The sequence below is a fragment of the Benincasa hispida genome, chromosome 7, assembly GCF_009727055.1.
Source record: "Benincasa hispida cultivar B227 chromosome 7, ASM972705v1, whole genome shotgun sequence".
In the NCBI taxonomy this organism is placed as follows: domain Eukaryota; kingdom Viridiplantae; phylum Streptophyta; class Magnoliopsida; order Cucurbitales; family Cucurbitaceae; genus Benincasa; species Benincasa hispida.
In genome coordinates, this window is record NC_052355.1 from 44012789 (window position 1) to 44084877 (window position 72089).

Here is a 72089-nt window from a genome sequence, read left to right on the forward strand (position 1 = left end):
ATCTTCTCCGAAAGATCAGACAGAAGACAATGTTACAATCTAAAGTTTATACTCTCCTCTAGCGAAGAACTGACATCAACAACATATTCCTCAATCCAATCACAATGCCTCTCTATGAAAAGAATCAGAGATTTAACACATATATCATTTCAGTCACCCCAAATAGCCCAAGCAATAATACAAGCCCTCGCCAACTCTTCATTATTCAACCTACCAGATAACAACAACCAAATATCCATAGCATTAGAGCCATTAAATTCAAAAGTCCACACGCAAAGAAAAATATTGTTCCAAATACTCTTAGCATGAGAAAACCAAAATTAAGCATGTGATCTAGTTTCCTCCTTACACTGACATAGAGGACACCATGAACGTACCTCTACGATTCTTCTTTCATGAGAAACCATAGTAGAGAGGTAGTTATGATAGGATCGCCAAATAAATATGGTAACCTTACGTGGAATCTGAATCTTCCACAACTTTTTCTATCAACTTGAATTTGGAACATAACTCTCACCATTGGTGAACACACGATCCAGAATAGCCCTTTTGTAAGTTTGTAACCATTCTTAACCGTATACTCACTCTTAGCCTTTTGCAGGACGTAATGTTAGTACAAATATTTGAAATAATTTCTATTATCATCTTTTAAACGATTAACTAAAAATAATAATAATAACAACCAAAAAAAAAAGTTACTATTATTATTATTTTCTTAAGCTTAAATAAAAATTTGGAAACATCAAAAAATCAAAATGATTTTCAACCAAAAAAATGACTTTTACCTCTATACTCAGTACATCAATAATTATAGTGAGACAACACTATATTTTTGTCACAATGGCGCTTTTATTTATATATATTTTTAAACTAATTGAACAATATCCACCAAACAAGTCCTTGAATTGAAGCAGTCTGCCAACTTTTCCAAGGACTGGGTCTTCAAAATCCAAATGTTTCTGCAAAATTTGGACTGAAATCACTAGAAAAGGTCCTTGCCTTTTAAGATTTTCACAATTTTGCCACTCAAGTTATGAGTTATCAAGAAAAAGAGCAAAATAGTTTTTTTTTTTTTAATTTTTTAATTTTTTTAGAAAAAATGATATTATATTTTCCCGACACTTTATTTTTCTCCCCTCCCAAGCAAGCAACTGTGTTTTCATTAATTAATTATTTCTCGTTCTGATCCCCTTTGACTTTTTCTTTCCCTTCAATGATTCTTTTAATTTGTCTATTTCAATTTCCCTCCTAATTTTGTTTTCGAATCTCTTCCAAACACTAGACGCCATTTATAAATTCCCTTCCTAACTCTTAAAAACTGCGCTCTTTTCTTAGAATACTCCCTTTTAAATTCTATCTATGTATTCCTATTTTATATTTTATTTTAATTAACCAACCCTACTTTACTGCTTCAAAATTTCCATTACCATTCAACTTAAAAAATCCCTTTTACCATCTCTACTTTTAGATTCAAATTTACTAAATTAATGAAATTTTAATTCATTCTAACAAATTTAACTACAACGATAATTTGTGTATAATTCAATTAGTCAATATATATATCTCATCGATAAAAGAATTAAAAGATTCGAACTCTCACTTTCACGTATTATTGAATTTATTATAAATAAATAATCAACTAAGATTTTTATTTATAATACTCGAAATTTCACTCAATACCATAAATCTAGTTTGCATTTCTAAAAAAATATTATAAGTTGTTTCAATTTTCTTTTGTATTTCATATTCACTTTGAATCTAAGTTGGGGTGGGGGTGATCCAGCTAAATTTTTGTATATATTTGTAAATACATATTTGTGTTGTGTTATTTATATAAATATCTCAAAGAGAAAATTCCTTTAGAACTTAAATTCATGTTCATGACTAAACAATATATCAACAAATAATTGGATGCAATAAATTTGTTCTCTTTCATTTTTTTAAAAGATAATATACCAAACAGATATTCGAACAGACTTAGAAATATTATAAATATCATTTTTAGTAGATATCTTAACGATTATTTAATTGAACTATACTTAATTCTGTTTGGATTGATTAAAGAAAAAGTATTTTTTTAAAAAAGATTATTTTTGTTTAAACCCATTTGCTAAAAATTGTTTTAAATGAACTTTGAGGGGGCATTTGGTCCCCCAACTTGGGTTGGATTAGGTGGATAAAAAGAACTCACCTATCATTTGGTTCACCCATATTAAAAGGATAATTGCAATTGGTAACATTTTTAGGAATAATGACAAAGTGTATAACATCATTTTAAAAAAATTGCAGATATAGCCAAGTCTATCCGTGATAGACTTCTACCGTTAATAGACTTTTACTAGTGATATGGTCTATCACGGATAGACTCATACTAATAATATGGTCTATCATTGATAGACTATTTAAATTTGACCATATTTATATTTTTTTATATTATATTATATCTGCTAATACTTTGGGTCTAATGTCTATATTTGTAACTGTCCCTAATTAAAAAGGTTTATTATTTCGTTATTCGCATTTACTCACGTTTATTATCTCGTTATTCACGTCAACTCCCCAATTACTTTGTGCGCCAAACACTACCGTCTGGTTCACCAATAATTAAAGAAGTTTATTACCTCGTTATTCACGTTAACTCACAGTTCTCACCTAATTATTCGTGTCAACTCCCCCAATTATTTTACGTGCCAAACACTCTATAAATGTGTTCCAAAATGTATTTTGAGTTGTTGCCAAACACATCAATTTTTTCTAAAATGACTTATTTTACAAATTAAACACTTAAAAAGTTAATCTAAACACATCTTAAATTCATCATTAATCATAATTAAGTTAACATAATAACAATAGAACTTAAAAAAAACATGTTGACCAAATTAAAACTCTAGTTAAAATTTGGGGACTAAAATTGTAATCCAACAAATTTTGCATTAGAGATTCAAATCCCCAATCTATTATTCTATTTTATTAATAATTATGGGTTGACCTATTAGTAGTGAGAACATAAAAAAAGTCAAAGGGCTAAAAGGTCATGTGTTAAATTGACGATTGCTACCTATCTAAGATTTAATATCCAGTGAATTTCCTTCATACTCAAATATTGTACGATCAAATAGATTATCCCGTAAAATTAATTGAGGTGTGCATTGATATAAAAAAATATATTTTATTAACTATTGAAATATAAGGAGATTGATTCCTTTTACTTACAAATTTACCATTACCATTAGTTAGAAATGTTGAATTTTAAATATCAACAACTTCCCTATATTTAAAGGAAAGAAGGGAAAAAAAGTTAATATGGTCAAGTATGACAACTCAAATTTGGAACTCGTCGAAGACGATCCAGGATGATTCGATGAGATGACGAATGAAGATAAAGAAGATCGATGAATCGAAATTGACGGTTGAGAGAATTCCTCGGGTCAACGCGATTCTGGAAATCTACTCGACTAGGAATGCGTGCTGGTAAAGTGCATATATATTAAAAACCCTACCGAGGAGCGACAGTGAGTCCTCCAAACAGAATTTAATGCATTTGGGCTACCTGGTTAGAAAAACGCTGCTGTTTTGCATTTCTTTTAAATATTTAATTATCTTTTCAATTTTATGTTCAGAGTAATGGTTATCTACAGTGAGGCTCTATGATGACTTGTGTACCTCTTGATCATCTCCGTTGGATTGGAATTTCGAGAGATTCAATAGTAGATGGTAATTCTATATGTTTAATTAGTTAAAATGTTCATAAACTTTTTCATTTATTTTAATTTTTTTTCTAGCATATTTAAAAGTTGAGTGGCGTCACCCGACTTAGATATTATTCTACATCCTAATTTTGCAATATTTATCAAAACATCAAAGATAATATTGAAGCATTGAAAATAATAGAGATACAAATCTTACCATCTTATCGATTTGAGTTTTTATTTTTATTTGATTTTGGTTTTACACTTTAAATTTCGATAGGTTACTAAATACTCACCTTTTTATTAGTTTAAATTACACAATCTTCAATATTATCCAACATTGCAACCTTGAAAAATAATAGAAATATTTTATGAATACGTTCTTAAATAGTTTTTTTTTTTTTTTTTTGCCTTAACATTTATTATTTAGACTAATTCCATAAACTTTTTTTCCTTTTTGATTAACATGGAGCCCAATGTCTGACAACAAAATGCCAAAATTCATTTACAAAACTTTGCTTTTTTATTTTATTTTTTCTTCCAAAAGAAAAAAAGGGCTAAAATTAGTCAATAAACTCACTGCACTAAACTACACCACAATCCAGTGAGCCATTGACCCACATCTCACGTTTCCTTTATTGTAATGTCATTCTCTAGCTTTGTAATTTATTCAAGTTCAAGTTTTGTTCGTTAAACTATATTTATCAACTTCATTTTTTGGAATTTCATCACCCAGATAAGATTTTACTAAAAAATGATGTGGGAAGTGTAAAATCAAGACCCAAAGGCAAAATTTTAATTTAAAAGGCTTGAAGTTTTGTCAAATCAATCTAGTATTCACTGTGTTCTACTTGTACTTTCTTGTTGTTGCATATAATTTCAAAAAAAGAAAAATGAAGGAACAGAATGAAATTGTCAATACAAAAGATGGTGTCGAATCGTTTTGTAGGTACCAACTACCAATTCAATACAAAAGGACAGATTCGAAATGAAAAAGCAGAAGAACATTTAATGGAGTAGTGGAGTGATTTAATGTTTTGGTTCAATTCAATTGGCTTCAAAATAGTGAAAGTAACGGCAGCTAAGAGGTGTTTGGGCTTTTAGGCCTTAAGGGGGTCCAATTTCTTTAGTCTACTTTGTTTGTTTTTGTTGGTCGAGAAGAAGAAGAAGAAGCCAGAAAGGGAAATGGGTTTTGTTATTTGAGCGATTTAGAAAACGAGAGCTATGAACATCAATCCGTTGCATTGCAATTTGCAAATTGCAGTGGCTTCTCTTCTGTACACATGATTTGCCCAGGGAAAAAGGGTGTCGCTAGAAACAAGAAAAATTAAAGTAAAAGGGAGGTTGCGATGTAATTATAGGCTTGGAAAGCAAAACCCAGGCCTGCTTCTATTCCCTTTTTAGTTTTCACTTCTCTTCTCTCCTTCACGGGTTCACAGATTCCTTTACTTACAGAAGCTTTTGCAAGCAAACGAAGAAAACCCAGAGCCAAGCCAAGCCAGACCCTTTTTCTCTTCTTTCTCCTTTGGCTTCCATGGCTGCAAAGCCAGGCCAAATTAACCAGGCAAGCCAGACAAATCATCCTTGCTGTCTATTCTTCTAATGCCCACATTCTCTTTTCAGCAATACCCTTATCTTTCCTTTCTTTTTCGATTCGAATCCCAAATATGACTAAACTTCAGTGGCAAATCTTTGTAGTTTCTGTGGGAAATGGAGAAAAGGGGGAGTTAATTATCTGAATTTTAGGCTTAAGGAGGAAACCCCATCGCGTTTCCTTGTTCTTTTCTTGCTTTCTTCAGTTCCTTCATTTTGATTATTCTTTGTATTCTTCTGGGTGTGCCCAATGAGGAAGCATGGATGGCAACTTCCTTACCATCCTCTCCAGGTTTGTAATTTTTCCCCCTTTTCTCTTTTTGTTCATCATACATTTGTTTGCAACGAATTTAACATTCTTTGTGTGATTCTCTTCTTCTTAAAGGTTGTTGCGGTTGCTGTATTTCTAGCTCTGGGGTTTGCTTTCTATGTCTTCTTTGCTCCTTTTGTTGGGAAGAAGATTTTTCAGTATGTTATGATTGGCATTTATACTCCTCTTGTAAGCTCTCTCTCCATTGTCCTTTTTGTAATGTTCTTCTTCCTCTCATGTATTATGGTTCGAACGGCTGAGATCTATACCTTCTGCGTTTGTTTGTCTCTGATTTAATCTTTTGGTTCCTTGATTTTAATGTTTCCCCACTTATGGGCGATCTCTTCTTTTACTGGATCTCCCCTTTTCAGTCCAATATGATCTAGTTTCGGCCGTTCTTTAAATCCATATTGGACATTTCCGAGGAAACTTGTTCCCTTCATTCAACCTCTTCCTGAACTATGAAGCTAATGTTGCCTGATACGGAGGTCCAATATTTCAACCCAAAATAGGCATGAACTTTATAGCTTCTGGGCAGTTGTGTATATCAACATTTCTCGTGGTCTTGTACCCTGGAATAATGGGTTGCTTCTCAAATTTTAGGGACAGGTTCCAAACTCTGTTTATTAGTGTTGGAAGGAAAAGGAACCTGACTAGTCTCATAAAATTCCAATTTATATGTCAAAGATGAGGTTGATGAATGCAAAAGACACAAGTTCTTCTGATGGGTATGAAATTTGGGTCTGGGGATTATATCTGTGGTGGATAGAATGAGTTTTGGAACTCAAATTCTTTCCATGATGTGTATGATATTTGATGTCTTAAGCATTCAGAGGCGAAATACAGGGCTTGTGCTGATAATATATTCCAAGATCTGGAAAATGAAATGTGCAAGTCACTTCATTCTGCCTGCTCTTTATCCTTGTTATCTTTTTGTGGAACTTGGTCTTTCATTTTCTTCTATCATGAAAGCTCACAACATCTCTTTTGTTCTAGATTACATCTGTGTTTGGCCTATATATCTGGTGTGCGGCAGCTGACCCTGCAGACTCGGGAGTGTTTAAATCTAAAAAGTATGTCAATATCCCGGATGAAGGGAAGTGTTCTCATAAAAAAAGTTCTAAATTTGGTGGGGAATCAGTGACATTCGCACGCAATCCCAATGCTGCCTCCATGGAAGAAAAATCTGTCGATAAAGATACGACTGGTGCAGAAGCAAATTCTAAGGACCTTCTGAAGACAGAAAAGGATAGTGCACCATCAAAGAAATTATCCTGCCTTTCGTTGGCATGCTTCCCTTGTGCATATGTGTGCAGTTGTTTGAGTTCAAAAGAGGAATCTTCTGAGCAACACATGAGTGAAGATGGCATGTTTTACTGCAGTTTGTGTGAAGTTGAGGTGATTGAACTTCGAAAGCTCATAGTTTCAGAAAACCTGTTTTACTGCAGTTTATGTAATTGTATTCACAATCTATTGCATTTTTCCTGCCTATAAGAATTTTTACTGTTTGTTTATTGAGGTGGTCTTTAACTAATCTAAACAATATTCTGGTTCAGGTTTTCAAGTACAGCAAGCACTGTAGAGTTTGTGATAAATGTGTCGATCGTTTTGATCACCACTGCAGGGTATACAAAATGTTTAAATTTTCACCTCATTCCCTTCCTCAGTCCAGCTTCACGAATAGTTTTCTTTTCTCACCATTTGTGTACTTTCTGGTTCTGCAGTGGCTTAACAACTGTATTGGCCGAAAGAACTATCGACAATTTTTCACCCTCATGGTTGCCTCTCTCCTCTTGGTAAGTTTGAGCCTCCTCTCTGTTCTTATATTATTTCCAAAGCCTAGCTTCGTCACGTCCTTTTGACCTTGGTCCTTAGCCTACTTTGCAAAGTGTAACAATTGGATAGCAGAGAAAATTCTTAATATGCTGAGCTTTGGAAGAGCTATGCCCAACCATAGATACATCGATTTCTTTCTACTATAGCTGCTCTTAGGTTTCTAACATCTTTTCAAATCAACCGAGAAGTTTTCTGAATTTCAAAACCCACCTACTACCCTTTAATTCTGTGATATGACTCTAATCCTTCCTTGCAACATGACAGCACCTCAAGACCATCCCACCAGAGTAAGGCTTTATTTTCATGTCAGTTTCATTTTAATTAGTTATTGACAGGTTTATACATGGTTTGTGCACCTTGGGCTTGAGATTGCAGCTTATTGTACAATGGTCGAGCGGAATCCTTGTGCTGATTTGCTGTTTTGTCGAGAAGAAACGGTTTTCTGTGGAGATCTCGTCAAAGTTGGGTAGCAGTTTTTCTTTGGCACCTTTCATTATTGTAGTGGTAAGTGATTCTGACCATTGCCTGGCTTCTGTGTTTGCCTTGCCTTTCTGGATTCTGAGCAACAATCTAGATTGATTCCTTTTTAGCATGATTGGTTTGCTCAATGAAGTTGAAATGTTGTGCAAATTGTATTGTTTTTTTCCTGCAACTAGCATGAATAACATCGGCATCCATTGTAAACTGATCATTATAACTTTTCATTTTCAGGCGGTTTGTACAATCTTGGCTATGATAGCAACATTGCCACTTGCTCAACTCTTCTTTTTTCATATCCTTCTCATAAAGAAGGCAAGTATAGCAACTACATGTTCCTTTCTCTGCTTTTATTATTGATACATTCCTGGAGGGATATATAGGTGGATATATAATTTGGGGGGGCGGGGTCGATTACTTGACAGTATGATTGATTAATTGCCTACGTCACTACATTTGAAACAGGGAATCACAACATATGATTATATCATAGCTCTAAGGGAGCAGGAGCAAGAGCAACAGGGAGTTGGTGGCCAGCAAAGTCCTCAAATGTCTGTTGTCAGCTCATTAACTGGACTAAGCAGTGCGAGCTCGTTCTCTACTCTCCACCGAGGTGCATGGTGCACTCCCCCACGCTTGTTTCTCGAGGATCAGGTAATGTAACCAAGTCTATCTTCTGTAGCTTATTGGAGCTTGTTATAAAATATTGCACAGCAATCGCATTTGCAGTTGGTTACCCTTTCTTACTTTTTCCTTTCAGTTTGATGTGATTCCCCCCGAGACGGGATCTGTTAGCTCTCTAGGAAAGAGGACGATTAGTGAAGAAGCAACAAAGAAAAAGAACCCTGCTGCTGTGAGGATCAGCCCATGGACTCTGGCAAGACTAAATGCTGAAGAGGTTTCAAAGGCTGCTGCAGAAGCAAGGAAGAAGTCCAAAATTCTGCAGCCTGTGGTTAGATCAGCAACTTCTTTTGAACAAGAAACAGATAGTGGTTTTGGCAGTAGTGGTCACCGAATGGTGTCACGCCCTGAAAATAATAGGAAGCGAGGGAATAAGCGGGTGCGTCTTCCAGTTGATCTACCTATGCAACACCTGACAAATATTCCAGCAAAAGCTGTCGAAAAGAGTTTCTCTGGCACATCAACCAGCCTTGGTCCTCTTCAACTTGAAGCACGCAGTGCTTTCCAAACAAGCAGAGCAATGTCGAGCTCCACCATGGTCGCCTCTTCACCAGAGAGCAGTTTGGACTCGCCCGACATCCATCCGTTCCGAATATCCTCCTCTGGAGCTGAAGAGTCCAAGAGACTCACAGGCTTATCTGCAGCTAATGCAGCTGCTCAAAAGGGACTTCCATTGTCAAGGTCGACTAGTGATGGATATGAAGCTTCAGGCGGGGAGGACAGTGATCGAGTTCCTTCGAGGATTGTTCAACGACCGATGAGCTGGAACAATGTCTTATATGGTTCAGATCAGGATGAGAGGCTTGCCCAACTGCAAGCATCATCTTCTAACCAGATTAACAGCAAACATACCCGATTATGAGTTTACTGAACAGGTTTATCTCAGTATCGTCATGGTGCAAAGTCGGCAATTCTTTCATTCTCCATCCAAGGAATTCAAGCACCAATCAAACAGCCTATCCGTAAAGTGAAATGTAGTCTTGGCTTTGCAATCAGTGAATCAAAGGCATCACAGAAGATGTGGGAAAATAGGAAACTTGCGAGTTAGCTGATGCCAAACTTGACAATCGAATTTATTAGTTTATTACTTGCAACACCCGGATTTACCTTAGTTTGATATGAAGTGAATTCCTTGGATTGCTTTTGTTGAACCTGTGTTAGTTTCAACAGATGAATTCTTGTTATCATTCATCTTTAGTGATGCGCTTCAACGTCAACACTACAGTTTTTTTTTTCTAGCCATGTTGTCAATTATGTACCCATACATGACCTATTTGATGAACTTTGCAATCTCCAACTGTCCCATTTTTAGAGAAAGCAATCTCTCCATGGAATGGCGAAATTCCATTTTGTCATCCTACCTTTACATTTGTCATTTGTGCCAATTGTGTTTATATTATAAAATTTTCTAAATTTCAAATTTCAATGTTATTTTAGTCTTTTCGACGTTAAGAAGTAAGACTAATATTTAAATTGGATAATATCAATATCATTGTAGAGATATTTAGAGGGTGGTTGTCCTTAACAAGTTGTATAATATCCATGATCCTAACTTAGTAATATCGATAGAATTCTTGAGTGTTGAATACAAAAGTAGTGAGCTTTGAAAAATGTAGTCATGGTAGAGATTTGTGGTTGAACTTTCTTAGGTTAATAGAATGATATAGAGAAGAGTAGTTAACCTAGATGAGAGGTAAATAGATGGATGATTATTTGAAAGAAGCCTCTTTCGAGAAATGCAACCAAAGTATATAAGTGCGATAACCTATCCAAAAGCAAAATCACGAGAGTTTATGTTTGAAGTGTACAATATCATACTATTTGAAAGATAAGTAGAGGTTCCGCTACATCTTTATTCGACATTGAAGATTTACTCCACAACTAGATTTAGACCAGGATTTTGATATCATTTCATAAGTTATCGATGAAGCATTGGTGGTGTAGTTTATTAAACATTATTGGACCCTAATTAGAACAGAATCTATACTTGCTTGATGCTTTCAACTTCATTTCTTCGAGATCTAAATTTGATGCACCACTTTTGCAATTCGGATGCGTTGAGAAGTGAGAACAAACACAAATGTTCCACTCCATTTTGTAGAGCCTCACCTTTCCTGTTTATTCCATTTTAATATCAAATAAATATGGAAATTTGAAAAATAAACTAATGGAAATAAATTGGTAAAGATTTTAGAAAATAACTGGGGTTACCTCATCATCGCCGAGAAAAATTCTAGTACTACATTAATATGAGAAATTTTTCATACTATCTCCATTCATTGTTTACTACAATAGTGACACTTAAGAATCATGTAGGGCCTACGAAATAAATAAATATTAAATTAATAAATCATTTAATGACATGTCAAATAGTGAATGAAAGAAGTTAGTACTAAGATAGTATTAGATTTTTTTTTAATCGTCGTCTTCTCAAGTGAATCTTAAGTTGTTACCTAATAATCTTTTTTCTTTAAAAAATATTATACGTGTATTCACTTTATAAACATGTGCCACATATATTTGTGGTCTCTTTCCCTACTCAAATAAATAAAGTTTTTTTTCCAAGGAATATAGTCTTATTGTACCTTATAGTTTAAAACCTGGCAATAATTTATTGATAATCATCTAATCCATATGGCTTAAACTTGTAATGTTCTTTTCTTTAATACAATAATGGTGGGAATAAGGTTCGAGGCTTTGACTTCAAAGAAAGGTTCATGTGAATTACTATAAGCTAAACTCAATTTGAAAATTTTATAATGTTTTAGTTCTTCTTAAAAAGAATCGTATTAATGCAAAGTATCCAAATTTTAGTTAACATTATATAATATTAGTATATTATATATAATATAATATATATAATATATATATATAAGTATTTAGAAACCATTTTTTTTTACATAAAAGCATCAAAATTTAGTAACAATTTTTTTTATACAAAAGAGGCAATTATGTTAAAAAGCAGTCTTTTATTTTTTTTTTTATGTTGAAAAGTAGTCGTTTCTCTCATTAAGTTGAGTACGTAAGTAATTTTTTTGTCTCGTGAAGTAATTTCACAAGACAAACTTACAACATTACAAGACAAATAAGATATTTTGTCGTTAATCTTGTAAAGTTATAAGTTTGTCTCGTGAAGTAACTTCACGGGACAATCTATTTATCTTCACGAGACATATTTATCTTTTCATATTGTTGTAAGTTTGTCTCGTTAAGTAATTTCATAGGACAATCTATTTATCTTCACGAGACGTAATTATTTTTTTCATAATATTGTAAGTTTGTCTCGTGAAGTTACATTATGGGACAATCTATTCATTTTCACGAGACATATTTATTTTTTTCATAATGTTGTAAGTTTGTCTTATGAAGTAACTTCATAGGACAAAAGACAAAAATGAAAGGAAAATTGCAAAACCACCCATGAACTATGGAATTGGTTACGATCACACTCCTGAACTTTCAATTTGATCAATTACCCTCTTGTAGTTTCAAAATGGTTACAATTAGGTCTTTTTATTTAATAAGAACCTAATTGCAACCATTTTTTCCTCAATTCAAAGTTATCAATAATAGATCCACTCAATTAAACAAATATAGAAATATATAGCAAATATTAATATTTACCATTGAAGTCTATCACTGTCTAAGATAGACAAAGTTAGAAGACTATCTCTGTCTATCTCATATAGACATTGATAGAAATCCATGAGATAGACAGTGATAATTATCACTATTTATCTCAAATAGACGAAGATAGTGCTCTATCTCTATCTATCTCAATTCAAAGTTATCATTAATAGATTCACTCAACTAAAAAAATATAGAAATATAGAGTGCAAACAATATAGGAACTATAGAAACAGATATTAGTGTTTATCTATCATTGTCTATCTGAGACAGACAAAGATAGTGCTTCATTAGGTTAATCTTCAACAGTTGCTTTTCCTTCGGTAGCCTGTTGAAGCGTATCTCTGAGATCCGAAAATGGGAGGGTCACATTAATAGAATGAATTAAGTTAATTAATGAATCCTTGACTGAAACAACGGTAGCTAAATACTATAGGAATAAGAGTTATTCTGGTATTAGTGATTGGGGGAGGAGTAGTTGATCACCCTTCGGTGGTTGTTGCTCTAAACCTCTGAAGTATTGTTGTAAAAACAAAAATCAATATTTTAATTAGGGTTCTATGATTACATATGTTTTTGTTAAATTGATTGGATTATTAAGTAATGGGTTATGAAAAATATAACTAATACGTTCAATGATTGTTGTATGTTTTAACATGTTTTCCACAATCATATCTTTGCTTAAAAATGAGAAATTGACCAGTAAAAACTATGCGACGTGGAAATCTAACCTGAATACGATTCTGGTTATTTAATAAGGACCTAATTGCAACCATTTTGTCCTCAATTCAAAGTTATCAATAATAGATCCACTCAATTAAACAAATATAGAAATATAGAGTAGATATTAGTATTTACCAATAAAGCCTATCACTGTCTATCTAAGATAGACAGAGTTAGAATACTATCTCTGTCTATCTCAGATAGACATTGATAGATCTATCACTGTCTATATGAGATAGTATTCTATCAGATAGACAGTGATAGAACTTTATCACTGTCCATCTCAAATAGACGAAGATGATGCTCTATTTCTATCTATCTCAATTCAAAGTTATCAATAATAGATTCACTCAACTAAACAAATATAGAAATATAGAGTGCAAACAATATAGGAACTATAGAAATAGATATTAGTGTTTACCTATCATTGTCTATCTGAGACAGACAAAGATGTGCCTCATTAGGTTAATCTTCAACCCCTATGATCAGGTCCTCCGAAGGGATGGTTGCTCTAGGACGACATGTAGATAGATCATAAAAATCTCACGATGCAACCTAATAGAGGAGACTGTAGGATACGTTGACACGCCCCTCTCCCACTTACTACAAACACTTTCCCTATTCATCTTGTTATTGACTCATGCAAACACTTTTCGAAAGGAGGCCGTGCCTAGGGCGACACAAAGCCGAGCATGAATCTCACAATGTGAACTCTTAAAGACGTGGGAGCTAAAATTTGATATATCACATATACCAATATCCTCTCACTAAAGTGTTCTAATATTTTTAGGATTTTATTATACTTAGTTAAAACCCAACTAATGAATTTATTTAAGTCTCTTTAAATTTGCTGATTATAACATTTATATGGAATAATTTAACAATACTTGATTTCATTTATTAATCCCTTTTAATAAAATCAATTATTTATTACATGCTTATAAAATATTTGTCCAATTCACCTTTTAGGTCGGTTTCGAGGTGGAGGTATTCCATTTCCATCAGCTTAAATATCCCCCTAGACAGAGCCTTCCTTAAACAAAGGCCCCTTATGGGCAATTATTTTATAATTTTAATCTTTTAATTAAATTCATTTCAATTCTGTTAAAAGAAATTAAAAAGATTAACCTATTTCTAATCCCATTAGAAAAAAAAACATAAGTCTAGCTTGATTAGTTTTAAGCTATTTAAAATTAATTTGGACCTATGTTTGCATGCAACTCTTGATTATAGATTTTAAACTATCTCATTAAAACTATAACACTTATATTTTAATGATTTATTAAAACCTATAAATTTACATCTAAAGACATCGATTAAATACAACAATTATATTTATCTAAGTAATGTCATGCTTATGCAAATTCCATTTTCATTTGATTAGTATAACACTTATATAAATCATACATGAAAAATAAGCATTCACATACATGCACTATTTATTATAACAGTTTTAATATATAGTATCATACATGGACATGCTTAGGTTAATCATACATCACTAACATAACACTTATATCATGATGCATGAGCATAATTTAATCATGCATCTATAAAATATAACCCTTTATATTTATTTATGATGCATGTACATGTTTATTTTAAGGTGGGTATTTTTAAATCTATATGACATACATTATGTAATATAAACTCAAAGATTAATTTAAACATCCATCCAATGCATAACTAAATTAATTTAAACAGCAAAAATTGGAGCAATTTTGGCACCCTAATGATATTAATTGATTAAATTAATATAACTATTATATTAATTTAATTAATCAATATTAATTAAATAATACAAAGGGAATTAGGTCAAAACAGCTACAACCAAACTATCTTCGCGCGTGCCGCCAACACTCCCTCGAAACTCAAAGCATTGAGGGCAGCATTGCAATGCTACGACTGCTTTGCGTTCGTCGCGACGTAAGCAACAGAATGTTGTTGTTCACATCATTTTTGGCTCTGAACTTACCCCAAACTTCCCGATCTCTTCAACAATGTTGCTCTTTCGATCGACACGGACTTACAGACTCGAAGCAAGAATTCAATTGCCCAAAAAATACAATGGGTCCTCACAATTTAATCAAATTAAAAGTACTCTACGTCGACATTCAAGCATTCTAAATGTTGAATATTGAACCCACCTCTAAACTGATTTTGTTTCAAAAACTACAAAGAACGAGGGTGCAAGAAATTGACTTTGATACCAATTAAAGGGATCGAATCTCACAGCGGAAGCGTTGTGAACGCCTTGCATCCTGCAATTCGATTCTTACATAAACAGATTCAGTATACTAAAACAGAATATAAACATGTAATATAGCATGTTTTAGGGAAAAAGATTAGAATCATTCTTACCTTTGTAGATTCCCAAGTTTCACGAAAAATCCTCAAGTTCCAATGAACGGCTCCTCCAACGATCTTGATCATGAACGATTTCTTTAACAATCTCGAATACTACCATGAGAGTAACCTCGTTATTCTCTAGGATTTCAATAGAGGAATAGGTGGTATCCAACTATTGGGAGAGGGAGAGTAGAAAAGGTTTTGGAGAGTAGAGAAGATTCTCTTTGTGGCTTAGGGAAAATTTTGCACAATAACACTTGTGTATTGTTGTGTATTGTATATTGTCAGTGTATGTATCAATGTCTCCCAAAGGGGCCATAGGAAGGTCTTTATATAAAGAAGGGTCAAGCCATTTTCCTAATCTTTTTTTATTTCCATTTTCACAATTAATTAATTAAATAACACTTATTTAATTAATTAGTTCAATTAATTAAATAGCACTTATTTAATTAATTAGCACAATTAAATAACATTTATTTAATTTAATTTGCACATTAATTAAATAATTGTTTATACATTAAATCCAATTTAATATATATATACTTGATTATCATAAACATCATATGTATATGTGTAATACCTCTCTATTAATTAATTCTTTGTGATACTTTTCAATTTAATTTGAATTATAGATCATATTCATAATCAATTATATATTAATCACATTACTATATGGTTTCCTCAAATTAATTTGAACAATTCAAATCATCCCTCTTAAATATCCTCTAGTGAGCTAACAAGGGGACCTAATTGACCTATAGATCAGAAGATCCAATGATATGGGATTAATTTTCTAAACTCATTAGCCAAATTGATCAACATTCGTTAAATGTGGGCACACTTCACTAAAAACCCACAACTGCACTCTTCTCACTACAGATATATTTTTGTGTCCACATATGTAGATTAATAAAAACAAGTTAGTCCTTCACGAGTGTTCGTAACTCCAACTGGGCCAAATTATTGTTTTACCCTTAGGTTACCTCTGATTCCTTAAGTACCAATGCTTCTCTAGTGAACAATTTGTTTATGGTCCAACCAATAAACAGAAACCCATCTCGAGCCAATGAGAGGGTAGGGCCCTTTGTTCAAGTCTCGGAGATACCACTTAAGGAAACACCCATCTACTTACCCTTAAGGCGGGAAGAAGTGAATTTCATCTTGTATTATTATGTTTCCAGCTCCCCTCTGGTCTTGTCCCTAAATGGTAGGCATATTGGAGCAGTGAACTGGCCACCCTCACCCATACAAATCAAAGAACTGTTAGATTTTATGTCCTAAAACTTGCAGTTTGTAATGTTAAACATTTTCTATTATCAATAAAGATGTTATTGACATTTATTAAAAAAAAAATTGTTGTTGAATAGGTAAATTGTACTTGTATAAAATAAACCCAATAAACTAAGATCCATGGCTATTATGAATACTTAAACTTTATGTGGAAACATAAAGATGGATCAAGTTCGAGTAAATAGCCAAAACGGTCTAAAGTATATGAATAAGTTTGGGTACCTTATTTTGGTAACACTTTCAGACGCAGCCTACTTTGTAGATAGTACAAACGATGTGATCTTGAATCGTTTATGTAGAGACATACAAGTGAGGGTGTCCTATGCAATGAGTTTTTATAAGACCAAGACCAAGAAATAAGTCATTCTTATTTTATAAACGTTGTTTACTATTAACGATGTGATCTTGAATCGTTTATGTAGAGACATACGAGTGGGGGTGTCCTATGCAATGAGTTTGTATAAGACCAGGACCAAGAAATAAGTCACTCTTACTTTATAAACGTTGTTTACTATTTAAGACTGACTGCTTTAAATCGATGACCTAAGTAACTTGATCTTAATCCTAGGCTAGCTATGAACTCTTGTTTATTCGGGATTATCCTTAGATTTGTATAGGTGAGGGTTGGCTCAACAACGCTGACTCAATAAGCCTTCCATCTCAAGGGTAAGACCGGGTAGATAGCTAGGGACTTAGGATGCAAAACGGAATTCACTCCTACCCGTCTCTAGAGATAATAGAGAGGTTGTTCTCTTAAGTATGGAATCTAGGTTTCGAACAAGGGGTCACACCCTCTCATTGGCCCGAAAGGAAATTGGTTTAGTGATTGGATCACAAACCTATTGTTCATTAGAGGATCAATGAGACTTAAGGAGCAAGATGTAATTTCGAGGGTAAAACAGTATTTGAACTAGCCGTTATTACGAACAACCTGTGAAGGGTCGACATACTAATTATGGTTAAATCAAATGGACAGAAATATATCTACAGTGGGAGAGTGCAACTACTAAACTATAGTGGTGTGTCTCGGTAATTAACGAATATTGATTAATTCAGTTTAAAGAGTTTAGCCAATTAATCTCAAATCATTGGAACTCATGATCTGTAGGTCCATAAGGTCCCTCTACTAGCTCATAAATGATTAAATTTTGGATTAGAATATTGAGTGAATTTGAAGTGTTCAAATTCAATTTAGGGTTTCAATTTGAAGTGTTCAAATTTCAACTTAAAGTTTGAATATTGAAGTATTCAATTTCAATTTAGAGTTTGGACAATTATATTCGATATAATTAAAGGTTAAATTTATTAAAATTAAACATTTTCAGAGAGTTTAAAATATTTAAATATTAATTACATGAATAGAGATTCATGTTTGAATTAGGTGTCTAAGTTAATATTTAATATTAAATTATTATTTAATTAATTAAATTTGTTTAAATAATTATCTAAAATAAATCAATTTAAAATTAAGAAATTCAATTTTGGAAATTGAATTTTGTTTAATTTAATTAAATTTGATTTTAAAATTGGAAAATAGATGGTTAGTGGATTTATGCCACTTCTTCAATTTGAAGTAGACTAATCCATAATTCAACACCTAGCCACTTTAATATTGCTCTTTGAGGTGTCAATCAACAATATTGAGAAAGTGCTTGCATGTTAGAGTTGAATATATACTTCAATTTTTAGAATTGAAAGAGATTTTGCATGCTGTTTTTTCTAAAATTCTGTAGAATTTAACAAAGCTCTAAAATCCTCTTCAATCCACCTGAATTCCCTTTTAATTTTGAGCTCCACAACTCATTCCAAGGCTGAGAATAGTAGAGAAGATTCTCTTGGTGGTCTATTGAAGATTTGAAGGTCAAATTTGTAGAAATTAGCAAGGATTTGGAGGGAATCTACAAAGGTATATATTCTAAAAACCCTCTTTATGAAAAACTATTTTTTAACATGCTTTATACTCAAATTAAGTGTAATTAGAGTGTTTGATGATTTAGTAAGCTTCCGCATTTTGTATGTTTACTCCATCAATTGGTATCAGAACATGATTTAAACACTCAATTAATGTTAATTTTGAAGGAACTCGTATAAGGAGAACCTTGAGCGGAAGCAGATCATCCAAATTTCATTATTTCTTGAAAACTAAGCTTACAATAAACATACAATAGATATGCATTTAAAGTTAAATTATAACATGCTTTTACTAGAAAAATGGTTCAAGATACATTACCTTTGAAGACTTTTTTCTTCGTAAAACTCCCTCGAACAGTCACGTTCCTCCTTGAAGACCTTTTTCAACGAAACCTCGAACAGTAACTCGGACACTACCACAAAAAGCCATTGGTATTCTTGGGGTGAGAACCTAGGAGTGGTGGGCTCTGACTATTTTGGTTAGGAGGGATAGTTTGGGTGGAGGGAGAAGAAGATTGAAAAAGCTTTTAAGAAATAAGAACACATAACTTTTCTGTAAATCTCTCCCAATCTGCAATAGCAAATGTTGAGGAAGAAGAGAAAACCACTTTTCTTTTATTCCTTTTGCCATAAAATTAATAACCACCCACTAAGGTGGTTGGAGAGAAAAGATGGAGAAGTTATTATTCAAATAATAATAAAATAATATAAATAAATATGATAATTAAATTATCATATTATATTTATATGAAATTATATGTTATATCAAATATAACATATAACCTATAGTTTTAATATTGTATCATATACAATATAAACTATAGTTTTTTTTCTATTTTATGTCATTTAATATAAATCATATTTATATTAAATTTTAACAACTTGAATCAACATTCATAGAAAATATATTTGAATCTCATTCAAATATTTATTTCCTCTAATTAAACTATAATGTATCAAATACATTATAACAATTATATCACATATAATTGAATCAATTTAATTATATCATATATAATTAAATCTCTCTATTAATTTGAACAATTCAAATTAACCTAAAAACTAATTCTCAACTAAATCTTTTTGAGCTACCAAGGGGACCTCATGGACATATAGTTTGAAGCTCCGACGTACATGAATAATTAATTAAACTCTTTAATTTCATTATTCACCATCTGTTAACTGTTGGGCACTCCACTAAAAACTGACAGTTGCACTCTTCGCACTACAGATATATTTCTGTGTCCAACAATACGATGATCCTTCACAAATTGCTCGTAAGTATAGCTGGGCCAAATTACCATTTTCCCCTGTAGTTACATCTAACTCCTTAAGTACCACTGATCCCTCTAATGAATAATATATCATAGTCCTACTATGACTAAACCCCTCTCGGGCTAGGAGAGGGTGTGGCGCCACATTGTTCAAGACCCGGAATCAGCCCTTAAGGGAGCAATTTATCTACTTACCCCTGCTTTGGGAAAGAGTGAATTTCATCTTGTGTAGCTGTGTTCTTAGCTCCCTAATCAAATGAATCCCCAAAATGGTAGGCATCTTGAGTCGGCGATCTGGTCACTCTCACCTATACAAATCAAAGGACCGCCCTCATAGGCAGGAGTTCACAACTTACTTAAGATTCAGGTCATGTTACCTATATCATCCTGGTGAAATGAAAGTCTCTATTATGAACGATGTTATAATATAATGAGACAAAACATTTCGTGGTCCTAGAATATCCTCACTCGCATGTCTAATATATGAATGATCTGGATTAGATCATTTGTAGCACTTTACAACAATTGTAACACCTACAAAGCAGGTCATACTCGTAGTGTCACCATGATAAAGTACCCACTTTATCCATCTTACGTCATCCACGAGGGAAAACGAGAAAGTACCTCGATTCAGTGGAGTAGGTTCCGTTGGGCATTCATTCTGGGCAGAAAGATAGACTGAGCTACAACTTCCTATGCTATGGGCTTGCTGCTTTTCATCTGAAAAAGTCCTGTGAAATAGTTGAACCCGGTTCGTAGCCGAGTTGAAACCCGATTTTAGAGCGCGAAAAGAGCCTCTACTACAGACCATTTAGGTTATCACTTAAACATGATCCATCTGTATGTCTCCACATACATGTTTAAGTTACAAAGATAACCTTGGATGTTAGTTTATTAGTTTGTGGTTAATGCAACTAAAATATCACATATTTTATAGACAAAGTGAATAAAGTATCATATATTTTATTAATCACATAAAGAGCTTGTTCATACAATATTTACAAACTATAGGACCTTACGAGATTTAGAGCATCAACCCCAACAAATTTGAGTTTGATATTTTCATCAATGATATCCTGGTTTATACCAAGGTAGAGGCAGAACATGATGAGCATTTACGAAAAGTTTTGGAGACTGAAGTCGAATAATTATATGCCAAATTCTCAAAGTGTGAATTTTGACTACGCCAGGTATCCTTTTTGGGACATGTGGTGTCAGAAGAGTGAGTATCCATGGACCCTGAAATGATTGAGGTAGTTAAGAGTTGGCCTTGTCCCATCACAGTTAGCAACGTGTGTAGTTTTTTGGGTTTGGCAGGTTATTACCGTCGGTTTGTCAAAGAATTTTCTTGTATAGCCACTCCCTTGACTCAGTTGACCAAGAAGGGAGCTTCCTTTTTTTGAAGTAAGCCTCATGAGAAAAGTTTTTGGGATCTTAAATGAAATTTGGTTTCTGCACCAGCTCTTATAGTGCCAGATGGATTTGAAGTTTCGTTATTTACAGTAATGCTTCCAAGAAAGGATTGGGATGCGTGTTAATGCAACATAGTAAAGTGGTTACTTATGCCTTTCGTCAGTTGAAGAATCGTGAATGAAACTAACCTACACATGGTTTGGACTTAGCAGCAGTGGTCTTCATTTTAAAGATCTTAAGACATTATATATACGGAGAGAATATACAAATTTTCATAGACCAATGTGTTTTAGATAAATTTTTCAATGTTATTTTATGTTTTTTTAAGGGTACTCTGATATAAGATTTATTTAGTTTTTAATAAAAGTTATTTATTTTATAAATTTTATTTGGATTCAGCCAATTCATAAAAAGTATCGTTTAAGATATATGCATGCATGTAGTAATGACCTAGTACAAGTCCTAGGGAGTTAGTTTTTTCTTCCTAAATTTTTCTTATATAACAGTTGTTCATCTTCCCATTGATATAATTAAAAATATAGGGTTTTCTCTTGCATTCTTGATCTCTTCTTTTATACTCCTGCTATGTTTTGATGATATCAAAGTTAATGTCTAACAACAAAGGGCCTTTCTGTTCTTCAATTCCTTCTCTCGAAGATTTCTTTTAATTTTTTCCAGTAGACTCCATCTTTGCTTCTCCATGGCTACGACAGAGATGGAAGACTCTATTCAAAGTTTTAATTTGGGTAATAAAATTTTAATCACTAAATTGACTGATGATAATTTTCTGTTATGGAAATTTCATATGTCTACAGCTCTAGAAGGTTATAGATTAGAAACATTTTTAGAAAATGATCCACCTCCAAAGTATCAGATGACTATTGAGTCTCCATCTACTATCGTTTGAACGATGAGTACCAAATACAAGATTTGGAGGCATCAAGATCGTCTGAACTTGTCTTGGCTTCTAGGCTCCATGTTTGAGGGCATTTTAACCCAAATGATCAACTGCACATCAACCAAAGACATTTGGTATACCTTATAGAGTATCTATGCAGCACGAAACCTTACTCAGACCATGCAGTTCAAAAACAAACTTCAAAACATCAAAATGAATCCATGCCTCTTAAAGAGTATTTTATGAAGATACAACAATATGTTGATGCTCTAGCATCAATAGGTAAGCCTATATCTCAAGATAATCACATTTTATATATTCTTGCTAATTCGGGATTGGAGTTTGAGTCCATGGTTTCTGTCATTACTGCTCATACCAACACCCCATCTGTTCAAGAAATTATGACTCTTTTATTAAACCAAGAAACACAAAATGAAAGCAAGATTGTAAGTCTAGAAGGTTCTCTACCTTCAGCTAATCTTGCATCCAATAATTCAGATAGAGAAGGAAAAAATTCTAGGAAAAATAATGCTAATAATCAGTATAATCAGAATTAGCGTGGGCGTGGGTGTGGGGAGGTCGTGAAAATTTTGAAGATTGTGGAAATAACAACTAAACCAATCGAAACAAACCACATTGCCAAATATGCACCAAATTTGGACACACTACTTCCAAATGCTTCTTTCGATATGCTCCCTCTTGGAACAATCAACGACAGTCAAGTTTTTCTCCTTCTCTCTTTCCTCAGTCTTCTAATCAATCTGGTCTTTCACAGATGACTGCTATGGTGGCTTCCTTGGATTTAAACATTGACAGTAACTAGTACCCTGACTCTGGAGCTACCAATCATTTCAACAATCTTTATATTGGATTTGAGTATGGAGAAGAAAGTCAAATTTATGCAACAAATGGTTCAGATTTGCCTATTTTACATTATGATTCAACTATCCTTCCTTCTTCAAATCCTAATCGTTCATTAGTTCTTAAAAATTTACTTCATATCTCATCTATTATAAAGAGTCTGATAATTGTATCTCAGTTTGCTCGAGATAATTGTGTATTTTTTGAATTTCACCCAAATTCTTGTTATCTGAAGGATCAGGTTATTGGTCAGATACTACTCTAAGGGATACTCCATGAGGGCCTCTATCGTTTGTTAAGCCATCCCAAGAATATGTCAAAAATTCCACTATTCCAAACACTATTCAGCTTAAAGTTCTTCATACAATATTTAATTTTTCTTATTCTTCAAATGATAGTATGGATGTTTGGCTTAGATGTCTTGGCCATACTCATTTCGTTGTTGTTAAAATTGTAGTTCAATAGTTCAAATATTCTTCCTAGCATGTAAATAAATTGAAGTTTTGTATGTTTGTGCTCTTGGAAAACATCATGCTTTGCCATTTCCTCGCTCTAATAATATTTACTCTACCCCCTTACAATTTGTTGTCTGTGATTTATGGGGACCTGCTCATTCTTTATCTCGAAATGGGTTTAGATATTGCAATCTAAATCTGAGGTATTCTCTACTTTTCAAAAGTTCAAAACTCTTAGTGAAAAGCTATTAGGACATTTCATCTTAAGACTACAAACTAAGTGTGTGTGTGTATGGGGGGTGGGTGTGGTGTTGGGGAAGAAAATTTATATCTTTCATACTATTACTTAATCAACTTGGCACAGAAAATCGCGTCTCCACATCCTCATACATCCCAACAAAATGGCATTATTGCACAAGCTTCTTTACCTTTAAAATTTTAGGATGAATCATTTACTATTGTTGTCTACCTTATAAATCGATTACCAACCCTTGTGTTGAATGGGACTGAGAAGTTATTAAGTCTCGAACCTAATTCTCCTTCTTTAAAGGTTTTTGGGTGTAAATATTTTCCTTGCTTACGTTCTTATAACACTTATTGAAGGAAAACTAAATATAGAGATCCTGTGAGTGGAAGTGGATCGTTCCAAATCCCATTGAGAAAGAACACAAATACATTACAGTCTACAAGAACAGATTATGGTAAATTACAAGCATGCTTCTTAAAAGAATGAACAAACAGGGATAGAGTATACAAACCTTTGAAGAACCTTTCTTCAAGTATCCCTTGATCGTTTAGCAACTCGATCAGAACACGATCTCAACGAACGGAATAGCCAACAACACGAACTGATGAATCATCGATCACTATCGAGTCCAACTTGATCCTCGAACCTCGAACTGAACAGGAACATCACCACAAGTGTTACCTTGGTATTCTCAGTGTGAGAATCTTGAAGTTGTGAGCTCCGTGTGACTTTGGATAAAGGAAAGGAGGAGATAGACGATCAAGTAGACGATTGAGTAAGTGGGAGATGGATTAAGTCTATCGTATAGACTAGATACTCGATCGTTTAGAAAGAAGAAGCTTATCGTATAGACTTTGCTACTCGATCGTGTAACAACAAGTAAACGAGTAACTATGTATAGTAAACTCGGTACTCGATTGTATAGTCTGTGAGACACTATCGTTTAGTGAAACGTTTTTACTTGATAGTCCTTTCTTTTGTCAAACGACACAAATGAATGATCTGACCAATTTGGAAAACAATTTTTTTTTTTTTATCTTACAGATACCATAACCTCCAGTAACCTCCCACTCAATCGGTTATTAAAGAAAAATAATAATTATTATATAATTAATATATTATAAATAAATATGATAACCAACTTATCATATTATATTTATAATCTTATCATATTATATTTATAACCTATAGTTTTAATATTTCATCATTTGAAACATATAAACCATAGTTCTTTTTTCTATGTTGTAGTATTTAATATAAATTATATTTATATTAATTCCTCCAATTATTGTATCTAATACATCAAATCAATTATATCACATATAATTAAATTTTCTCTTGTTAATTTGAACATTTCAAACTAACCCAAAAACTTATTCTCAACTTGAACCCATTGAGCTACCAAGGGGACCTTATGGACCTATAGCTTGAAGCTCCAACGGTAAGTGAATAATTGACTAAACTCTTTAATCACGAATCCACCATCCATTAATTGTTGGTCACTCCACTAAAGAGCGACAGTTGCACTCTTCGCACTACAGATATACTTTTGTGTCTATTGGATATAACTAGTCAACAGTGCGATGACCCTTCACAAATCGCTCGTACGTACAACTGGGCCAATTTACCATTTTACCCCTATAGTTACATCTAACTCCTTAAGTACCACTGATTTCTCTAATGAACAATAAGTCATAGTCCTACTATGATTGAGTCCTCTCTTCCAAAGAGAGGGTGTGGCCACTATGTTCAAGACTTGAAATCAGCCCTTAAGGGAGAAATTTATCTACTTACCCCTACTTCGGGGAAGGAGTGAATTTCTTCTTGTGTAACTGAGTTCCCAGCTCCCCGATCAAACGAATCCCCAAAATAGTAGGCTTGTTGAGTTAACAATCTGGCCACTCTCACCCATACAAATTAAAGGACCGCCCTCATGAGCAAGAGTTCCCAACTCACTTAGGATTAAGGTCATGTCACCTATGATCATCTTAGTGAAATGTAAGTCTCAATTATTAATGGCGTTATATAAAGTGACTAATCATCTCATGGTTCGGTCTTATTCTAACTCATTGTACAGGATACCCCGCTCGCATGTCTCCACATGAATGGTCAGAATCAGACCATTTGTAGCATTTTACAACACTTGTAACATCTACAAAGCGGGCCATATCCGTAGCATCACCATGTATCCCTCATTTATCCTTATACTACAGACCATTTAGGTTATTACTTAAGGCATGATTCATTGTATATCTCCACATACATGCTTAAGTTACATGAAATAACCACGGATCTTAGTTTATTGGATTGAGTAAATGCTTATAAAATAACACTTATTTTATTAATAATAATATGTTTACAAAATGTTTACAAACTACGAGACTATCAGGAGAATTAGGACACCAATCCCAACACTCATAAACTATTTTTTCCTTCTCAACCATGTACATTTATTGGTTATAGTATTTTTCATAAAGGTTATAAATGTCTTACTTATAATGGTCGTCTTTTTATCTCTAGACATGTTAATTTTTATGAGATGTCTTTTCTATTTGTCACTTCATCCATTAAATCTTGCTTTTCTTCCAATAATGTTTTGGTTCCTCCTATTTCCTCAACTTTATCTTCTATATTGATTAAGAACCATTATGTAGATAGTCATTACTCTATTCCAGCTACTGATAACATTGGCCATCCGAATTCTACTAATGTATATCCTTTAAAGATAGATTCACTTAATAGTTCTGAGGGTCAGGTGAGCTCTCCAACTATAAGAGAAACAGGTTCTCCAACTCTGTCCTTTCTAGACTTGTTCTTGTTATTAATCAAGCTTCATCAAATTCAAATACTCCTACTGTTCAAACACCTTTGGCTTCCACTCATCCAATGATAACTCAAGGTAAAAGTGAAATTTTTAAACCCAAAGTCTACTTAGTTGATTATACTCAAACTGAACCATATGATGTTAAAGAAGCTCTAAAACATCCTCATTGGAAACGTTCTATAGAAGAAGAATATCATGCTATTATGGAAAATAATACTTGGGATCTAGTATCTCATTCTCATTATAAAAAGGTTATCGGTTGCAATTAGGTTTTTAAAATAAAACGTAATTCTGATGGTAACATTGCTAGATGCAAAGCATGCTTGGTAGTTAAAGGGTTTGATCAAACCCTTGATATTGATTACACATAAACATTTAGCCCTGTTATTAAACTTGTCATCATCCATGTTTTATTAACACTTGCTTTAATTAAGAGTTGGTCTATTCGTCAACTTGATGTAAATAATGTTTTTCTTCATGGGCTTTTTACTGAAATTGTATTTATGGAACAACCTTCTGGTTTTAAAAAGTCTAGTAATATTCCATTGATTTACAAACTCAAAAAGGCTTTCTATTGGCTTAAACAGGCTTTAGAGGCTTGGTATGAATGCTTGAATTCTAGTTTGCATTTGTTTGGCTTTCATACATCTAAAGCTAATAGCCTTTACTGATAAGATCATCTGCTTGTTCATGTTGTTATGTCTTGATTTATGTTAATGATATTATTATCATAGGGAGTTCTTCTGCTAAGGTTGAATGCTTGATCAATAATTTAAATAAAAATTTTACTTTGAAAGATCTTGTTCCACTTAGTTATTTCTTAGGTATTGAGGTATCTTACCCTAAGGTAGGAAGTATGTTCCTATCTCAATCAAAATACATTTCAGAATTACTTCATAGAACAAAGATGAATGATGCTAAACCAATCTCTACATTCATGATAAGTGGTCATATTCTTTCTGCTAGACAAGGGGAATTATTTCATGATACCTTTCTATATCAAGGTGTTGTTGGTGCATTACAGCATGCTATGATTACTCATTCTGAAATTTCTATAGTGTTAATAAAGCTTTCCAATTTATGTATTCTCATACTATGTTACTGATAACTTGTAAAAATATATGCCACCTTATCTAGATATTGTGGCCAAAAGTTAGTAATTATGCGTCAATTGTATGAAAATTAACCTAGTATGACAATAATTATAAATGTTTGCAATTACACCCACTAACACCAAAAAGATGGAGGACAAGCTAAACTTTACTCTGTTTTGCAGAAGACCAAGTCATCGCTTGCGCTCAAGGCTCATTTAAGGTGGGGAAAATATTAAAGTGGTCTGTAACAAGATTTGGAGAAGTTATCAGCTGGAGAAAGAGCTTTGAAGAAGTTCTACAAAAGGTATGTCTTGAAACTCACTTATTTTTTCTGCAAGAGCATGCTTTATATTTTGCCAAAATTGGTGAATTTGAGTGCTTAGATGATCCTTATGCTTCCGCTGTTTCTGATACAATCCTACAATTGGTATCAGAGCATAAACATTCAATTCGGTTTAATTTTGGTTTGGTGGGTGTTTTATATAAGAAATATGAAACTGATGCACAGATATGGTTTTCTGAGTTTTGGATTTTTAATTCTCTTTAATTTCTCATTTAAATTTGTAATTGGCTCTTGTTTATGAGCTTTTATGTGTTAGCAAGAGTCTGTAATTTATTTGGAGTCATTAGAGTTCAAATTAAGACGTAATTGAAGAAACAAGTTAAGGAGGCCAAGCTGCTGTTCCAGTTTTAAACTTCTGCTCAAAATCGTTGTTGAGGTTCAGTTGCTAAGCGATCATCTAGCTCCAGGCACTACATGATGTGAAGAAAAGCTAAACGATCGTATAGCAATGGGCATTGGTCGTTGTGATGTTGAACACTAGATGATCATGTAACCGCGAGAGCTAAACGATGCGTTCAAATTCCTATACTATAGCACTAAGCAATCGTTTAGCATTGGTGTGGGAACTAAATGATATATTGAATTTACTATACGATGGTACTACACAATCGTTTAGCTATGATGCGTGCTAAGCGATGCGATGAAGTGCTACGCAATAGCGCTGAGCGATTGTTTAGATGCGGAGCTAAGCGATCGTGTAGACGAAGTGCTAAGCGATGCATTGAAGTTTCTATGCGATGAAACTAAACGATCGCTCACCTATGGTTTTAAGTGATGCGATGATGTTCTATACGATGAAGCTAAGCGATCGTTTAGCTACGGCGGATACTAAACGATGACATGAAGGGCTAGGTAATGGTGTTAAGCGATCGTTTAGTTCTATACGATAGAACTAAGTGATAGCTAAGCGACGGAGTTGAATGATCATGTAGTTCTATACGATAAAGCTAAGCAATCGCTTAGCTTCAGTAGTCACTAAGCGATCGTGTAGTTTTATGCGATAAAGCTAAAGGATTGTTTAGTTGAGGAAAACACTAAGCGATCATGTAGTTCTTCACAACACAAGGCGATGAAGCTAGACGATTGCCTTCAGCGCTACATGATCGACCTTTGCAAGACTTTGAGGTTAGACCGAGAGCAACCGGTTCGACCAGTTTTCTCAAGGTCCAATCCGATTCAGCCTCAAAGTATTTTTGGCTGGTCCGGTTCAGACGTTGATGGTTCGGTTCAGATTCATCCAGTCCTGTTCAAGGTGCTTGGGTTCAATTTGGAGCGGTTCAAAGACGGTTTTGAAGGTGATTGTAATATTTAGGTTTCTATTTGCTCGTTTTTGCCAAAACTAAAACCATATCAGTCTATGTTTAATTATTTATGCATTTGATGTATGTTATAATTAAATAAATCCTGTATATGCATATAGTATACCATTTAGATTTAAAATCCCACTATATTACATGCATTGAAAGTATGTTATAATTATTATAATATATAGTATGCATGTTAGGGTTTCTTGTGTTTAATATAAATGTTATATTAAATGTTGAATGCCTCATGTATGTTATGGATATTTAGCATGTCTAAAGTTTTATAAGTTGTTATAAAATTTGTTTAGACATTTAAAATTCACAATCAACAGATGCATACTCACGTAGATTGACCACCTGTTCTAATTGTTAGAACTTATAAAACCGAGGTTACAAAATCAACTGATATATAATCATGTCTAAGGCTGGGGGTACTTAAGTTGACGGTTTACAGAACACCTTCTATGGGGATTATGGCCGAATTATTGAGCGTTGGTAACCGATTTTATGAGCATACGTGAGTGATGTGAGGTAATAAAATGGTTTATCACCTAGACATCGTAGGTTAAAATCCAATTATAAGAGTTATACTTAGATAAACCACATAGACTTAGGATTATTTTATTAGCCAAAAAGAACCTAAGTATAAATCTACTCAAATAGAATACTTCAGTGGCAGTTTAATAACTCTATATGATAGAGTTATTAAAAAACTTAAGTGGAAGATTAATAACATATACGATACGTTATTTTTAGCTCTCAAGTCTCTAAGAGTTCACAATCCAGATTTAATCGGTACTTCGTGTCACCTTGGAAGTGACCTCCCTACGGAAAGTATTTTTTTTAAGCTTAAATCTAGATTTCGGTGAATAAGAAGAAGTTGTTCAAATATAAGTCTATTATACGATAAATAGATTTCAACTGCCACGTCTCCACATAGTTTACACCGTGAGATTCATATGACGTTTCGTGTCACCCTGGAAGTGGCCTCTCTACGGAGAGTGTTTTGTATGAGTCAATATAAAGGTAAACGGAGGAAGTAGTTCATAGTAAGTGGGTGAAGGATATGTGTCAATGTATCCTATGGTCTCCTCCATTAGTCTGAACTGCGAGATTCCTATGTTGCGTCTGCTGATTAGCTTTAAGCGGCCCTTTGCTAGTCGTTTAGCGACGGCTATCCCCACGAAGATTTGTAACATACAATTCAGAACAACCTAGACTTCAGTAAAATGAATAGGGTTTTATAGTTCCGTCTTGGATGTTGTCTTCTATTTCGAGGCAAGTTTATACCATCCTATAAGATTTGAAAATGGCGGCTCACACTTACAAGAATTACTAAGTTGTTAATAAAGATCTTGACCGAAAATGATAACTAAACGACTATAGGAATAAGAGTTATTCCAGAGACAATAGAAATAAGAGTTATTCCAGGGATAGTGTTTGGTCAAATTTTTTTGTATTAGTAAAGGAGTATATGACTGCCCCACGGTAGCACATATTCACTAAAATATCGTTGCAAATAAATAATGGTTATGGATACATTATTACTTTTTGCTAAAACTTGATCTAGGATTTAGTTACAATTTCCTAATTAGAATTTGTTTTAATTTTATCAGCATGTCGAATTCTAGAATACTTGCTTCCGATGTTATTAACAGTAAAATCAAATCAACAAACAAATTACTAGCGGTTGATTATACCAAAAGAGTTTTAATAGAGGATCGTCCTTTATCTCCCAACTCATCTGAAATTATGAATTATGTAGATGAGAATGCACAATTCGAACAACAAGATAAATATCTGTCTCTTGTTTGCTAGAACAAAATTATAAAGTTTATTTCAAAAATGGTGAAGTGTTCATCAATATGAGAAATAAACAGATTTGCTTTGCAAAATTAGAAAATAACTTGTACATGTTAAAACCAACTGAGGTCAAAGCTATTTTGAACATAGAGATGTTTAAAACTACTGAGACTCATAAGAAGAGGAAGATTTCTCCAAATGCCTATCTTTGGCACTTGAGACTGGGTCACATAAATCTCAACAGGATTGAGAGATTGGTTAAGAATGATCATCTAAATAAGTTGGAAGATAGTTCATTACCACCATGTGAGTCATGTCTCGAGGGTAAAATGACAAAAAGATCTTTTTCTGGAAAAGGTCTTAGTGCCAAAGAACCCCTAAAGCTGATTCACTCAGACCTTTATGGGCCTCTAAATGTTAGAGCAAGAGGAGGGTATGAATATTTCATCAACTTTATAGATGATTATTCCAGGTATGGGCATGTTTACCTAATGCACCAAAAGTCTGAAACTTTTGAAAAGTTCAAAGAGTATAAAGCTGAGGTTGAGAACCAATTAGGTAAAAAGATTAAAACACTTCGATCGGATTGAGGTGGGAGTATATGGACACATAATTTCATAACTATTTGATAGAACATGGAATTCAGTCTCAACTCACAGTCCCTGGCACACCTCAGCAAAACGGTGTGGCAGAAAGGAGAAACAGAATCTTGTTGGACATGGTTCGTTCCATGATGAGTTACGCTCAGTTACTAAATTCTTTTTAAGGACATGCTGTTGGGACTGCGGTGTATATTTTGAACATATTTTCCTCGAAAAGTGTTTCTGAAACACCTTACGAGCTCTAGATGGACATAAAGAAAATTTACGTCATTTCGGGATTTGAGGTTGTCCAGTACATGTGTTGGTGCAAAATCCTAAAAAGTTGGAACACCGTTCAAAAGTATGCTTATTTGTAGGCTACCCAAAAGAAACAAAAGGTGGTTTCCTTTATGATTCTCAGGAAGATAAAGTGTTTGTATCGACAAATGCAACCTTCTTGGAGGAAGAATATATAAACAACCATCAACCTCGCAGTAAGCTAGTAATAGAAGAAATGTCCAGAGAAACGACAAATGCATCAACAAGAGTTGTTGATAAAGCATGTCCTTCAACAAGAGTTATTGATAGAGCAGGTTCGTCAACAAGAGTTGTTGATGAAACCGATACTTCACATCCTTCTCAAGAGTTGGGAATATCTCGTAGTAGTGGGAGGGTTGTGCAACAGCCTAACCAGTACATGGGTTTAACTGAAACTCAAGTCATCATACCAGATAATGGTTTAGAGGATCCATTGTCTTTTAATCAAGCAATGAACGATGTGGACAAAGACCAATGGATTAAATCCATGATCTTGAAATGGAATCTATGTATTTCAATTCTGTCTGGGATCTTGTAGATCAACCTGAAGGGGTAAAACCCATCAGTTGTAAGTGGATCTACAAGAGAAAACGAGACCAAGCTGGTAAGGTACAAACCTACAAAGCTAGACTTGTGGCAAAAGACCCAAAGAGAGGGGGCAGATTTTGAAGAAATCTTCTCTCCAATTTCCATGATAAAGTTTATTAGAATACTCTTGTCTATAGCCACATTTTATGATTATGAAATATGGAAAATGGATGTCAAGACAGCTTTTCTGAATGGCTATCTTGAAGAGAGTATCTATATGTCTCAACCAGAAGGGTACATATAACAGGGTCAAGAGCAAAAGGTTTGCAAGCTTAATCGATCCATTTATGGATTAAAACAAGCTTCTAGATCCTGGAATATGAGATTTGACGCTGCGATCAAATCTTATGGCTTTGAACAAAATGTTGACGAACCCTGTGTATACAAGAAAATCGTCAACAAAACTGTTGCTTTTTTGGTGTTATATGTTGATGATATTCTACTCATTGGGAATGAAGTAGAATATCTAGCTGACGTTAAGAGATGGTTGGCTTCACAATTCCAAATGAAAGATTTGGGAGAAGCACAATATGTTCTTAGAATCCAAATAGTTCAGAATCGCAAGAACAGAACATTGGTATTATCTCAGGCATCTTATATAGACAAGATGTTGTCTAGGTATAAAATACAAAATTCCAAGAAAAGATTTTTACCTTTCAAATATGGAATTCACCTGTCTAAGGAACAAAGTCCTAAGACATCTCAAGAATTTGAGGAGATGAATCGAATTCCATATGCATCTGCAGTTGGGAGTTTGATGTATGCAATGTTGTGTACTCGTCCCGATATATGCTATGCCGTTAGAATTGTCAGCAGATTTCAGTCCAATCCTGGTCATGACCATTGGACTATTATTAAAAACATTCTCAAGTATCTTCGAAGAATGAGAGATTATATACTCGTGTATGGTGCTAAGGATCTGATTCTTACTAGATACACTGATTTTAACTTTCAGACCGATATTGATTTGAGGAAATCAACTTCGGGGTCAGTATTCACTCTAAACGGAGGAGCAGTTGTGTGGAGAAGTATCAAACAGAGTTGTATTGCAAACTCCACAATGAAAGCTGAGTATGTAGCTGCAAGCGAAGCAGCAAAAGAAGCAGTATGGCTCAGAGTTCCTGAAAAATCTGGAAGTAGTTCCTAATATGCACCTACTTGTCACTCTCTATTGTGACAATAGTGGAGCAGTTGCAAATTCAAAGGAACTACGAAGCCATAAAAGGGGAAAGCATATTGAACAAAAGTATCATCTCATCAAGGAGATTGTACACAGAGGAGACGTAATCGTCACTCAGATTGCTTCCTAAGACAACTTAGCTTATCCATTTACAATGGCCCTTTCAGCTAAACTGTTCGAGGGTCACCTAGTAGGACTAGGTCTACGAGTTTTGTATCACTAGGGCAAGTGGGAGAATTTATGGGTAGTGTAATACTCTAGTTTATTGTATTTGTACATTTTATTCTCTCCATGTAAACTCAACATTGTATATATTGCTCCACTGGAGTTTTAGTCCAAGTGGGAGTATTGTTGGGTTTTATGTCCTAAAACTCGCAGTTTGTAAAATGATAAACATTTTCTATAATCAATATACTTGTTATTGATTTCATAAATTGTATGAAAGTCTAAATCCAATAAACTAAGACCCATGACTATTGTATGAGTACTTGAACTTTATGTTTAGACATAAGAGTGGATCAGGTTCGAGTAAATAGTCAAAATGATCTATGGTACATGAATAAGGTTGGGTACCTTATTCTGGTAACACTATTAGATGTGACCTACTCTGTAGTTGTTATAAAGAGTTGTAAAGTACTACATACAATGTGATCCTAATTCGTACATGTTATGACATGAGGAGTGGGGGAGTCCTATGCAATGAGTTTGCGTAAGATCAGGACCAAGAAATAAGTCACTCTTACTTTATAACGATGTTTACTGTATAAGACTGATTATTTCACCTAGATGACCTAGGTAACTCAATCTTAAACCTAAGCTAACTATGAACTCCTGTTTATTTGGGATTGCCCTTAGATTTGCATAGGTGAGGGTTGGCTCAACAACGCCAGCTCAATAAGACTCCCATTTCAGGGGTAAAACCGAATAGATAGCTGGGGACATAGGGTGCAAGACGGAGTTCACGCTTACCAATTTAGGGATAAGAGAAAGGTTGTTCTCTCAAGTACTGAATCCAGGTATTGAACAAGGAGCCCCACCCTCTCACTGGGCTAAAAGAGTTTGGTTTAGTGATTAGATCACAAACCAGTTGTTCATTAGAGGATCAATAGGATTTGAGGAATAAGATGTAATCTTGGAGGTAAAACAGATATTTGACCCAACCGTTATTACAAACAACCTGTGAAGGGTCGACTTGCGGAGTATAAATCATGTAGACATAATATATCTACAGTGAGAGGAGTGCAACTATGACCTTTAGTGGAGTAACCCATTAGTTAACGAATGGGGATTAATCTGGTCTAATGAGTTTAGCCAATTAATCTCTGATCGTTCGAGCCCATGATCTATAGGTCCGTAAGGTTCCCCTACTAGCTCGTAACGGACTAGCTCTAGAATAGCGTGATAAGTTAATTTAAAATGTTCGAATTAGAATTAAGGGAATTAGTAATTATATGAGATATAATTACATGTTTAATTTGAGAATTAAACGGAATAGGAGAATTTATATATTTAAATATGATTTAAATATATAAAGATGGATATGTGTTAAAATTAATTTAATATTTGATATTAAATTAATTAAGTTTTATTTAATAATTAATTTATGAAATTAATTAATTGTTTCATTTTTAAAAATCAAAATAGATTTTTTATTTTTGAGATAAAATTGAAAAGGAAAAAAACAAAACACACAAAATTGAAAAATAAGATTTTCCATTATCCATCTCCTTGTTGCTTACACAAGATGCATTTTTCCTGGCCTTGTCTTCTCCAAGCATGAGCTGCAACTCATGCAACTCTCTCCTTTGCATGTTGATATGCAATATAGTGAAGAGATTGAGGTGAAAATCGAGCATGCAATCTATAGAGAATTTTAGAGAAAATTTGGGTTGAAGAAAGGGTTCTTCAATTAGATTACTATAGTGAGCATTTCTCCTTCATCCCTTGATTTAAGTTTGTTTTGAGTCCTACAACTCAATCTAGAGCACCAAGAGATTAGTGGGGAAAATCTTAAGGTGGTCTATAACAAGATTTGGAGAAGATATCAGCTGGAGAATGAGCTTTGAAGAAGTTCTACAAAAGGTATGTCTTGAAACTCACTTATTTTTTCCATGCTTTATATTTTGCCAAAATTAGTGAATTTGAGTGCTTAGATGATCCTTGTGCTTCCGTTGTTGCTAATATAATCCTACAATATGCTGATGTAGATTAGGCATCTGATTCTGATGATAGAAAATCCACCTCTGGATTTTGTGTATACTTTGGAGGTAACTTGATTGCTTGGGGATTAAAAAACCAATCTATAATCTCACAATCAAGCACAGAAGCTAAATACAGGTGCCTCACTTTAGTTGCAACTGAATTGGTATGGATTCACTTACTCTTAAATGATTTACATATTTCATCTTTTACTTCTATTCTCTGGGTTGACAATTTGAGTGTTGTCCATCTCAGTGTTAAGCTAATTTTATATTCTAAAACAAAACATGTTGAACTTGACATCTATTATGTTCGAGATCTTGTGCTTAAGCAATAGGTTAGCATGCACATCTTCCTGCTTCCAAACAGGTAGTTGATGTTCTTACCAAATCTTTATCGGCATCTACCTTTTAGAACTCAAGAACAAGCTTAATGTTGTTGCAGCTTCTACCATCAGCTTGCAGGGGGGTGTTAAGGCAGTCTGTTGGGCTTGATATGAGAAATATGGGCTGGAATAACACATACTGCACTTGATCTTTGGGCTTGACAAACACTCAGGCCCTATACAAATATCGGATACCACCTTACTTTTTCACACAAACAGAAAACAATGTGCTGAAAGCACAATCCGTGTGATGAAAGATCTCGACCTTACACTTTAATGGCTAAGATTAGAACTTGGCACTTCTGCAGATTGTAGACTTCGAATGACTAACTTTTCTTTCCTTTGTTGCAGAGAAAATCGAGAGAAAAGAAAAGAGAGAACCGGAGGAATGCTACCGGAAATCGCAGGGGCAATGAGGCTTCAGTCGTCTAGGCGAAGGGATGTAAAGCTAGAGGTCGTCTAGACAATGAGGGCTTTACTGAAGATCATCTAGACGATGGGGTTCAAGACGATGGTCGTCTACACGATAGGGGTATAGAAGTAAACGATCGTTGGTTAAAAATACATGATTGGTGGATCAAAGGTACACGATAGATGAAGACAATCGGGAAGAAGATGAACACGATGGTTTTATGTGGTTCGACCAAGGGAGGCCTACGTCCACGGAGAAGCTGACGAGAGTTTTATTCAAGATTGCTACAAGATAAGTTTTGATCATACTGTACAATTTTCACTCTCTCAATTTTACAATTAATTACACAATGTATTATTTAAAGGTAGCTTGAATGTAACTGATTTGTAACTAATTTGAAGTTATTTTTCACCTTTCTGTATAACAATCTCCACCTTGAAATAAACTTCAAGTTTTCTTCAGCTTCTCTGATCTGACTGTCTTCTTCTTTAACCTTTGTCCTTCAGCTCAAACCCTATTATATCAAGGCACTTCTGAAGTTTGAGTTGAGTGACTGTCTTTGTCAACATGTCGGAGCCATTCTTTGAGGTATGTACTTTCAGAACTTCAATCTGTTTAGCTTCTATTTCCTGTCGAATGAAATGATATTTAACATCTATATGTTTAGTTCTGTTATAGTACTGAGGATGCTTAGATAAATGTATTGTATTTTGATTGTCACAAAATATCTTCACTGTACTCTGTTTAATTCCGAAGTCACATAGAAGACCCTTTAGCCATAGGCCTTCCTTCACTGCCTCTGAAAGAGCAATGAAGTCTGCTTCAGTAGTAGAAGGGGCTACTACTGATTGTAAAATAGCCTTCCAACTTAGGACACGCCTTCCAAATAGGAAGATATACCCTGATAATTACCTCCTCTTGTTTAGATCTCTGGCATAATCTGAGTCAACATACTCAATCAGCTCTGGTTCACTGTCTGGAAGCTGTTGGTACATTAGTTTAGCATTAAAAGTACCCTTAAGATAACTCATAATCCACTTTGTAGCCTCTCAGTGCCTCTTACCCGGATTAGCCATGTATCTACTCACCAGGCTAGTAGCATAGGCAATGCCAGGTCTTGTAGACACCATTAGATACATTAAACTTCCCACAGCTTGGGAATAGGGGGACTGTTGACATTATTTACTGATGTTCAATATCTGATTCTCTGGGTGAATTTTCTGCTGAGAATTTGAAATGGTTAGCAATAAGAGTAGTCACTGCTTTAGCCTCTGTCATCTGATACTTCTTTAACAATTTACTGCAATATTGTGACTGATCAATGCTTAGAATACTAGTTTTTTTGTTTCTAATAATGTCAATTCCTAGTATTCTTGTTGCATTTTCCATGTCTTTCATTTCGAACTCTGATTTAAGTAGATCTTTTACTTTATTCAGTTCTTTCATAGTTGCTCCTGATAAAAGCATGTTATCCACATATAGTAACAAGTAGATAGGATGACTGTAGGACTCTGTATTTATGTAAATACAACTGTCATTGGAGCTTTTGTGAAAACCATTCTTCTGTACAAAATCACTAAACCTTCTATTCCAGCATCTAGGGGACTGTTTGAGGCCATAGATAGACTTTTTAAGTAGGCACACATAGTCTTCCTTCCCTCTGACCTCATACCTCTTTGGTTGGCTCATATAGATAACTTCCTCTAGGAAGCCATGTAGAAAAGTTGTTTTAACATTTAGTTGCTCTAGTCTAGGTTATTTTGAGCCACAATAGACAACAATAATCTTATAGAAGTCTGCTTTACCACTAGAGAAAAAATCTCATTAAAATCATCACATGGCCTCTGTGTAAAACTCTTAACAAATAGCCTAGCTTTAAATTTAGGTCCTTGGTCATTAGAGAAACCTTCCTTCAACTTGTACACCCATTTGGATGCAATTGGCTTGCATCCTTTTGGCAAGGTGTCAATCCCATGTGTTGTTTCTCACTAGTGAATCAATCTCTTCATTCATAGCTTCTATTGACATCTTAGCTTTAAAACAACTCACTGCTTCTTCAAAGGTTGAGGGTTCTGAATCATTAGACAAATCAAAAGTATTCAAAGCTAAGTAGTCTTCATACCTTGAAGGTGGCACAATGTTTCTTCTCTGCCTATCTCTAGCTAGGCTGTAACCTCTCAATTCTGGTTCTTCTTGCCTGAGATCAATAGTAGCATCTTCTACTTCTTCTTCTAGATGAGGTAGTTGATCAAAAAATGATTTAGAACTTGAAGGAGCAGAAGTAGGGATTAAAACTTGCTCCACCTCAATTTTATCATTCTTCACTTGAGGTACTGAAACATTAGGATTAGATCTCTGCATATACATTTCATCTTCTCTTAAAACAACATCTTTGTTGGTGATGCATCTTTTCTCAGTAGGGTACCACAGTCTAAACCCCTTAACACCTTCTGTGAAGCCCAAAAAACATACACTTCACAGCTCTGGTAGCTAATTTCCCTTTACTCTGATGAACAAAACCAGTGCAGCCAAACACCCTTAAGTTATTCAGGTTAGAAGGCTGTTTGGTCCACCTTTCTTCAGGGGTTAGAAGGTTAAGAGATGCATGAGGGCATCTATTTAGTGTATAGATAGTGTATGAGGCTGCCTCTGCCCAAATTTCTCAGGAAGTATAACATCAGACAATAGGCTTCTTACTCTCTCCATTATTGTTCTGTTCAACCTCTCTGCCACCCTATTTTGCTGAGGTGTATACCTAACTGTCTTGTGTCTAGTTATACCATGTTGTCTGCAAAAAACATTAAACTCCTCTGCACAGTACTCAAGCCCATTATTAGTTCTTAGACACTTAATTTGACAGTTAGACAATTTTTCAACCATGATCTTCCATTCTTTAAACTTTTCAAAAACTAAATCCTTAGATTTAAGGAAATATATTCAACTTTTTCTTGAGTAGTCATCAACAAAGGTTAAAAAATACCTAGCTCCACTTAAGGACTGAAAAGGTGAAGAACCCCATAAGTCTGAATGCACATAGTCAATGATGGCCTTGGTTGTGTGCTGAGCCTTCATAAAACTCTACCTAGTAGCCTTTCCTATCACACAATGTTCACAAAAAGATAAGCTCTGATGAACTCCCTTAGGTAGAATACTTGATTGGCAAGAGTTTGTAAACCTTTGGCACTAATGTGTGAGAGTCTTTTGTGCCATAGATCTCCTTCAGTAGGCTGATTTAGAGTCACAATCAAAGCTGAGAGAACTTTATGAACTTCTTGAACAACATACACTCCATTAATCTTCACCCCTCTAAGGATAGGCTTACTGTTCTTCAAAAATTCATAGTAACCTTCCTTGCCTCTGTATTCACAGCCAATAGAATCAAGCATGCCTAGTGAAATTAGATTTCTCTTCAGTTTAGGCACATGTCTGACATTTCTCAAGAGCTTGACTATTCCATCTTCTAGCTTTAGTGAGACTGAGCCAATCCCAACCACTAGACATGAGTTATTGTTTCCCATGTAGACAGATCCTCCATCCAACTCTCTGTAGGTACTAAGCCAATCTTTATAAGGTGTCATGTGGAAAGAACACCCTGAATCTAGAACCCAATCTAGGTTCTTATTAGCTTCTTCTTCTACCTAACAATTGGAGGTAGCCAAAGCATCAGAATAAAAGTAAGAGTCCTCACAAGCTGAGGCTTCACCTGACTAATTAGGTTGGACTTTGGGTTGTGGTTGTGATTGCTTGTTTTTCTGCTCATTCTTCCACTTCAAAGTTCTGCAATCTTTGATTAAATGTCCAAGTTTTTTACAATATTTGCATCTGACCTTGGACTTTTCTTTCCCTTCTTCATTTGAGCTCTGCTTTCCTTTTTCCTTATTGTTCTGTTTTGATTTTCCCTTTACAAATAAGCCCTCTGCAATAGGCTTGTCTTCCTTGCTAGTAATCAGCTCCATTTCTCTGATTTTTAGAGCAGAAATTATGATGTCAGTAGTTAGGGAATCTCTCCCATATTTTAGTGCAGTCTTCATATCTCTATAGGAATCCGGCAACGAGTTGAGAAGCATAAATGCTTCATTATCTACCCCAATCTCTTCTCCTTGAGTCTTGAATTCAGTAGTTATCCTCTTGAAATCATCTAGATTCTCTGTTAAGGACTTAGAAGCACTCATCTTGAAGGTAAAGAACCTTTCCCTTAGAAAAAGTTTGTTGGGCAGATTTTTAGTCTCATATAGCTCATTCAATTTGCTCCACATCTTAAAAGTTGTCTCTTGATCAATCACTTGCCTTAGGACACTGTCAAACAAGTTTAAAACCAGTGTTCCATGAGCAATTAGGTCCATGTTTTTTTCTTCTTCTTCTGTTGCAGTGCTCGGCAGCTTGGCTGAATCTTCTAGGGTTTTATGAGCCCTTTGTTGTCCCAAGATAGCCTTAATTTTGGTTTTTCACAAACCAAAATCGCCTTTCCCATCAAATTCTCAATGTCATACCTTGCTACTGCCATATCTGTTTCAAATTTCAACTGAAAGGCTCCAAGATTTTTCTTCTTTTGAATCTTGACTAATCTTAAAGCTTACTTGCAGGCTCTGATACCACTTGTTGGGTTTGATATGAGAAATATGGGTTGGAATAACATAGACTACACTTGATCTTTGGGCTTGACAAACACTCAGGCCCTATACGAATACCGGATACCACCTTACTTCTTCACACAAACACAAAATAATGTGTTGAAAGCATAATCCGTGTGATGAAAGATCTCGACCTTACACTTTGATGGCTGAGATTAGAACTTGGCACTTCTGCAGATTGTAAACTTCGAATGACTAACTTTTCTTTCCTTTGTTGCAGAGAAAATCGAGAGAAAAGAAAAGAGAGAACCGGAGGAATGCTGCCGGAAATCGCAGGGGCGATGAGGCTTCCATCGTCTAGGCGAAGGGATGTAAAGTTGGAGGCCGTCTAGACGATAAGGGACAAGTCGTCTAGACGATGAATTACTGAAGATCGTCTAGACGATGGGGTTCAAGACGATGGTCGTCTACACGATAGAGATGCAGAAGTAAACGATCGTTGGCTAAAAGCTAAAACGATCGTTGGTTAAAAGCTACACGATTAGTGGATCAAAGGTACACGATAGATGAAGACGATCGGGAAGAAGATGAACACGATGGTTTTACGTGGTTCGGCCAAGGGAGGCCTACGTCCACTGAGAAACTGACAGGAGTCTTATTCAAGATTGCTACAAGATAATTTTTTATCACACTGTACAATTTTTACTCTCTCAATTTTACAATTAGTTACACAGTGTATTTAAAGGTAGCTTGAATGTAACAGATTTGTAACTGATTTGAAGTTATTTTTTAACTTGCTATATAACACAGTCCATTAGCTATTATGTCAAGGCGGCCCATGTGGTTTATTTTGATCATATTGAGCAGGCCTAAAGCCCATTGCTCAAGGGCTATTTTCTAATCATAGTTTTTCCGTTGCTTGATTCCATTCTAGAAACTATTATAAGTAGTTATTAGAGAATTGATTCAACGTGGGTGTTTTTAGCTTTGGCAAGAGTTTTTCTTCCCATATTTTATATATATAATTGATAGTAGAAGGTTCATAGAAGAACTCATTTAATCAAAATGATTTATTGTTATTATTTTTTCTTAAGAGAGAGAGAGAGTCAAACGATTTATAATGAAAATGAAAATGAAAAATTATATTCGGCGATGATGTTTGACGCTGATTACTTGTCTGAGGAAAAGAAAGAGTGTCCCCCGAAAGAAAGCCAACACAGATGACAGATTGAAGAAAGAACGCGGAATTTGACGTCTGTATCCGCAAATCTCCCTTCGAAATAGCCCTTATTCTTCTCCATTCCCATTACCCACATCCTTCTTTTCTTCTTCCCATTTCCATTTCCCTCCGAAAACTTCTGTTTCCTCTTTCTCTCTCTCTCTCAACAATCGCCATTTCCCCCACTTCCCATAATTCCATCAATGGCGTCCCAATCCCCCTTTTCATCTCCCCAGATCTGACCCATTTCTGATTCCTGCGTCTTTTTCCATTCATGGGCTTCCTCTTGTTTTAGCTCTACCCAGATCTCCTGCTCCAACCAGAGTTAACTCCAAATGGAATTGTCTTCCTCTGTTGATTCCCTCGATATCCACCTGGATCCTCTTCCCACGGACAAAGAATGCCAGGATTTTCCTTTCCTTACTGTACCCTCAAAACCCTCTGATTTTGGGATCCAACCCGATAATCAGTTCCACTCGATGAGCGCATTGGAGATCTTGAGAGAAACCGTTCGGATTCTTCGTTACAATTCTACTGCGTTTGTGCTTATTGCTACTTTGCTCATTTGCCCTGTTTCCGCTGTGTTTCTATCCAATGTGTTAGTTGATGAGTCGATTGTTAAAATGCTGACTATTCGATTGATATTAGTTGCCAAGTCCAGTGGGCTTCCATTGATACCTATCATTGAACATTCATGCCAGAGATTTGCAGAGTCGATTCTTTCCTCAGCTATGTGTTTTCCTTTGTTTCTTACTCTTTCCTTGGTATCAAAAGCGGCCGTCGTTCATACAGTGGATTGTACATATGCGAAAAGAAGGTTTGAATTAGGCCAGTTTCTTGCTATAGTTCGTAATATATGGAATCGTCTTCTCTCCACGTACGCTTCAGTGTGTCTTGCAATTGTTGGTTGTCTTACCATGTTCTTGGTTCTGCTTGGTGCTGTTTGCAGTACTTTTTACGTATTGGGGTCTTCTCCTGATCTAATTGTATCTGCTGCTTTGATTGTGGGACTTGTCTTCTCTGTTATTTTTGCTAATGCTGTCATCATCTGCAACATAGCCATTGTTATCTGTGTGTTGGAAGATGTAGCAGGACCTGGGGCATTGCTTCGATCTTGTGTTCTTATTAGGGATCAGACTCAAGTGGGTCTTTTGATATTTCTGGGATCTACAATTGGGACAGTGTTTGTGGAGGGATTGTTTGAGCATAGGGTTAAGACATTAAGCTATGGAGATGGGTCTTCCAGGATTTGGGAAGGCCCTCTTTTGGTGGTTATGTATTCATTTGTTGTCCTTACTGATTCTATGATGAGTGCAGTTTTTTACTTCAGCTGCAGATCTTCAAGTATGGTGATCTCAAATGGTGAAAATGATTCAATTTTGGATATTGAAGTCTCTGATGGATCAACTGGTATTCTTTGATTTGATAGTTTCATAGATTGATTAGACACACAGATCTCTTTCTAGATGATACCAAAATAGATTTGTTGCCTTGATTTCTCTTCTGTCAAGTCACAACGATCTGATATATTGTGAAAGATTAGATGTTGTAACGGTAGAGTTCCGATCTATTCATACATTGTAGATAGATACTTCATACAACTGGATATAATTGCTTCGTTGATGAGCATTAGATGTGAAGAAAGCAGAATGTCTACACAAGTTTGGAGCATCAAAAATAAGATCACTTTCACGTTAGTTAGATCACAGAAAGGCTTGGAAAAGTTTGGTTGATTAGTTTTCTAATGCAAGAGCCATATTCCGTTACTATTTGTGGAATGTAAACAATCATTTGGCAGTCAGAATGTTGAGTTTTGTTCTGAAAAATGAATATGAGAAAATGATGTTGTGTAATAGAAAGTTGAAGAGAAGTGGTGACCAAATTTCCTTGCTTAAACACTGGATTCAAGTTGGAAGGCTGCAAATGAGTGTAAAGATAAGATATTCATTTGGAAGAATGCATGAAGTTCCCAATGGAGATGTGGGTTTTTAGTGAATTATGATGATTTCTAAAGGATATTGTTCATTTTGGACAGCATTTCTTCATCAGTTTTGCTCAGTTGATACTGTTCGAAATCTTGAGCGGCATCTAGAATAAGTTCTTGATCGATTTCTCCAGCACCTGAAACTCGAGGTCCAGCTTCCAACTTTTCTTCTCTTAAATTGCCTTGCTTTCTTCAGTTGGATTGCTGCACTGGCTCTTCTTACCCTTGTTTTGCTTTGGCCAATTCTCAAATAATGAATGATGTGATGTGAGGTTTGATTCAATGACAATAATACTTGGAAACCTTATGGATATCTATGCTCAGTATTTTTCACCATTTATTTAAAGTATACCCATGAAAATGTGTGTTTCCAATATCCTTCCTATTCATAAAAGTTAAGTAGCTTGAATTAGGTACTATTTTAACTCATTTCAACTCTTAACTCCTATCAATGTGTTTTGCCCAGAATATAATTAGGATGCAGATAACTCACAACTAACAACGTATTCTAGCTAATGTTTATGACTTATCTCCATAATTCATTGTTTCAATCTCGAGATTGACTAAGACTCCATCAAAAACAAAGTCTTCGTAGCTTTTTTCTTTGGCTATTAGTCATATGAAATTTTTATTGGTCAAACTTCGAATTTTCTTTACTTTCTACCGCTGCATTTAGAGATACCATTCTCAGTCCTGCCATCATTTCATTTTCCATCCCTATAAAATTTTTCATTTAATTTTTGAGGATTGAGATAGAATTCCTGTGGGGACTTTATAAGAATTGGGTTCCATGAAGAATTATTTTCCATCTAATGTAATTTTTTTAAAAAAAAAAAAAATCAATTAAACGATATCTTAAGAAAATTTTCAATTAAGTAGTTAATTTTTCAGCACAAATCCTCATTTTACGTAATTAATTTTTCATGAAAAAATCTTAAACCACTAAAATGAAACAAAATGGAATGGAGCTCATTCTTTGCCTCATCAGGGGCAGAACTTTGAGAGAAAAACGAACATCTGGTGGGTTCTACTAAATTTGTCATATTTTGAAACTCATTGATATGGACTAACATAAAATCAAAAGGTCATGCTCTTGTAACTTGTAAGACAATAATAATAATAATAATTTGAAAGTACACAACTTTCAAAGGATTAATCTAAGATAATAGTCTTAAGTAAGAACCAAATTTGGTCTATTCTCCCTCGAAATGATTTAGGAAAGTATGTTTTTAAAAAATTAATTTTCTTTGGAACACTTTTGATAAACTCCTTAAAATAAAAAAATGTATTTTTATATACAAGTTTATCTGGTTTATTATATTATAAAATTGTTTTTGTTAATGTTAAATTATTATAAAGGAATTTTTTTGGTAGGTGGTAGTCGGAAGTTGGCCGACGGTGTTCGTCAGAATTGGTGGCTAGAGTTGGCCAACGACGATTTCGAGAGGTTGTTGCCGGAGTTTGTTGGTGGTGGTAGCAAGAGTTCCTATTATAAACTAGGGAATTATTAACCATGAACACTCAAATAAGAATACAAGGGTTGGATTGATGATGTATTTTTGGACCATCTCGAAAATTCATGTTGGTTGGGTTGGCAACCCAAAAGAACCAAATAAAGTCTCCAATCCAACTTGAAAAATTCGGATCGAGTCGGATTGGGTTCTTGAATTATAACTTTTTTTTAATTAACAATATGTAAGTTTATCTTCAATACATAATTAATAAGTAAAATTTAAATACCAAATATCTATAATATTTATTACAAACTTTAAACAAAACAAATATCAAAACGATTTTGAAAAAGATACTAAACACTCACAAATTAATCGAACTTTAAACAAGGAGAATNTATATAATTCCGGTTGGTTAGGTCAACCTAAATTTATTTTAGCCAACCCAACAAAATAGAAAAAATTAACTCAATCTAAGCCTTACATTTTTTTGAGTTGGGTAATTCGAATTGTCGGATCATTTGAACAACCCTATGCTCAAAATTCATTAGATTAAAAATTGATTTCAAATGCTTATCGTAAGCCAACTTATTTGATATACGGCTCAAATTTAATTTTAGGTGAATACTTTAATCATTTGAAAAGTGATTCCAGTTCCAAACACGCCCTTCTCCTTGTTTGTGGTACGGGCAGGAGAAAACCCCACCATGAATCAATCACAATTTCATTGGGCTTCAGGTCGGAGCCCACAATTGAAGAACCCAAATATCATCATCAAACAATGGAAAAGCTGTAGACTGCAACCGAGCAGAGACATAACAGAGCCAGAGGAGAGAGGAAAGAAAGAGATTGGAGGATGAAGTGAGAGATTTTGGTGGTGCCAATTAGGAACTTCACGATCGTTTGATAAAGAAAGAGACAAAACGCGTTCCGTCCGATTAAATCAAGAACAGGCAGAGGAAAAGGACGAACGGGACGGGACCCTTCCTTTTTCTTTTCTTTTTTTTCTTGAAAATCGACGCTACATTACGCCACACAACAAAATTTGAAAACGTCATGTCGGTATTAGATTGAGCTCGTTGTCGTTCCTTCCATGCGGATCCTTGGGGATTGAGCCGCCTGATCTAATTACCTGGACTGGACTGGACTGCACTGAAGCTGGACCCTCTCTTCTTCAGAATAAGGTTCCATCACCGACACTAACGAATCTTCTTTCTTTTTTTTTTTTTTTTACGTATTTCTCATTTACTACTCCTCCGTCCTTTAATTTCGCCTCGATTTTCGATTCTCGAATCTCGTTTTTGATCTTTTCATATCGGATTTCATTCATTAACCTTACCTGAAGCTGAGAGAAGTTTTGACTGTTAGTTGGGGAAGAAACTCTTAGCGCGAGCCGCGCGAGCCGGTTGAAGAACATAAGATAACCCAACTCTAATTCTTCTTCTTCTTCTACACGAATTTCAAGACCATGCATACTAAGCCCTAATTTCTTGGTCAACTCATTCTTCATTCTAGGGCTACATTTTCCACTTAACAACTTTTATTTTCCTTTTCTTTTCTTTTTCTTTTTCTTTTCGAGAATATTAAAATCAAGCGTGAAATATGAACTTTGTTTTTATTTGTGTTCAACCTCGTAGACGTGGGGCCAACCTGAAGAATTCAACACCAGTAAACTTAACGCTCCTATTTGTTGCATGCCACGTCAGCATATATATATATATATTAAAAAAATATTTGTAAGTCAAAAAGGATTATAAGTGCCCAAGTAACCTTTTTAACTAAAATTGTATTAAAAAAAAATGAAATTGGTATCATTACATAAATCTGAATGGTATAAAATCCTTATTATATTTATATATCATCCGAAAGACATAAAAGTGGGACAGAAAACCTTTTTAAAAAAGAAAACATTAGATTCCTTTAGAGATAGAATAATTGGTTGGAATTAATTTACTTTTCGTACGAGACAATATAAGTCGAGAGCCTTCTATCACTATCAATCCAAGTAGTGTACCATCATATGTGGAAACCAAGAGATATTAACAAATGAAACTTGAGTAGCTAAGTCACACAAAACTTTGAAATTCTCTATACCAACCAATATTACTACTTTTTATTTACTCTCAATCACATCACCATAATTTTAAAACCTCATCAAATTGAAAGACCAATTTTTTTTATTTTTATTAAATTATAAACAAATATCTCTAGAGTATAAAAGTTAGTTACTATATCAAACCACTATTAAATACTATGAATTATTAATTTTAATTTTGTATTTAAAAATACTTTTGTCGAACAAGTTTTTTTGTTTAGTTGTGTACTTTTTATAGTATATGATCCGTTGACTTAGTCGTTAAAGTTAGTTGTTAGATGCACGGAGTTGGATGTCGGAAGTGGTCGCTGGATAAGATAGATGGAGTGGGTCTTCACCGGAGGTAATTAACGAAGGTGATTGTCGGAGTTTGATCGTTGGAGGTATTCATCAAAGCCAACGGTGGTTGTTGCTAGAGTTGGACATTGGAAGTGGTCATCCAAGCATGTCACTGACAATGATTATCATCGAAATAGGTTAAGGGTGAGGTATAAAGATAAACTTTCTCGATAAATCAACACATTTTAGTAATGAAGACTAAACTTTTGAAGGTGAACAATGAACTAAACTGAAATGGTGAAATGTGAATCAATGCCCAAATATCCGATATAAACTTTGATGTGTCGGATACGATCTGAGTTTGATAAATGCACATAATTATATAGAAAAATAGAGGTAAAAGTGTGGGGGAGGGTCCCATAGAGAGGTGATGGGTTCAAGAAATTATAGTCTTTGTGTCGCGTCGGATTCAGAGGCCGTGCAGTACTTGAAAGTTAATCTGACGCAGAGACATTAATGGTTATGAAAAGCTGTAAAACCAAACCACACAGCATGAAAAAAGATTAATTTAAAATAAAAACTATGGCCACTTATTTATTTATTTTTAATTTATTTTCCTCTACAGACAAAATGGCAACTCCAAAAGTCAGAACTTCACTTTACTTCTTCTCTCTTTCCTCTCTCTAATAAAATAAAACCCACTCTGCCTTTTCTTCTTCCTTTATTATTCCTCATGGGGTTTTGCATTGCATTGCATGAATCTGTAATGTCAGCTACATTTTTCTTTTCTTTTTTGCATTTTGGTCTCTCTTCTTCCCAAAATACCCTTCTCTGTTTTCCTCTGCTTTTTGCTGAGAGATTTCTTTCAGCACTTCTGACACTATGTGTAGTGAATTTTTGGGGTTTGGACTTCTCTTGGGGTCAGTTTGGACATTTTGAATGAGGGATTTCGCTTCTTTTTGTGATCTAAGGCTGGGGTAGGTTCTGCATTTGCAACAGCAACACTTTGTCTTAATATGATATCTTCTTCTAAAAAGTTCCTTTTCTTTTTGTAATTTTTCTCTCTTCATTTTCTTTTTCCTTACACACACTCACCTGATGAACCACTTTTACTTTAGAGCTATAATAATAGGGGAATTATTTAAGTGTAATCATAGAAACTTTGTGCATCTGATAAAACATGGCAGAAAAGGAATTACTTGTAAATTTTTGGTAATCATTTTGATGGCCATTACAAAATAATTACTGTAAAGTAACAGTTTCTTGGAATAAAGTATAATGAATTATACCACTGTTCATCAATCTACACATTATTTTATGGCCTAGCTTCTATATCTTTTGCAAGGTCAGCAAGAAGAAATAGTGCAGATGCGAATCTATCAACAGTAGCTAAAGTTTTCAAATGTTGTCATTTATTAGGAAACACGGGCATTCACTTCATCTTGATCAATGGCATCAAAGATATACCATTGGTTGCATAAGTGGTGGGAACTACAACAAAGTTCAACAGTAAAACATGAGTTTTCTAACATTTTCGCTAAGTTTTGGTAGAGGCGTTGTTTTTGGAGGAGCAGCTCGAGAGACCGTGGATACTCCTCGAGTATGGGCTGTCGAATCAGATCGTTCGAGGTAAAGTCTGCCTCTATAAGCAGCAAGATGAGCATAATAAGCTGGAGGTACTAATGAAACAGGCTTTGTGCACCTGTTATACGTGTAGCATAAGTTGTAAACTAGCTTTTGTAGTTCATCAGAAGTGAACTGATTCTCATCACACAAGATATGATAATGTGTAGGCCTGCTTGTTCCCTTGACCCCCCAGTGGCTGCAGAGATAGAAATCGAATTCCTTCGGGTGAGTAATTACGGTATCAACAACCGTCCCAGGAGGAATGTTTTCATCGAGAACCTCAGTTTGATTTGATGATGGATCGACTTTGAATGGGAACAATCTTGTGTGATGCCTCTTCTGAACAACAGCAAAAGTTATAGGCGGTTTATAATTGTGGAACCTAGAACAGGCTGTTTTTATAGCTTGTAATTCCTCTTGAAGCACTTTGTAGAACTGGGTTTCACTCACACCATCTCTGAAGAATATGATTCGTGATGGCAATTCGTTTACTTCTTGATAAAATTCCTCGAGCAACTCTTCAACCATTGTTCCGAGATCCACAATAATTTCTTGTCTGTGTGTTTGTGATCTCATTCTTGAGACATACTTGTTTGCTGCTGGCCAATTCATGCTACCAACCACAGCAGCTATGGAGGGGCTAACATCATCCAAGGGATGAGGATGAGTTACATCAGCGCCCATGAAGATAACAGGCTTATCGGTTCGAAGCAGCCGAGGTACTTGGGAAGGTAATGAATTGTATAAAGCAACAGTGCAGCCACCAACCTTGGCATTGATCTTAAGAGCCAAATTAGCAAGAAATTGGGAGCTCAACTTGGCAAGATTAGGATAGAGGCAGCATTGACTTACAACACCAATACCAGTCTCGGCAATGCGTTTCAAATCTGCATAGCCTTTGTGTTTCCTCTCCATCACACAGATCAAGAGCTGAAGGTTGTTAGATGCAGCTCCATGAAGCTTCTTAAGCTTAGATTCCAGCAGTGAGACACTGTTGAGTACTTGGGTTGGTTCAAATTGAGGTGGTACGATTGTTTTACTGTTGAGAAATATGCCTAATTGGTCACATCTTCTTGAGAGCTGGTTTATGAATCTTGGAATGTTCAACCTCTGATCCGGTACACCGCCGAAACTTATCAATGCCCATCTCTCAATTCTTGTTGCCTCGAAAACGTGGCAGTCAACAAGGTTCCACTGGCGGTCATGGCGGGAGGGAATTAGATCTCTAATCTGGCCACCATCGCCAAGTTTAAGCTTGGGAGGTTGAAGAACTCTCCCACTTAATTTGGTCATTTCCTTTGAAACTTGGAGGCTGAATTCTCTTCCCTGGACCCCACTGTCCACCAAAGCAAACAAATGATGTTAGAAAATGAAAATGAAATCTTAAGCAAATTTCTCAAGAAATTACATTCAAAAGCAAACTGTCTTTGGAGATTTCCAAATTTACCTGGTTGGCCCAACAGGACCTTGCATGACGCCATCTATATTAGCTTTCCTTTCCTTTGGCCTTTGGCAACCCATCTTAAGCATTCTTGTAGTCTGTTCATCAGTGAGCTTCCCTAGGAACTTCTGCCCTTCACAAATCATACAAAGCTCCATAGGAAGATAACATGGCTTACTCCTACTAATCTGTAAACAAGGCAAATTCCTGAATTGAATGTCATAGTTATAATGATCCTTGAAGTAACCCACCAATCTTAGATTCTTCCCGTTTCTATCAGCAAACCAGAGACTCTCAGTAGGTTCATCTGTTAAGCCATAAACTCTATATCTCTGAACACTCTCTCTGTGACAAACAAAAACTCTGATATGCATTAAAGCCTTCTCCACTTCCTTCCTTTCTTCAATGGTTAAGCCCCTTGATTTCCTCTGAGAAAGTTCTCTAAGAAAATCAAGACGCTTTTGCAAGTAAGGAATCACTCCAATGCTTTCATGGAAAGCAGTAACAGAGCAATCTATGTTCATAGCCAAGCCTTGCTGTGTGGGTCTAAGGCTTTGGAAAAAGCCTCTCAAGCCAACAACTCCTCCCCCAATTTCTTTGCCTCCCCACATTGAACTTGAATACAGAGATCTTCCCAAAGGTATACATTTCTCATTTGGCCCTTCCCTCAATACAACATCTAAAGCATGCAGATAATCCTGAGGAATTGGAATCCAATCATCTCCCTCTTTTGTCAAGTATCTATTCAGTTCCATACCATCAAATTTTGAGACAAGCTTAATACTTATCCTGAAGAGTTTGAAAGCTTGCTTATGTTCAATCTCTCCTTCAGTAACTTTCATCCTGCTGGAAGGAATTGGAAGGCTTACATAGAACTCGAGCCTATCTCTTACAAACTCAATTGAGCTGTAAAGATTCTTGCGGCCATCATAAGCAGGAGAAGCCCCAGAGAGCAAATCTGAGTTGTCCTTTACAAGTTTTTGTTTGATCATTCTAGCAACTTCTTTTGAAGGGTTGGGAGAGATTTCTACATTGTAATGATAAATTCGTTGTGAAGGGTCAAATTGAACTAAGAAATGGTTGGCTAAAAGAGGAATAACCGGCCCTTCAACACCTCCAGAATCTGGTCTTCTTGCAGCCACTAATACCTCTGGTTTACTTTCACTCAACTTTGCATTTTCTCCTTTAAGTGGCAAACTGCTTTTCAGTCGTAGCCCTTTTGGAGCTGAATGAATACACGTGTTCAAAGAACCCAAAAGAAAAAAGAATGTCAGAATGATTACAGTCCACTCACCTCCACTTGAGAAACTGTGGAAATGCAGAGGTCAACAAATCCCTAATCAAATAAAACAGAGAAAACCGAGAAAAACACAAGAAACAAGGGCATTCATAGAGTTTTACCTGGAGAAATCTTTATTATTGGAACATGGGTATCAGAGTTGGCAGCTAGAGGAGGGTTATTAAGCCTACAAGAAGGTTTCTGCAAGTGGGGTTTTGGTCTAATGGTTTTATTGGGAGGAAGACTGGGAGCTAGAGCAAGTTGCAGAGGAATAGGAGGAGGAAGAGGAAGGGGAAGGGGAAGGGGAAGAAGAACAGGACAGCATCTTTGGAACTGGTTTTGGTTATAAAAGGCGTACTGATTTGAGTACTGCCATAGTTGATGATGCTGATATTGGTGATGAAGATGATGAAGATGATGAAGATGAGGAGGGTGAGGATGAGGATGAGGGTTTCTCTGAGCTTTGAAACTCCCAGTTTTGTTGTCGTTGCTGTTGATGCATTTGCTGATAGTCTTGGGCTCATCTGACTCTTCCATGATTCGATTAAGAGAGAAAATGGTTTCATGCGGATGAAAGAAAGTGCAGTGCTGAAATACAACAGTAAGTGATAAATGGGTTCTGTTTTTTATTTGTTTATATCAACTGTAAGGTATCTCAGTGCCTGCTGGGACTGTAGTTGCTGCTGCAGAGAGAGAAAGAAAGAAGGGAAAAGAGAAAAGAAAGAGAGAAGGTTTTTAGTTTCTTAAGGTTCAATATGTCTGGGCCTGATGGAGGTTTTATGCTGGTTTGTATATCTGGAATGGAAAGAGTGGAAGGTGGGGTATAAGTCTGGTTGTAAAGGTTGGACACATGGGATTTATTGGTATCTCCATCTCTCTACTTATTAGCCATTGGAATAGTTTCTTTGCATACTCTCAAAGCATGTAGACCACAGCTAGGATCTCTTTTGGAAATAATGAAAAAAGGTTCCTTTTTAATCCTTCAACTAAGTCTTCTGGAACTAATGGAAAAAAGGCTCCTTTTTAATCCTTCAACTAAGTCTTGTTTTCAAACTAATGGAAAAACGTTTCTTTTTAATCCTTCAACTAAGTTAGTTTTAGTATGTTAAAATGGGTAGAATTCTAAGGTGATGGACGAAGTTTTTAAATTGATACACTCATTTGTTTTTTTATGGATAAACAACCACACGTCACTATAACCAAACTCTCCCAAACACCAAAACAAAATGGAATGCGGAGAACACGTATGGAGAAACATCTTTCCAGATCAAAGAATAATCTTGAGTGGAAGAAAATGTTGTAATAGCATGAATAGATTTTTTCATTTCTCGAGGGGTAACAACCCTCCTATTGAAATGGAGTTTGATTCGTTGAAAGTTGTTAAGTGCCTCTTTGGTAGGCATTAGGCAACTCAGATTCTATTTTATGTATTCAGATTCACGAAGTCCAACGAAATATGTGTTTGGTTGATAGTCTGAATTTGTATTCGAAAACTGTTTCGAGATTCTTTGATCTAAACTGTGCAAATTCTAAAAACAATTTTTCTATGTTTTTAGTGTATCCAGATTTTGAATTCATGATTTTAAAATGCAAGATTATATTAAGAATGATTTAAAAAAACAACAAATATATTATATCATGTTATATGCAATTATTTTTGTTAAATTAAAATATGTAATATATTACATAATATATATTATATGATATTACAAAATTTTAACATAAAACAAGTTCATAAATTATTCATTAGTAATGGTTTATATTCGAACTAGTGTGTAGTGAGTAACTAAATATATTTTCAGACACATTTTAAAAAATTATTGAAATTGAAATTTAATTTTTGAATCTGTTATCAAACACATATATGAAAACATAAAATACAACTATGGTTTCTTTAAACCACTTTACTTCAAAAAGATTGTCTATCAAACACTCTTTAAATTTCTAAAAAGGAAGGAGTCTTTTTTTCCCTTGTTGCTGAGTTATGATTTCTCACGGAGGACATTCATTTAGTTGGAGGCAATTTAATATTGTCCATTTTTTTAATTAAGATTCGTTGGATAATCATTTTATTTTTTATTTTTGGCTTTTAAAAATGAAGTCTTCTCCCATTTGTACAATGATTTGAATATTTTTCAAGTACAATTATTGAATTCTTAGCCAAATTCCAAAAACAATATTTTAAAAGTTATTTTTTTTAATTTTCAAAATTTTGCTTGATTTTTTAAACTATTACCAATGAAGAAATTTGAAAGTGGAAGTAGTGTCTATAAATTTAATTTTCAAAAATAAAAAGATCATCAAACAAAACCTAAAAGACAGACCTAAATTTTAGTGTATATTTTGTCAAGCTTGAAAATAACATTTTGAAATTATTGACTTTGATTCTAGAATTGAAATTTTAGGGTGGAATAAATGAACTCCCTTCCTCCAATGAATTGAGGTTGCCATAGTAGCAATTTTGCTTGAGGAGGTTGAATAAAGCCTTTATTTTTATCCACTGTTGGAGGTCAATTCATTATGCCTTAATAAGAGTTTGTACTTCTTCAGTCTCCACACTTTTCTGATGAATGATTTGTACCCATTCTTTAATTTCAACTTAAAGAACAAATATGACCCACAATTATAGATACTCACTGAATAATTGTCATTTTCATTTTGTATCATGTCTTCATTTTTGCCATGAAAGAGAGAAATATATTCTTCAATTTTATCCAGACAAAGATAGAAATATATTCTCCATCTCAGTTCAACTTTATTTGTAAATACATCATCTCAAATAAATATGAAATATAATCACATATTGTTAAGGGACTCCATCAAACAAAAGCCTTCATACTTTTGAGGGTTATTATCAAATCAAATCTTAAATTGAGGCCATTGATAAATTTGGTGGAAGTATCAATTGATGTACACGTGTATATGTTACTTCTGTCTACAAATTATATATAAAATTTCAATTTTTCCTTCAAACCATAAACAAAATTTCAATTTGTTCATTAAGCAGAGCTTTTTCTATTTGAACGAGTTATTATAAATTATAATTATGAAATGAAAAATAAATAAATAAAGGAGTGATATAAGACTTGTGCATTTCACATGACAGTACACCCATTCAGTAAGTAAAGCATCAATTATCCATCATGGAACTAAAAAAAACTTCTGGTTCTACGCTTTGGAGAAATATCAATTTAGTTATTGAACTTTAGTTGATAATGATTTCGTCCATGAACTCTCAAATTAGTAGCAATTTAGTCATTAAACTATAATAAGTTATAATTTAGTTCTTATCATGAAAAATCTCTTCAAATTAAGTGTCACCTTTGATTATGTATAAGAACTTTTAAAATTCAAAGGTCGTTGAAGTTCTAAAACTAAATACTTATAAATTTGAAAGTATGAAAACTAAATCATTACTAACTAAAATTTGAGTTAAAATTCAAAGTGTATTTAAACCCATACATGTGTATACCATTCCCACTTCAAAATCTGCAAACCATAGAGCTAAACCAAGAATTAAATGAAGAAAAATGAACTTGAATTTGTTTAGTCAAAACTCAAAAGGCTTTAGATGTAAAAATGGAAAGACAACAGGTAATGAAAATGAATTATCAATAAGTTGGCAGTTTCCTGTGTCTGTTTTGTAGCATTGTGAAACAGTGAAAAACAAGTAGGAAGGAAATGAAAAGCAACAGAATATGTGTAAACAATAGAAAAGACAAGGCTGTTTGGTACCTGATTTTGACATTCAATTTGCTTCAAAAATTTATAATCATAATTTCTTATTTAGATCATCATCCAATCCACCAAACAGTCCTTATGACAAATGACATTTCTCTATCACAAATACCATACATCTTTTAAAACAAATGAGCATACTAAAAAATGTAGAAATTGTCTTGTTAGAGATAATACATCCACCAAAATGCTAAAATGTCTTCTTTAGATTATCATCCAATCCACCAAATACTCCTTTACTGGAAAAGTAGAAACTGTCTTGTTAGAGATAATACATCCACCAAAACACCAATACGTGCATTATTATTTACACTTCACTTTACACCAAAATAGAATAAGAATTCATATACCAAAATGAGTTTAACTCAATATATTCATTATTATTTACACTTCACTTTACACAAAAATAGAATAGGAATTCATATACGAGTTTAGCTTAATAATAATTGACATGATGTCTCTTCCTAGAAATCAAATGTTTGATCCTCATTCCTGCCATTGTTGTACTAAAAAAAGAACAGAAAAGAAAAAGAATAGAAATTCCATGCCACAAGGTGTCATGCACGTTAGTTCGATCCTTTTAGTATTAAAAAGGCACAATAAAAGGTGTTCCAATTACCACGACAATGATAACAATCATTTTATCGACAATGTTTGATTAGTGCGGTTCAAATCTCTCGCTCTAATTTACGCATGTGCAGTTCAAATTTTTCGCTCAAATTTACGCACTTGATTAAGGAAAAAGAAAAGCTAAAATAGAAGTAACAATAATATAAATTTAAAAGGAAAAAGAAAAAATTGCACCTGCAAAAGCCACCTTTTTTGCTCCTTTTTTTACATTTTCCTCGTTAACATGATTGGTGGGAGTGAATGGAGGATAAATATTAAATGGGATATTGAGCACTTGGGGAAAGGTGAGTCTACTTTTGCCTTTTCTTGGCTTTTCTTTTCTATTGTTTTCCTAAGAACATTGTATCTGTATGTTGGGATAGTGGTTTTTTTTTTATGGTCAAATAAGCAAATTCAACTCATCATATTCCACTAATGTCGACAACCTTCAAATTTCACCATTAATATAACACTGCCGTCGCCAAATTTTGTGGCTTTCGGTCGGATCGGCCAACATTTTAGGCTTTGTTTTGACTTGACAAGAAGAGTTATTACTAGTCTAAGTCAATCAAATCAATAGAAAATTTTCATCTAACGTTCTTTTTAGGAGTAATAATCAGTACAAGAACACACAAGGAAAACGACCTATAATTATTGTTGTCTTGCCGTTTAGTAAACAATTTACCTGTAGATTATGATAACTAAAGGTGGAAAGTGGTGGCCTACTGTTGTTTACTTAATCATAGTTTCGTGCGATGAAAAGACCAAAGTTGGATCAGTGGGATAATGGAATCCTAGCAAGAGGAAGAGACTAGACATTTTCCAAATCCAAGTATGAATGTGATAGACCGGTGGATAGTGAAGGAAACGGACATATTATCCTTTTTAACCTCTCCTTGTGAGGGGTTGCAATTGCAAGTTGCAACATCCTTGATTGAAGACTAAAATTAAAGCCAAAAGAAGAAATCTTTGGGAAATGATGATGAATTCTTTGGATTTCACCAATCAATGAGAATCCAAGAAGTGTCAGTAGTAAGATACTTGCACCAATAATACATAGTGGGTGGGCGGCATAATGCCAATTTAGTGGTGCTGCTTATCATAATCATAAGGTTCAACTCAAACTTATATTCATATCATCATATATAATTCACAGGAAATTAATGCCATATCTCTCATTAAGAACTATTTTTAATGGGTATACCTAATTTACTGGTTAGATTGAGGTCTGTTTTGTTCGTTTTTCAATCGAAATATTCCGCATCAGGAGAGAACATTAAGTTATCAAAGAGGTATATGTGTCTTTCAAATGATTGTTTTTCTTCTCTCCTCTAGAAGAAGTCATCTTTATCTGAAAATAAGTAGCCAATGAATTGAGAATGAAGAAAATATCAGAAACTTTATCACAGGTTGTGATGAGGTGGGGCAGAAGTTTTGATGAATATAGAAACTCCCACAAGGGGGAAGAGAAAGAAAGAGACTTTCTTCTGTACATTTTTTGGAGTTTGAACCTGAGTCAAAGTCGTAGATACAGAAAATTATGGAAGTGGAAAAACCTATCAGCAAAAGTAAGATACATTAGTTCTACGAATAGATTGTAGTAATAACCGGCAGACAGGCCATATAATTATAATCTAATCAAAGAACAGTAAATTTGATTACTATCTTAGTAAAAATAAACGAAATAAATATGGACAAATTGCAAAAACCACCATTGAGTACAGTGATAAATCCAATTATACTTTCAAACTTTCAATTATAAAAGTTAAGCCCTCAAATTTATACAAATGTTAAATTTTAAACTTCAAACATACCACAGTTGTAGAAATTAGACACCCTAACTCAACCGAACCTAATTTACTGTGAAATCCCCCCTCCCCCAGCGCCAAAAGAAGACAAAAGTAGAAGTCATTAGTGGTGGAGTTAGCAATAATGATGTTTTAGACCTATGAAAAGGAATAAAAATAATGACATGTGAACAGTTATATCACTGTGGCCCTTATGAATGACTTGAGCTGGCTCGTCTATTTTACTTTCTGTCAACTTTGTTTTGCTTCCATGGGTTCAGAAATGGCTCAAAAAAAGAATCTGGTTGAATTAAAGAAATGAGGGAAGGAATCAGTTGTTGGGTACTGTTTAGTAGACAAGACTACATAAGAACAAACATTGCAAATTTAAGCCTTTGTTTCCTTCACGTTGTCCTACTCTTATTAGTTAATTACAGAGCTATAAGGGGGATGCATCAATAATGCACTAATCAATAATACTATTCTAATACGACTGTTTGTTTGGACTTCCGATCACTGTACTTTGTGAACAGTACCTCGATGAATAATTTACTTGCCTATTGATGTAATAAAGTTGGAGTAATTAAGGTATCTTTGGTAAAATCCCTCATCGATTAAGATTAAGATTAGAATTAGTTTATTTGATTAATTAAAAATAGGATTAGTTTGCTTTCCAACCCTCTATAAATATCTCTATTTCTTGCCTTGATAACTTTTGGTTCATAATTTAGACTTTGAATTGTTTCTTAGAGAATTCTTTCCTTTGGATCCTTTAGGCTACATCACCTATCCTGATATTCAAGCCTTGGACTATAAGTTGAGAATTTTGATGATTTTTGTGTAGTATATTGATGGATCATGGAAATTCGGGGCCAGGAAGATGGAATTGGCTCGTGGATTCAAGGCCTGGTCCAGAGATATTTGAAAACTAAAAGACGGAATCTGCATTTTCTCTAATCAATCATAAATTTATACAAGAGAAAGCCTCACCTCAGAGTCCACAAGCTCGGAATGAAAGACAATTTCTTCCCAATCTACAGCTCTGCTTTATTCTTCACACCTTTACCCCTATCATAGGCTTTTTTATTCGATCTTTCTACTGGTATTATGTTACAAAGACTTGAAAACCAAAACATAAATGGTCCTGAAAGTTAAACGACACTCTTCATCAACTAAAGAGTAGGCAAGTTTGCCTGACCTAATCACACATGTATGTTGTAATATTCATGACCACCAGTAACTAAAGATATATCCATCAATAATTTTTAATCTTCAGACATCAGCGGCCGGTTTAGACTGTCGGCATTTGTAGTGAAGGTTACAGGCATCAAGGCCGGGTCAGCATATGCGGTGACCAATTTATCTAGAAATTCAGCCATTGCAGGATCATTCTCATCTTCTCTATCCTTCCTTATCAAAGTCTGAAAACAAGAATATGTGGTGTGAAGATCAGTTTTAGAGAGAGTTGAAGTATAATATTGCAGGCTTACAGCAGGTAGACTTACTTCTGCAGAATAAGCAGAAAAATTGGGTAGGAACCGTTTCCGACAGTATTCATTAAAAAGAAGCGTTAAAATGGGGAGAGGAACCAATAAAGTTGATGCGAGGGGGAGCCCCTTCAGTGTGAATATTCCCACAGCTATAGCATGCATGAGTACTAAAGAAAATATCATGCAACTGTGCGCAATAGGCCAGAACTTCCCGGCAGTTTCATACTTGGGTGCATACACATTTATAAACTGCACGTTATACATGAAGAACAAAAGCATTATTGCCAAACAAAAGCCTAAAACACTCAATAAAGTAGAAGAAGAAGAAGAAGAAAATTGTATGATAATCAAAAACGTGAAAATCTTCATACATGGGTGAAAAACGTAAATAGAAATTAAAATTAACAATATTTCACAGGCGAATTAGAAGATGCATGAAACAGTAGAAGTGGAGCTAGGAAGATGAAACAGTAAATTTGGTACAAAATTTAAAAAGAGAGAAGATGAAAAACCTGGTTGCGATAGACTATGTATTCCAGACTGAAGTAGACAAGAAGGAAGGGCACAATAAGTGGTGCTAGGAAGAAATATGTGATACCAAGAAGTACAAAGAAAAGAATACTTGGAATGTTCTTGTGGTAAGGAATGGATGGAACTTCTAATTCGTCGTCCGAGTTTCCACTGAAAGGTTTCATTACAAGACTGCTAATAAGAGGGAAGAGGTTGATGAGTTCAGATAGTGAGTTCGTCCATCCCGATGTGACAACATAAGCAATGAAAAATGAAGCCTACAATCAAGACAGGGTGAGAAATATAAAACACCGTGCCCCATGATCATATAAAGTACCGAGTTCTATTTATAAATAGATGCATTATTTCTATAACATGCCCAAATTAATCCTTTATTCAACTTTGGATAAATGTCAAGGTAGTCATAGAATCTCCAAATTCTCAAGCTTCAGAGAAGTTTGGGTCAGGCACAGGACACTGTGCTTGCTCAAGATCGTATAAACCATTGTAGTCAACTAATGACTCCAGAGACACCCACCAGAAGTATGCCATTTATGAAGCCTAGCCAAGCATGCAAGCAACAACAATGATTTTCTTTTCATCGGTTGTATAGCAAATTAGTAATACTTACAGCAGCAAACCTTTTCAGCAAGGAGAAAAGACGGTATATCAACATAAATCGACTAGTGCAACTAAATTTGGAGATAAAAATAAAATATATACATGAGCAAAATATGGTGTTAATATTGTTAATATTGACTTGCTTTCCTAAGATGATAAGAAATACTAAAACTAGAGCTATCTGTCATGACAATTAATATTTATTTATGGTAAACTCTTATCTGTCATAAGCCCTCTACAGTTAAGAGTTGTAATGGAGGGAATTTCAGTGAAAGAAAGGGAAAAAGTTTTCTCCCCCTACAATTTTGGATCACAAATTTATGTTTTTGACCTAATAACTTCTGAGATTATTAGGTGTTTTGGGGAGTCCTGGTGACCGAAAAAGTCCATGTTTTCCGAGTATGATCGAGTAGGTCAAAAACAAAACACGTTCCGAAAATGATTGAGTATGTTCAAGCACTGAGATGATATACGATACAGGGAAGGAAAATGACGGTGAGATACGAAACACCTTCCAAAAATGGACCCACAAACAATTAAAATCCGTGAGATAGGATAATAGGCCTCCAAACACTGAGATGATATAGGATGTGGGGATATACCATTTCATGTTGAACCCCCAAACAGTTCCTATTGTGATAAGAACTCTGTCCACAAATAGAAGTGTGAGATTCCAATTTATGATTGAAACTAAGTTTTAAAGTGGTTAGACTTGTACGATATAGTTCATACAGCTTACGAATTTAACAAACTTGCCTAGCCAATTTAGACATAAACATAAATGTGAGAACCAAAGACTGTCGCTAAATTTCATTGAATCATATAAGTTTCGGCTTGAAAGGATATACAAATGTGACAATATTACCCCCAACTATTTTCAGTGATTTGTAAAAGATTCAAAGAAAGTGTTCATAGGGACACAAGGCTTCACCTGTGCGGGTACAGCCACAGCAAGCCTCGTAGGAATAGTCTTTGGCTCAAAGACAATTGAAAGTTGAAGCAGAGCTGTTCCCGAGAAGACAGTAGCAAAGAAAACATTCCATATGGTGAACCACAATACTTTGAAACATGCACTCTTTTTTATGTCACTTAAAGAAATATATCCTTGAATGGATGAGAGACATTCCATAATAGGGGGCACCATCTTCATGAACAATTGAAGGATAAGGCTAGGAAGATATCCTGTTATTATTTGACTAATGAATGTTCTGTAACATAATTAGAGGTTAGACTATCAGAATGTCAGTTAAGCAAGAGAAGGTAAATCACACCCATGAAACATTTCACATTTATTGAATATTGTCAAACAAAAAAACAATCGACTGTTTGTTGATCATTACAAAACAAGCGAACAATTCTATCAAAGGGAAATATATACACGGGGCTTTTAGTTGGCTTTCTTATGCTTTATGTGACAACTCCAGCATCCCAGTATTTGAAAAATTAAAAAAAAAAAAAATCATGTGAATTGATCACTCATGCTTTCTATGACAAATCTATATTATTGACTATCATATAAACATTGCCTTCAAAAGACTAAAACTTTAATTTTTGACATTGCTTCAAAAAAAATATATATATATATAATAAAATAAGAAAGAAAGAGGAAAGAAATGCTACTTCTAACAAAGGTGAAGAGTGACCACTTACATGGTAAGAATGCTTTTAAGGAACGGAAACCAAATTTGCAACTGACTAAGGTTAGTCAGTCCTTGCACTAAGAGAACTGGTAGAAAAAATAGTACGGTAAGAAGGAAACATGCAACCACAACTCCCAGCTTAGATAACCATCTTTGCATAAATGTTGAAGAAAAGAATGGCCAATATACATCGTGAGGCTCAGGAGCTTGCTCTGTCACCCAATGTACGGGATTATTTGACTGCTGCATATGCATAGCAATTGCAGCACCATAACGTGACTTGAAGGATACAAAAGCAGCTGGAACTTCCTTTTGCAATTAAGAAAAAAATGTTAATTAGTTTGATTCAATCTACCAAGCAGTGTAACCAGGAGACACCTCTAATATTAACTCTACAAGTTACTTAACAATTTGAAATCCTAGAACACTGGCATAACAAGAGATATATTGCCATGTCACTCCCCACCTGAATCACAACCAGCTTAGAAGTAAATCATGATTCTAAAGATAAATAACTAAACAGAAATTGTTGAAATGGTTTAATAAAAACAATCCAATTTAGTCTTTAAGAACTCCAAAAGAAAACAATAAATAATACACGACTATTTATTGAAGTTCTAATTGGATATCATGAAAATTATCCAATATACTTCTCAGAATTGGCAGACTCTTAATTACATACTTAAAAATAAACGAAACAGGTGTTGATGCTTGAAAACCATAATGACTTAATTTTACAAGATGATGGGATGGACCATTACTATATCATTCACAGCCGGATTCCAGGTCTCACAAAATTAGATGTAGTAGTCACAAATTTCAGGGGCGGGGGAAATTGCACCAATTTGATTGTGGAACTGTGGTATATCATTTAGTCGCAAGATAAATTCCATTTCACAAACAAATTCACTGCATCAAGGCCAGTAACGTGGCATTGAATTTCCATGCTGTGAAACCACCTTGCTAAAAGGAAAGTTGAGGGTAGAAAAAAATCAAATTCAATTGAGTAAAGGAAAAGCCCACAAAACTCTTCTCATTGTATTTCCTTCCTAATCAATGAGATTTTATCCTTAAGCTTTATCGTTGTAACATTTAGAACCAAATAATCATCCTAGAACTTATTGCAATAATCATGAAGGTTTAATTCTAATTTGATATGTTATTCCATTGTAACCTAGAAAAATTGATAAACATTTAAGAATACATGTAAATGTTTGGTTTTCAAGAGTGATGCTAGCCACTTGTCTGTTCACATATTCGCAAGTCTATTATCCAGAGGCGGGAAACACTGAACTGACAAGAATTCCAACAAGTATGTGAACACTCATGTTTTACTAGATTTAGCGGTGTGCATAGGTAGGATTGTGTTGGGAAACAAATAATTTGCATTCGCCCAGGTAAATGTAGGAGAATTTAATAAATTAAAAGAGACATGCATAACTAAGTTCATATACTGTCTCTTATACACATCTAGATGTGTAATTATTCTAACAACCAACCCTGCCCAAATCGGCTCAATTAATTTGTATCCAGACAAATTGATGACCAAACCCCACTTAAATGATTTTGAGTTGGGCTGTTAGGTTGATCGTGCTACTCCATTGTCATTTTTCTTTTTTCGGTTAAGTGAATGTTTTAGTCTCCATTGTCATGAAAATTAACCACCAGCCATTTTTAATATTCACTAGCAATAAAGTATAATAAAAAAAAATTAACATATGGAAATAGATTTTTTTTTTTTTTTTTTTTTTTTTTTAGTAATCTAGATGAAATTGAAAAGAAATACCTGATCATCATGGACTAATACATACATTCAGCCTTTTTGTTAAGACCTTTAATTAGATGCTGTGCATAACTTTATTCAATTTCCCAAATCTGACATGCTGTTGTTCTCGTATCTTTAGCAATATCTACCAAATTAATTATCAATGTACTACTTTTTAACTTGAGATTCAAGAAAAGATTGAAAATGCACCAAAAAGAAAGAAAAATAATTTGATAAGGAAGTGCATACTTTTCCAGCCAATAAAACCTCCGATTGTTCCAATCTCAGATGCTGTTCTATGTCCCCTAACCTTTTTCCATATCGATCAACAAGATCAACCTTCCTTCTGAACAATCCAAAACAACTGCCACGGTTAGAATTTACGTGTTTGGGATTCGATTGTAAGTGGATGAGCCTTCTGTAATATGTTTTTGCATTATTCTGAGAAATGAAGAGAAAAAGAACATAACATATTAGATAACTATAACAGCACATTTCGTGCACCAACAGCCAGCTTTCATATGCAACTCCAAAATAACACATGTAGACAAGGAAATGAACTAGTTTTCCTGATACAAGTTTCTTTTTTCATGTGAGAAAAGGAGAGAGGACATAGAAGTCTGAAGCTTACAATGAGGCCCCGAAGTTTGCTTGTCCGACGAACAACTGTATGAGACAGATAGCTTGAAGGGTGATACTCAGTAAAGAAATTCTCAACACTCTCGCTGATGCTTCTCCCTGGAGAAGCAGGAATTGCACGAACTAAGATGGTAAACTGATGAAACAGGGGCTTGGATGAACAAAAATAGTCGATCCTTCTTGAAGAAATATAGTCATACTCCTACAAATTTGAACTTCAAGATTAACCAACGTTATTAATTTACCATACAAATCATCTTGATCTACAATTAAGTTTAGAGAGATGCCGAGTGTTAGTAAAGATTGGTAATGTTGAAACTAACATCCTCTGTATTATCACACTCACGAACGCACTTAAGAAGCTAAGATAATAGATTTATTTTCAAAGACAGATCATTCCTTCCAAAATATAACTGTATCATTCTTTGAATGCACAAATGCTAATGATTTTCACCACCATAGCATCAGAGGAAAGAATGCCAGTCAAGTGGCTGCAGAAATATTAAATAAATATCACGGAAGCATGTATACAAAGAAGCACAAATATTTTCGGTCATTAGTCACCTACATAGTACAGTAGACAGCAGATATATGCAGTGATAAGATACACTGCTGAAAAGTGGATCCATAGCCTGCCAACTAGAAGAAACTGAATTAGTTTGGCAATATTTGCTTAAAAATCAGAAAAGTAGAAGTTGTAATGATCCACAAGAGTGTGAATTTCATTTATCACTAATCGAGGTATAAATCTTGGAAACAAAACCAGCATAGCCAATACATTTTTTCTTCAAAGCAAGCTCTTCCTTCCAAGATTACACCCTTAACAATTTGTGCAACATGACGAGTTATGATTAAGGCAACACGAATATGGAAAGGAAAACACATGATAGTTATTTGACTTGGTGATCAAAACAGAATACCCGCAATTATGTCAGAAAGAACTTAATACACCGACAATTATATCGACAAAACATTAATATTTCAGAAAATGTAGACAAATATCTTCATGTTAGGTTTTTGAGGAAATAAATGACGACTTTGAGAAACTTTAGCTATCCAAAAATGCTGCTAAGTCGTCTCAGTTGAGAATTTTGGGGTACGGTGCAAGACCTTTGATAAAAACCATGGAGCGTATTCAAACCTTCCTGAATTATGGATGACATGCATTAAAATGATGAATAACATCAAAGAAGAAATCCAAGAATATGCAAGCCTTTCATCCTGTCATTTGGTATACTCACCAACCTTTTGAAATGAAAACAGAACTTCTTTTAAATGTCACTAACAACCCAAAGTGTAATAAGTGCGTTAAAATACTTCACAACAACATCCATATTTGCTTGGTAAGCATTATAATACAAAATGAAACAACTATTAGACCAATGTAAGTATAACTCAACTGGCATAAAATATGAACTCTCGACCATGAGGTTACAACTCAGAAGTTCAACTCCCTAACTCGCATGTTGTTAAACTAAAAAAAAAAATAATGATAATAATAATAATAAAATAACTATCAAACTTCCAAACCACTTGCAGCCTATCGTGTGCTTCCATAATATGTTTGGGTAGGTGAGAGAGAGATGAAGCCATTTGAGCATCAGAACAATTCAATATCTACTTTCACAATTAATCTACACTTAATAGTACTGTAGTTTAAGCACCCATTTGATATTTAATATAAAAATCACGATTAGAACATACCAGGGTGATCCGTCCTTTACATTGGAAATAGTAAATACATCCAAGGAGTTATTTGAAATATTAACAAGGTCAACATCCGCAAGTTGATCTCCAGAGCTGTTGACTGGAAGGAGAACAAAGATTCCAATGACCCCAGCAAATAAAAGCACTTTCAAGCTGCAATATTTTTGGGAGAAAAAAAAAAATCAACATATGGGTGGAACAGAATTGCCTAATCTAAGCAAATATCAAACAAACGTGGCTGTACACAAAAGATCTAAAAGGACGATTAGAAAACGCAATTTAATAAAATAGGCAATGTTCATTGCTATATACAGGATTGGTTGCCTGGCTAGACAACAGAAATACTTTTAATATTAATCAAGTAACTTCTTTCTTTACTTTCAGTCTCTAGTCTTCAAAGGAAGTAAATTAGCTCCTGCTCTCGTAGTTTATTTCTTCGATCTTTTTAGTTTCCACTCCACTTTACGATATAAGTCTAACCGTGAACCTTCTTTAGTTCAGTTCAAGGAGATGCAAATCTTTCCAAATGGAAAATGGAATAGAAAAATAATCAACTGATTGAACTTAGTTACCTGAAAGTTACAATTCGCATAAAAACTACCGCATCCAGGCCTGAAGATGTCAAAAGCTCCTCTTCAGAAAGCATCCAAGCTTTTTTCACCCAATTGGCAGAGGGTATTAATCTTTCTAGATTGAAATCACTTCTCTGTTTAGTTTTTCCTTCGGCCACTAATCGTGGTATGTAGATGCCATAGTAAGCCGGTTGTTTCCTCAATATAGAATATAGCACCAGAAACGAAAAACATATTGCTGAATTTATTCCCACAGACGTTAGAAGTGCAGAAACAATCATCGCCCCAGAACTATAATTTGAATCTTAGGCAACGGTATACTAAATAAATAACCAAACCCCAAATCGCAGAAAAGCAAACAATAACACTACTGCTGAACAAAAACGCCAGGGTTTCAAGAAAACCAAATAAGATCTCCACAAATATCTGTATGCACTTTTTCTCCAGTTGCAAATACGAACACTAACAGAAAAAAAACAAGTGAGAAATGGAAATTCCCAACAAGAACAAGTCGCAATCGAGAGAAAAAGATAGTTGTATTGAACTGACAGAGTTCAATTTGTATTTTCACAGAAAATGGAGCAACGAGTATAGTAATTGACGGAGTAATGATGGTTTGAGAAGGGAATAGAATCTCCTCCGGTGGAATCTGAAAAAGCCACAGCAAAAATGGAATCCAAAATCACTTGGTAAAGATCATTATCGTGAAGACGAAGATTCACTACCCTAATCCAAGATCAGACAGTGACTTTAACAAAACACTAAGCATGGTGGCTTCGATTTTCGAGAAGATAAAACTAAAACAAAACATGGAAACGCGCGCTCGATCTATCTGTAAATGCTAGCTTTGTTTGAACGAGACTTTAATGATCATTTTACTTAAGGTGCACATTACAAATTAATAATCATTAATCCACTTCGAATAAATTATCAATTAGAATCATATGTTAGGGTTCCCTACAGCTAGAGTTAAAGGTAGAAATTATTGCACTATGATTGGGAAGGGGCCGCGCGAACGCAGGCCCCCGCTGTCACAAATTATGACGTAGGCTCTGCCACTTTAGGCAGACCTTAGGTGGGCACCCCTCCTGAGTGCAATGGAGGTCACCAACCTAGGCTATGAGTCTTCTTGATCANACCCCTCCTGAGTGCAATGGAGGTCACCAACCTAGGCTATGAGTCTTCTTGATCACCCATTGACCCCGTCCAGGTAAGTATGTTTCAACGGGTGTAGTTCTTGCTTTATATACTACTTCCAACTTCTCTTCTTCTTACGCTTTTCCAATGTGGGACGATTTTAATGTAGATTTTGTTCTACGTGTAAATGGGCTGTTGGACTTTCTCCTTGTGAAGGGCCGAATGGCCTCTCGGAGTTGAACCTTGCGGCATTTTCGACTCTCTTTTGTTATTTAAATGTCATTTTTTTTATGACTAATTGCATAAATGGAATTCAAGTCCAAAATAATAGGATGTGTAGTATAAAGATAAAATAATTGTATATATAGAATAAAAAATGATAAAAGACTAAAAAGCCCACATTTAGCCACCATTTTGCTTGCCTTTTTTCTGATTTTCTCAAATTGAAAGTTATCATTAATAGCAGCGATCGATTGCTATCACTGATAGTTGCTATCAATGGTAGCCTTCAATTCGAGAAATATTGATACAATCTTGAAATATTGGTTTTAATTTGCTATCGGTTATTAATGGCTATCATTGATACAATTTCATCAATTGGAATCAACCTTGAAATATTAATAGTCAAGGCTATCAATGGCTATAGATGATAGACTTTTATAAATAATTATCAACATTGAAAAAAAAACCAACAACTTTGAAAGATTGGGCTATACCAATGATGAAAAACTATCCGTGGCTATCACTGATAGACTTTTATAAACGACTATCAACTTTGAAAGATTAACACAGTAGCTATCACTAATAATCTTTTATCGTGGTTATCACTAATAGTAGTTATCAGTCCCTATCACTGATAGACATTCATTAATTTGAATCAATCTTGAAATGTTAACACTTAAGGCTGGCAATAATAGGCTTTCATAACTAGTTATGAACTTTCAAAGAAACTTGATATATAGATTTCACCTAATTTCTATCACTGGTATCACTAATATCACTCATACCGTGATTATCAGTTATAGCTTCTTTTACTAATAACTTCACTAATAAGATGCTATCAATGATCTCACCGATATCATGTTATCAACGATCTCACCGATATCATGCTATCAATGATCTCATTGATATCATGCTATAAGTGATCGTTCTCTATCACCGATAACATGCTAACAATGGTAGCTTTTGTCATTGATAACATGTTATTAGTGGTATCTTCTATCATCGATAGTGTGCCATCAGTGCTAGCTTTTATCAATGATAGTTACTGACCACCTTATTGTCCTTTTACTTGTTCTTTCCAAACATTCGTACAGTCCATTTTCATTTTGATACCTCCCAAGGGCACTTCCGTAAAAACATCGAACAACCAAAACTAACCTTCATTCTTCGTTTGATTTTATAAACAAATTTATGGTACGCAAATACACAAATATTTCAATTTGTACCATTCATTTTGGACCATCTATGCAATTTTTTCAAGTTTCTTTTCGATAGATATCATACTATTAAATTCTCATAAAATGTGGAAAAAAACTATTGGTACATATGATATTGGTCACATTTCTCATTTGTTGAGAAATAAACTTGTTTAATAATTATTTTCGTTTCTTATTTCAAACTTTTAAGAAATGGTTCTAAAAATCGTGCAAATTTGTGGACTAAAAAAATAGTTCATTTCAAATTCATTTTCATTTGCTATTTATATCTAATGTTTCTTTATAATAATCAAACTTGATAATTGATTTGTTGGTGTTAAGTCACTTATGAATTTGATACTTTAAAGTCTTAGGTACGAAATTTAGCTTCGTAATTCTTATGAAAAAGGGAAGAAGCAAAAACCGGATCAATGAAAGGAAAAAATAAATTTAAAAAAAAAGTAGAGAAAAGAAATAAAAAAAAAAAAGCAAAAATCGAAGAAAGGAAAGAAAATAAAAAAGAAAGTGAAGAAGAAGAAATTGGAGAAATGAAATAAAATAAAAAGGTAAAAATCGAAGAAAAGAAAGAAAACTAAAAAAAAATGTGTGCGACAAGACAAGTGAGAGCGAAATTAGAAATTATAAAAAAAAAATTAAAAGTTGACTTCATAGTTACAGATATTTTAAAGATATGATATATTTTTAGATTTCCCCCTTATTTTATTATCTATTACAAATATCTAATATATATATATATTGTTTTCTAGTTCGCGTTGATTTGTTAAATGTATGTTTGATTTATTTTCTCAAAAGAAAAAAATGTCCATTTAGTTTAATTTTCGATGGGTTTAATTTTGAAAATAAGTGATTTAAAAAAATTGAAATATTTGCCAATCACTCAAAGTTTATTTTAAATGATTTTTATTAAGAGAGTTTAAATAAAATATTTTAAAAAATTAATAAGTTCAAACAGATCATATGTTGTTAAATTGGAAATGTCTATTTGGATTTACTAGAGAAATTGTGGTTTAAAAAAAATCATGTTTATTTAAACTATTTTGATAAAAATGGTTTAAATATAAACTTTGAAAATATTTCAAAAGTTGTTTGAATATAGGATCTAATAAATAGGATTTTTGTGTGTGGGATGCAAAGATTAAAATATTGATGTCAATATCGATATCAAAATTTCAATTTTACGAATATATCAACAGATCTATCGATAAAATATCGATATCAACGAATATGTCTGTGTCACGAAATCGATAAAATTTATTTAGATTAATAATTAAGTTGTTTTTACTCTAAAATTAAGTTGTGATATAGTAGTTGTATTCATATTGGAAAATATATAAGTTGTTTTTATTTTTTATGAGCATGGATAAAAAATATTGGAGATATCCATGAATATTGAATATCGATACTGAACGCTTTAGTTTACAGATATATAGATATATCCACAGATATTTTAATCCTCAGTGGAATGAGACATCTCTAATTTTCTGATAAATTATGTAATGGAATACTAAAATAGTGCATATACGATCGTTTTTATGCAATATTTTGTTATAACACATGCATTGTAATTTAGATCAAAATTTGTACTTATCGTTTCTCTTTTCTCTTTTTTTTTTTCTTTTTCTTGGTTAAAATACACTCATATTCCTATGCAATCGATTGAAATCGCTAATCAATTCGGGATGAAAACCCTAAGGCACAGTAGAAACCCTGACATACAAAATCCAAAACGTAATTCAAAATGACATTTTCAATTGAAATATTTTTTAAATAAAAACTACATTATCAAAATAGATTCATCAATTCTAGAAACAAAACCTATAAAGTC

The 72089-nt window shown here is 34.3% G+C and overlaps 4 protein-coding genes and 1 pseudogene across 4 annotated transcripts; 2 read left to right on the forward strand and 3 right to left on the reverse strand.

Annotated features, from left to right (window-relative positions):
- Positions 1–4766: 4766 nt before the first annotated feature.
- LOC120081413 (probable protein S-acyltransferase 22) lies at positions 4767–9946 on the forward strand. The gene is made up of 9 exons (XM_039036255.1): positions 4767–5574; positions 5668–5781; positions 6589–6990; positions 7149–7217; positions 7317–7388; positions 7804–7932; positions 8140–8220; positions 8371–8559; positions 8666–9946. The coding sequence occupies exons 1-9, from the start codon at positions 5533–5535 to the stop codon at positions 9446–9448; spliced, it is 1881 nt and encodes a 626-aa protein (XP_038892183.1). The 5' UTR covers positions 4767–5532; the 3' UTR covers positions 9449–9946.
- A 32372-nt stretch (positions 9947–42318) lies between these two features.
- LOC120080772 lies at positions 42319–44754 on the forward strand. Its single transcript, XM_039035398.1, has one exon. The coding sequence runs from the start codon at positions 42791–42793 to the stop codon at positions 43874–43876; it is 1086 nt and encodes a 361-aa protein (XP_038891326.1). The 5' UTR covers positions 42319–42790; the 3' UTR covers positions 43877–44754.
- A 4752-nt stretch (positions 44755–49506) lies between these two features.
- On the reverse strand, positions 49507–53550 carry LOC120081429 (protein argonaute 7). Its single transcript, XM_039036280.1, has 3 exons — positions 52733–53550; positions 51338–52556; positions 49507–51226 (listed from the first exon to the last, which is right to left on the reverse strand). The coding sequence occupies exons 1-3, from the start codon at positions 53145–53147 to the stop codon at positions 49768–49770; spliced, it is 3093 nt and encodes a 1030-aa protein (XP_038892208.1). The 5' UTR covers positions 53148–53550; the 3' UTR covers positions 49507–49767.
- Positions 53551–59664: 6114 nt separating this feature from the next.
- Positions 59665–68549, reverse strand: LOC120080886 (CSC1-like protein At1g69450). The gene is made up of 10 exons (XM_039035554.1): positions 67689–68549; positions 67114–67269; positions 65978–66041; positions 65402–65611; positions 65020–65211; positions 63016–63314; positions 62297–62573; positions 60747–61022; positions 60250–60483; positions 59665–60165 (listed from the first exon to the last, which is right to left on the reverse strand). Exons 1-10 carry the CDS (start codon positions 67967–67969, stop codon positions 60010–60012), a joined length of 2145 nt encoding a protein of 714 aa, XP_038891482.1. The 5' UTR covers positions 67970–68549; the 3' UTR covers positions 59665–60009.
- Positions 68550–68688: 139 nt separating this feature from the next.
- Positions 68689–68906, reverse strand: LOC120082266 (annotated as a pseudogene).
- Between the last annotated feature and the right edge of the window lie 3183 nt (positions 68907–72089).

Excerpts from the sequence above, each read along its gene's own strand:
- LOC120081429 (XM_039036280.1), bottom strand. The coding sequence starts at position 53,147 with ATGGAAGAGTCAGATGAGCCCAAGACTATCAGCAAATGCATCAACAGC. Across the intron at positions 52,557-52,732 it reads AATAATAAAGATTTCTCCAG|CTCCAAAAGGGCTACGACTG; the intron begins GTAAAACTCTAT and ends GTATTCATTCAG. Across the intron at positions 51,227-51,337 it reads GGTCCTGTTGGGCCAACCAG|TGGGGTCCAGGGAAGAGAAT; the intron begins GTAAATTTGGAA and ends TTTGGTGGACAG.
- LOC120081413 (XM_039036255.1), top strand. The coding sequence starts at position 5,533 with ATGAGGAAGCATGGATGGCAACTTCCTTACCATCCTCTCCAG. Across the intron at positions 7,218-7,316 it reads GTTTTGATCACCACTGCAGG|TGGCTTAACAACTGTATTGG; the intron begins GTATACAAAATG and ends CTGGTTCTGCAG. Across the intron at positions 8,221-8,370 it reads ATATCCTTCTCATAAAGAAG|GGAATCACAACATATGATTA; the intron begins GCAAGTATAGCA and ends CATTTGAAACAG.
- LOC120080772 (XM_039035398.1), top strand. The coding sequence starts at position 42,791 with ATGGAATTGTCTTCCTCTGTTGATTCCCTCGATATCCACCTGGATCCT.
- LOC120080886 (XM_039035554.1), bottom strand. The coding sequence starts at position 67,969 with ATGATTGTTTCTGCACTTCTAACGTCTGTGGGAATAAATTCAGCAATA. Across the intron at positions 65,612-65,977 it reads TCTGCTGTCTACTGTACTAT|GAGTATGACTATATTTCTTC; the intron begins GTAGGTGACTAA and ends TCAAATTTGTAG. Across the intron at positions 62,574-63,015 it reads CTTAAAAGCATTCTTACCAT|AACATTCATTAGTCAAATAA; the intron begins GTAAGTGGTCAC and ends ATTATGTTACAG.